Genomic DNA, 72,089 nt, shown 5'->3' with positions numbered 1-72,089 from the left:
GTCCACCTCCTTAGGTCTGAAAGTCACTAATGTTGCAGAGGTATTGCGGTTAATTACTGCTGTGCTTCAGATTGATTTCAACAACTCCATTTTCTGTGAATACTGTGATAAGTGGAAATATTTCCCCCAAATGGAAAAATGTGCATGGTGAAGACAGAGTGCTAACAAGACCTGATGTTAGCAGTGTGCCTCGCAATCAACGAAAGTATGTGTTGATGAATGACAGGAGAGGGGTTAAAATTTAAGATGACTGTTCACTTGTCGTACATAATGTGTTATGGGAAGATCAAGGAGAATACACATGCACATATTTGGATCCAGAGTTTAAATACGTCCCAAGGCAAAATTATTGGGAAGCGGGATAAGAACTCATAAGATAATGCTTGTAGTAAAAGGTCTGGTAACTAAAGAAATAAGTACGATGCACAAGAAATTCAAAACCAACTAGTCACACCAAGGGTGACTGTTGGACCAATGACATCTATTATCTTAGCTCTGGAAATAACTAGTAGTATTAACATATCATCGTCAGTTACTACTCTAGCTACAACATTGGCAGAAAAAGATGGTACAACAACGATGATGACAACTTCTACTTCTGTAACTCCCGGGAATAATAAAAGTGAGGTTGTGTGGATGAGATCCACTATCTATAAAACAATGACGACTTCATTGGTGTCTATAAAGTCTGTAGATAAGACGCTGACACCTATCGCTACATCGCCATCATCTGAGAAGTGGATAAATATATCTCAGAAGTCTGGTAAAGTTGGAAATTAAGTTAATCAATAGCAAGGCGAGCGCTGTGATTAGAGAGCCAATTCCTGAGGAGATTGATAGTATTTCAGGTGAAATAGTTCAGACGACTATGTCAAATGTGGTCAATGATTTTCTTGAACCAAAGTGGACAACAGAAGGCATGACTGATCATCTTCATGCCTGATTCCTCGGCGCTGCAAATAACAGACCCATGGGCAAAGAGAAATCTGTGGCTCCAATAGATAACTCACTCCATTAGAATTACTACTAATTCAAATTGTCTGTGTGTGGTGAGAGTTCCAGCTCTGGGACATGGTCATCAATTCTAGAGACAGTACCGGAACCTTTAGCGCCTGAATGTCAAAGTAATGCATTATCGTGGCTGCTATTCAAACAACAAGCAGCGAATGCAGTATGGATGGCTCTGTCGGTCCATCTGTTTAGACCTGGACGTAGGTGTTCCTGGTTGAGAGAATTATCATATTTAAATCTTCTTGATAAGTCTGAAGATATTGGAACAGCAACACCTGATGCCATGGAAGTGACACCTGCGAAAGGTAGAGATTGTTTTTGCTCTAATGATACTCATAAAGGAGATGGTATGTTTATGGGGATATCAGAATTTGAAATCTACATGATGGAATTTGAACAAAGTAAACAAAGGACGGTTGGTGAAATATATACAGTGACCTTAATGCGCCACATCGTCGACACAGTAAAACTTTGAGCATAAAGAATCAAACTTTACCGGGTAATGTGACTATAGGAACATTCAAAGATATTTGGTGGGTATGTGGTGATAAAGCATACTTTCTGCCGTATGGATGGATTGGATGTTGCTATATGGCACAGTTGAAACTACCGTATGATGTTTTTTTATCCAGAAGGGACAAGCGACAGATGAGAGTAACTCTGCAAGACTTCCGAAAGTAGGAAGAAAAGAGAATTGGCACAATTCCACAATTTGGAGTCAAGAATCTCTTTAGGAGAAAAATGGGCGATAGGTTTGTTTCCATGCTATGGGGTTACATTCTTAGCTGATCATATTGATAATATCACATATACCCTCCAAGGGTTTGCGAATGAGACCATAAGAAGTTTTGATTATATATCGAACACCCAGAGGAGTCATTGATTGACGTTGCCGAAACACGACAGGGCTCTTGATTATATTTTGGCCAGACAAGGTAGCCTCTGCGTGGCTTTAAATCTAATCGGAGATGCCTGTTATATGTTGATCCCTGATGTCGCCGACAATATGACTCATGTCATAGATGCGTTGAAACTTATAAGGGATTCGTTTGGGCCATCAAAAGGAGCTGGGTGGTCAGCTAATGCTTGGTTGCAAGATAAATTAGAATCACTGGGAGCTATAGTAGTTCAGGTTCTGGTGGCTGCTCTTCTATCACTGTGTGTGATGTTTTGTTTTTGTAAGGTGTTGTTGACCTTTGCTAAGGCCATGATATTGAGATGGGTAGGAGTTGTAATGCGGGAGAAAGCGTTCAGATGCCACTATTGGGTTGTAAAGACGTCAATGAAAATGAGGAGAAAGAGCTAACACTAGCAGAGATATACCCATTCTAAATATCTGATTCCGTCATATACTCAACACTATTATTAACTGAGAAAATGCATGAACAAAGGGGGGCAAAGGAAAATTATTGTAATAATGTTAAAATATAATGCAAAAGTGAAATTAATATACTGTAATTGATGTTTGTGCAAGATACTGGCTGGTGATTCTTTCTTTCAGGACCAGTCAGAGGGTGGCTGTGTCCAGTGATCCGAACAGCCTAATGGACTTGAACACTCAAACATGGACACTCGAAAATGAAGGATGATAATGGACGGCAAACCCTGAATGAGGACATCATGATCAGGAGTGTCGAGTGAAATATCATTAAAAGTTGATGGTGTTTAAAAGCAAAAGTTCAATACATACATATGTGTCCTGCATGTTTTTATAATATTGGAGTTTCTTTGTTACAATGTAATCTGTATTATTAATGAATATCCTGTACTCTACACTAGATATTTTTACCAAGAAATATTACTTTGATTTACTATTGTTTTCTTTGAGTTTTCTGTAATAGGGTGACGTGAATACATTGGGACCTAAGGTATTTTCTTTTGTTGCGCTTTTTGAGGGACATTGGTGTTAGGCAGGGAAAAGTCCACTGGAAAGTCCGATGGCTCGACCAGCCTGACTTTGGACAAATATTTTGATTTATTTCTGAGATTCTAAATGTTTGCATTTATATGTAACATCCTATACAGTTTTCAAAACCCTTCGTCTTTTTCTGTTAATTGATTTTGAGTACCATAGGTGGTTGCATGGGGCAGAGGGACCGTAGGAGAATTTTCCTGTCTTGATTGTTTGATGGAAGCACTAATAAAGGAAGCTGCCATATGGGTTTTTCGCTCTCACACTCCACAATATTAGTGTTGCTACGACTAAGCATGGTCAGAATGGTATATTAGAATCAATTTTGTTTGTTTTTAAGTGATTTCTATTAAGCCAATTAACATCATAAGTTCACTCTTCTCTCTCTCAATACTTTGTATAGTCTCGAAGGGGGGAATATGAGGTGTCTGAATGAGGGCCCTGGGTTCTCAAGAATCAGAGCCCCTTGTATAGTGATTGTATGGTACAATTACTAACGTATGTTACTTCAATTTTTGGTGCTTCTCTTGTCATACGGAGAATGACAACAACAACGTGTCTATTTAGAGATCCCTTTGAGAAAGGATGTGGAGGAGGCCCAGCCAGGAGAGAAGAGGAAATGTGTAGATTTATGACTGACAAGTGTTGAACTGTGACCTATGTATCGTGACCAGATGGGTTACATGATCTCTGTACCAGTATTAAGAACAAGGTTTTGCTTCATTCGTCAGAGAATATATCTGGCTCCTGTTCTCTCCCAGACAGTTCGTGGCAAGTCGGGTTTGATGCTGATCTTTGTAATAAACCTATTATTATAATCAAGTCAGCTTCAGCAGAGATTCGTTCTTCATCAACACATCAAAATCATCCAGAAACTACACCTGCAATTGAGTAAACTGTTGTCTGATGTGTGAATCTATAAAATACATCAACAGTAACCGCGCACCTTCGATGACCAGCTCAGTTACAGGGCTGATTGCGGCCACAAGTTCCATATATCAATTATGTTTGCTGTGGTGAATAGTAGTAGTAACCTAAAAAGGTTTGTTCTCTAGAGACTGCAGCTCCATCAGTTGGCCTCACAATTGCGTTTTCAGAAAGAGAAACTGAATATAAATTAGTTATTGTAGGGCTGAGTGCTATAGTAACAGAAGGTTTCTATGTCCCTACTTGTTGGCTCCTTCTGGCCATAACAGAGAACACCACACCCAGGACTCTACAAGGTTGAGACTGAAACTTTTACTTTCACTGCCTGTTTGATTATTGAGCCAGCACGCTTAACGTGCTCGTTACATTATATATAACTCTATATTTTTTTATAAATTTGTTGTATAAGAAACACATAAATGGGCAACTCATATTCAGAAAATTAAAATGTGTATTTTATTTTATTTCTCTCACTGTATGAAACAACAGGGTGGAACGTAGAGTTAAATTTCTTTTCACTCAACCAGTTCCGAAAACAAATAAGCCTGTTTACATGCATGCTGTCATCATCATGGAAAACAATAACATACCACAATTAATTGCATGTCAAAAAGCATTGTAGGCAAAGAGGTATTGCACTTTGAAAGCTGTGTACCTGTTACGGGGGTATGCTGAGTGAACCCAGGTGCAGAGAACAAGGCAGAGGCGAGGTGGCAAAAATAGAGGTTTACTCAAAACAAGTACAAAAACTGGGCAAAAACAAATAAGAAGTCTCGGGAGCTTGGAACAAGAGCGTTGTCATGAGGTTAGACAAACTCAAGACTGAGCGCCCGAGGACACAAACGACAGGGTCTAAATAGGGACGACCAAACGAGACACAGGTGAAACATATCATCTAATGAGGCAGGGTAATCAGGAACAGAAATAGGTGAAGCAGAGCAACCTTGAAAAGGCAGTACTGGCGGCATCTAGTGGCTGATGCTGGTAGGACCCGGGCGAACCCTGACAGGACCCCCCCGTCTAGGAACGGCTCCCGACGTTCCCCAGGGAGTGTCGGGTGGCGACGGCGGAAATCCTGGATCAGAGAGGGGTCCAGGATATCCCGGGCCGGAACCCAGGAGCGCTCCTCCGGCCCGTAACCCTCCCAGTCCACCAGGTATTGCAGGGCCCCGCGGACCCGGCGGGAGTTCAGGAGCCGGCGGACCGTGTAGGCGGGCTGACCGTCGATGATGCGAGGCGCAGGAGGAGGCCTCGTGGTGGGCGCCAAGGTGCTGGTGACCACCGGTCGGAGCCGCGACACGTGGAAGGTGGGGTTTATCCTCATGGACCTGGGGAGCAGAAGACGGTATGCGGCAGGATTGACCCGCCGCACGATCTTGAAGGGCCCAACATACCGTGGCGCGAGCTTGCGTGATTCCACCCGTAATGGAAGGTCCCTGGTGGACAGCCAGACCCTCTGGCCCGGACGGAGCATAGGCGCTGGTCTGCGCCGTCGGTTGGCCTGGATCTGCTGCTGCCGGGATGTCCTCAGCAGGACCTGACGAGCCCTCTGCCAGGTCTGTCGGCACCGCTGGACGAACCGCTGGGCTGACGGCACTCCCACCTCCCCCTCCTGCTCCTGAAACAGAGGAGGTACGTACCCGAACTGGCACTCAAACGGGGACATGCCAGTGGAAGAGCAGTGCAGAGTGTTGTGAGCGTATTCCGCCCACACTAGATGGTCGCTCCAGGAGGCAGGGTTGGAGGACACGAGGCACCTCAGTGTTGTCTCCAGGTCCTGGTTGACCCGCTCCATCTGGCCATTGGATTGCGGGTGGAAACCGGAGGACAGGCTGACGGAGGCGCCGAGGAGCTGGTGGAATGCTTTCCAGAACCGGGATGCAAACTGCGGACCGCGGTCTGACACCACGTCCAGGGCAGGCCGAACACCCTGAAAACGTGCTGCACCATGAGCTCAGCAGTCTCCAGAGCTGAGGGGAGCTTGGGCAGAGGAATAAAGTGGCAAGCCTTGGAGAACCGGTCTACAACGACAAAGATGACAGTGTGGCCCCGAGACGGTGGAAGGCCGGGGATGAAGTCCACTGAGAGGTGTGACCAGGGCCGACTGGGGATGGGAAGGGGATGCAGCAGCCCCATGGGACGTGACCGGGGGTTCTTGTTCTGGGTGCAGATGGTGCAGGCAGCAACGAAGGACCGGACGTCCTGCTCCATGGTAGGCCACCAGAAACGCCTGCGGAGGAACTCGAGGGTCCTGGAGATCCCCAGGTGGCCAGTGAGGCGGGATGAATGCCCCCATTGCAGGACTTGTGATCGGACAGCCTTCGGGACAAACAGGTGACCCGGGGGCCCGTTGCCGGGATCCGCCTCCCTCCTTTGGGCCTGCCGGACCTGCGTCTCGATTCCCCAGCGGACCGGAGCCAAGATGCAGGAGCTCTGGAGAATGGGCTCGGGGAGTTCAACCAGCTCAGGAGGGTCAAACTGTCTGGAGAGAGCGTCAGGCTTGAGGTTCTTGGACCCGGGACGATACGACAGGATGAAGTTGAACCGATTGAAGAACAAGGCCCATCGGGCTTGACGGGAGTTGAGGCGTTTGGCATCCTGAATGTATGTCAGGTTCTTGTGGTCGGTCCAGACGACAAATGGGTGTTGGGCCCCCTCCAGCCAGTGCCGCCACTCCTCCAACGCCAGTTTGACTGCCAGTAGCTCCCGGTTCCCTATGTCATAGTTCCGTTCCGCTGGGGTGAGGCGACGGGAGAAGAAAGCACATGGATGGAGCTTCCTGTCGTGAGTCCTTTGGGACAAAACGGCCCCCACTCCCACATCGGAAGCATCCACCTCCACCACGAAGGGTAGGGTAGGCTCTGGTGTGGCCAGGACAGGGGCAGCGGTGAACCGCATCTTGAGAGCCCTGAACGCCCCCTCAGCCTCCGCAGTCCAGGCGAAGCGGGCTGTGGATGTCCTAGTGAGGGCGGTGAGGGGAGCTGCCACCGTGCTAAAACCCCGAATGAATCGCCTGTAAAAATTGGCAAACCCGAGGAAGCGCTGCACCTGTTTGACCGAGGTGGGTGGTGGCCAGTCCTGGACGGCCTCGGTCTTGGCAGGATTCATCTGGACGTGACCCTCGGTGATGACGAACCCCAGGAACTGAACGGTGGTGGCGTGGAACTCACTCTTCTCCAGCTTCACATAGAGGCCATTGGCGAGCAGGCGGTGAAGGACCTGTCTCACATCCTGTATGTGTTCGGGAAGGGTCCTGGAGAAGATGAGGATGTCATCGATGTAGACGAACACGGAGCGGTTGAGAAACTCACGGAGGACGTCGTTTACAAAGGCCTGGAAGACAGCGGGAGCATTGGCCAATCCAAAAGGCATGACCAGGTATTCATAATGGCCGGTAGGTGTGTTGAAGGCGGTCTTCCACACATCCCCCTCGCGGACGCGGACGAGCTTGTATGCGTTTCAAAGATCGAGTTTGGTGAAGATGGTGGCGCCTTGCAGTTGCTCGAAAGATGTGGACATGAGAGGAAGGGGGTAGCGATTCTTGACCGTGAACTTGTTCAGACCACGGTAATCAATGCAGGGACGCAGGCCGCCATCCTTCTTACCCACGAAGAAAAACCCTGCGCCCGCCGGGGAGGTAGAAGGGCGGATGAAACCTGAGGTGAGCGCCCCCCGGATGTACTCCTCCATGGCTGTAGTCTCAGGGGCAGAGAGAGAGAAGAGACGTCCTCGAGGAGGGCAGGTGCCAGGCAGAAGGTCGATGGCGCAGTCATAGGACCTATGGGGAGGAAGCGTGGTGGCCCGTCTCTTGCTGAAGACCTCCCTCAGATCGGCATACTCGTGGGGCACTCGTGAAAACTCGGGATGGATGGGACCTTGAATACGGACTGGAGCCAGGACACGGACAGGAACTCCGGAGTGGGCAGGGGCTTGGGAAGGGGCCCGAGCTTGGACACGGACTGGAGACTGGAGAGGGTGAGGAGACGGACTAGAACGAAGACAGGTGGTGTGGCAGGCAGGGCCCCATTCGGTGAGACGCCCGGAGGCCCAGTCCAGATGTGGGTTGTGACGGGCTAGCCATGGGTAGCCCAGGACCAGTGGAAACTCAGGAGAGTGGATGAGGTGGAGCTGGATTACCTCTGAATGTTTTCCCCTCCAGTGACAGCCAAAGTGGGGCGGTGAGATGGCACACGCTACCGGAACCCAGTGGTCTTCCATCCAGGGCTGTCACCGTGAGAGGATGCTCTAGAGGTGCCAGAGGGAGCTTTAGGGCTTTTGCTAGCCCTACATCCAGGAAGCTTCCTGCAGCGCCGGAATCCACCATAGCTTGGAGGGAGTGATGTTGATCTCCCCAGGCGAGGGAGGCAGCCAGCAGGACCCTGGTCGCCTCGAGCTCGGGAGAGAAGGTTGGCCTCGTCGCAGTTCTCCCTACACTGGACGAGAGTTGGCTTTTCCCGAGAGCTCAGGGCAGGAAGAACGGAAATGCCCCGGGATCCCACAGTACAAGCAGCAGCGCTCTCTCATCCGCCGGTCACGTTCGGACCGAGAGAGCCGTGTGCTGCCTACTTGGATCTGCTCCTCCCTTGATGCTGGAGGCGAGCTCGGGATAGCCAGGAGATGCTCGGGAGGCCTCGTCCCCAGAGCCGCTCTGCGCGCTGGTATTGGTGAAGCGGGGAAAACGCGTTCCCCTTGTCTCTCCCGGAGGCGGTTGTCCACCCGAATCGCTGCATCGATGAGCGTGTCCAGGTCCTCCTGCGCCTCCCGGGATGCCAGCTCGTCCTTGACCCCCTCATTGAGGCCCTCCTGGAAGGCCGCGATGAGTGCCTCGCTGTTCCATCCAGACGCCACGGCGAGGGTGCGGAATGCGATGGCGTAGTCCGCCACGCTCTGTCCCCCCTGGCGGAGCCGGAGTAGCTGTGTCGACGCCTCCCTCCCACTGACTGAGTGGTCGAACACTCGGCGCATCTCCCCGGCAAAAGCCTGGTAGCTGGAGCAGGCCGGGGTTTGCCGATTCCAGATGGCTGTGGCCCAGGAGAGTGCTTTGCCGGTGAGTAGCGTGACCACGTATGCCACCTGTGAGCGCTGGGTGGGGAACTGTGACGGCTGGAGCTCGAAAGCCAGGGAGCATTGTGTCAGAAAGCCACGACAGCCCCCTGGGTTACCGTCGTACCTCTCTGGCGCCGGCAGTCGTGGTTCGCGGTGCTCTGGAGGACGCGGGTCCATGGGAGGCAGCGCTGGCGCAGGGCCCATAGGTGGAGCCTGTGTCTGGCTCTGCTGGACGGCCTGGGCGAGCGACTGCAGGTTTTCCAAGACCTGTTGGAGAACCCGCTCGTGTCGGCCAATCGCAGCCCCCTGGTACGTCAAGGCCACCCGCAGGCTTTCCACCTCTGGAGGACGACTCTCTGCTGGGTCCATGTTGTTGGCTCAGTCTTGCTGTTAGGGGGTATGCTGAGTGAACCCAGGTGCAGAGAACAAGGCAGAGGCGAGGTGGCAAAAATAGAGGTTTACTCAAAACAAGTACAAAAACTGGGCAAAAACAAATAAGAAGTCTCGGGAGCTTGGAACAAGAGCGTTGTCATGAGGTTAGACAAACTCAAGACTGAGCGCCCGAGGACACAAACGACAGGGTTTAAATAGGGACGACCAAACGAGACACAGGTGAAACATATCATCTAATGAGGCAGGGTAATCAGGAACAGAAATAGGTGAAGCAGAGCAACCTTGAAAAGGCAGTACTGGCGGCATCTAGTGGCTGATGCTGGTAGGACCCGGGCGAACCCTGACAGTACCTGTGTGAAATATAAATTAAATGTAATAAATGTAAATTCATGAGAAAAAAGGTGCAATGAGAAAACATTCTTAATTAAAAAAATAAGAAATTAATAATGAATCTTGGAAAATTAAGAAATTATCCAAGATTAAAGTCGGATAGTGGTTGCAATTCTCATAACAACCGCTGGTAAACAACCGCTGGTGTAACGCCAACAACACCAGATTCCTCTCCCACTCCTGCTCGCCGAACCTGGAACAGCTGACCATACTATGCCGTCCATTTTATCTCCCCCGGGAATTCAGCACGGTCATCATTACAGCCGTTTATATCCCACCGCAAGCGGACACCGACGCAGCTCTGTTGGTTCTGTACGATGTGTTGTGCGGATTTCAGAACAGACATCCCGACGCGGCTGTGGTGGTGACTGGGGACTTTAACAGGGCCAACCTTAAAAAAGTTCTGCCGAATTTCCACCAACACCTCACGTGTGCCACCAGGGGAGACAGAAGGGTTGAATCTAACCAACAACAGTAAGAGGAAAAATGTTGTTGAATGGTCTGTTGACTCTGAAGTAAATCCTTCTATTTTGTGTGTTACCAGGAGGACAACAGCAGCAGGAGACAGGAATGCTGCTGATGGCCTGTACTGGAAAGAACCTGAGTAGTTTTTGCTCCGCCACCCGTTTCCCGCTCATGATTTAAATGAATGGACATCAGTTAATTATACCTCAAAACGCTTACCTCTGAGCCTCAACACCCCCAGCCCGAGGTCAACACCAAAGGACTAGGAGTGCCACGATATGTAATACATAGAAGTAGTGCAACACAGTACAAACATGTCCCACTGACCAAATTCAACAGTTAATATTGTAGCTCACATTTCAATTTCATTAAAAGTTATTTATTGCAGACTATAAAAACATGTTTTATACCTTACTAACTGTATAACTGCAAGACTGTGTTTAACTTAAAGTACTGCGGAGATCATAGGACATTGTGAGTCTAAAAATTATCAACATGGAAGGGCACTCTGCGCTTGTGGCTGGGTGGGGCGGCTGGTTGGTTGCGGTGGGCGGGCCTTGCCCTTGCGCGGGTGGGCATGGGGGTCCCGTAAGCGGTTCAGGCGAAGTGTAGGTCTGTCAGCTCCTTGGCCTGGATCTGTCACTGTGGTCCGTGCCTGGCGCCCACGGCCTGGGTTCTGTGCCTGCGGCTGCGTCTTGTGGCTGCACTTGAGGGTGGGTTGTTTTTTTCTAATGAGCTGTTGAGACATGTTGAGTTACTAATTTCAATGAAAGCAAACAGTTTGACAGCCGTATTAATCATATTGAAGCATATCAGCTCCCACTTCAGGGGAATGCCACATTCACACACTCACTTCAATCATTGAGGCAAAATTTTGATTTTGGGTGGGGGGGGTTACAAAAAGTGGGGGAACGCTGGTATGGATTTCAAAGACTCACCCTGCCCTGCAGCCACGGAAGACGCCTGGGTCCCCAGAAATCCTGAAGTCGGACAACCCCCCACACCTGGGACTCCCCACACCCCCACACCTGGGACTCAGATAACCCAGTCCCAGGGAGAGCGAGGAGACCGGTTATACGGTCATTTTTATTTTTGTTTCCTGTTGAAATGCCCTTTCTGCACATCACACAATCTAAATTACTTGACCATGAACCCTCCTCCATCTCCACACAGCAGTCCTCCCATGTGCAAACGCTGGTCTTAAGGATTGAACTCAAGCAAAATTATTCTATCGATTTGTCTTAGTTTCAAAGCAAAGGGGAGGGGGGACGTATCATTGTATGTATGTACAGTATAGTATGCATACGACAAAGTGTCAGTGATTACCATGAGATATCCGGTGACGATATACACCCATCACAAAGTGACAGAGATGATCGAACAGGGAAAGTTTGAGCTAACCAATGCTAGGCTTGCTAGACCAGATCTGATGTCCACCCCAATAATAAATGCAGATGATGAGCTGTTTGTGGATGGATCATGCTTCAAGGATCACATTGGTAACAACGCAGGGTTTGCCATGGTCCCAGGGGACAGTCAACTCCGGCAGAACCACTTGTCTTGTTGTTTCTGACACCAGGACCATGTCTCGCCTGAGTGTGGTCGCTGCAATATTTTCCGGGACCTTGAGCTGTCTCCCTAGGTGGACCTTCAGGGTCCAGTCCCGTGCTGTTGCCAGCAGACCTCCTGCTTGGCTCAGGCGCTGCTGTGGCTTCTCCCAAGCTTTAACAAAGGCGATGGACTGCCCAGCTGGTTGCTGCTGCCTGCTGCATGAGATGGCTGTGCTAATGACCTCTGCGATGACCGTCAACACCTGGTCATGGCGTCATCAATAGCACCCCTCTCCCAGGGCTCTTGGGCAGCAGCTCAAGATGTGCTCCAGCGATCCAGAGCGACATAGTGGAGTATGTGCCAAGCCCCCATGGAAGAGGTTGGACGGACTGGGGAGGACATCGTAGACCGACTGGACAAAGAACTTTATGCGGTGTGGCTCAGATTTCCTGATGTCTGACCACGAGATCTTCTGGTCCCCTGCCTGCTCCTATCAGGTCCTCGGCCTCTGCTGTCACATCCCCACAGTTCTACTGCAGTGAGGTTCCTCCACCCCTGCACAGACCTCCTCCTGGATTATCTGGCATCTCTCTTCTTGCTGGACCTTGTTGTATCAAGGGCTCGGGTTGCCAAGCTCCCCCATCCAGATGCCACTGCTCTAACAAGGTCACTGTGTGGCAGTCGTGATTCAGCATTTTCGACAGCCTCAAAAGCTTACCACTTGCTGCCAATAAAACAAGTCCAATAACAATCCACGAAAGAAAATAACAAAAACATTGATACTGGTTAACTGGAACATGTGCCAACCATGGGCAGCAGATTGCATTATGACATTTATGAGATTATAAATGTCACCACACCTTGCAGTGCATCAACAACCCTTTATTGGTTGTGATGTCATCAGACAGTCAATGGTGAATATAAAGAGAGCTGGACGGTTCTCAGGAGAAACCAGAGACTTAAGGAGAGCAAGCATCACCCAGCAGTTTGAGAAATGACCAACAAAACAGCATAGCCTCAATCAAGCCAGGGGAAACAATGAGATATCTGAGTAAAACGAAATTTTTAATGATGATCTTTATAATAAAAATAATAATAATAATAATAATAATAATAATAATAATAATAATAATAATAATAATAATCATGATAAAAATAATAATAATAAAAATTCTCAAGAAATTAACGATGGTGATGAATTGTGTTTTCAGGAAGAAATGAAGCCATTCAAAATGATCCAAATGATTTATATCATTTTCCTGGTGAATAAATGTGTTGGTAAATTAAATGCCACACAAAACACATACAAATATTTGCATTGTTTTCTTCATCTTAAATCACAAATAAAAGTGAGACGATTTGACTAGACAAAACTTATTAATCCGTCATGACCAAACTGCCATCTCAGAACACAGACAGACCACTGCAACGACCTCTGGAATAACCTCAACAACCACCCCAACGAACACCCCAAGTTCCACCCCACCTTCCATCTCAACAACAACCCCAACTAAAAGCCAGACATTCACATCAACAACCATCCCAATTTCTTCATCAGCAACCACCCCATCTTCCTCCTCAATGACCACCTCAACAACCACCCCAACTTTCACCTCAACATCCTCTCCAACTTCCACTTCAACAACCACCCCAACAACCACCCCATCTTCCACCTCACCAAAAACCCCAACTACCACCCAAACATCCACCTCAATAAGCACCCCAACGTCCTCATCAATAACGAACCCAATTTCCACCTCAATGACCACCCCAACATCCACTTCAACAACCTCTCCAACTTCCACCTCAAAAACCACCCCAACGACCACCCCAACAACCACCCCATCTTCCACCTCAACAACAACCCCAACTACCACCCAAACATCCACCTCAACAAGCACCCCAACGTCCTCTTCAACCACTACCACAATTTCCACCTTAACGACCACCCCAGCGTCCTCCTCAACAACCACCCCAACGACCATCCCAACAACCACACCATCATCCACCTTAACAACAACCCCAATAAAAACCCAGACGTCCACCTCAACAACCATCCCAATTTCCTTCTCAGCAACAACCTCAACTAACACCCAGACATCCACCTCAACAACTGCCTCAACGTCCACCCCAGCGTCCTCTTCAACAACTACCCCAATTTCCACATCAACGACCACCCCAACATCCTCCACAACAACCACTCAAACTTCCACCTCAATAACCTCTCCATCTTCAACCTCAACAACCACCCCAACGACTGACCCAACAACCACCCCATCTTCCATCTCAACAACAATCCCAACAAAAAGCCAGACATCCACCTCAACAACCATCCCAATTTCTTTGTCAGCAACCACCCCAACTTCCTCCTCAATGACCACCTCAACGACCGCACCAACTTCCTTCTCAACAACTACCCCAGCTAACACCCAAACATCCACATCAACGACCCCCCCAACGTCCTTCTCAACAACCACCCCAACTTCCACCTCAACAACCTCTCCAACTTCCACCTCAACAACCACCCCAACGACCACCCCAACAACTAACCCATCTTCCACCTCAACAACCAACCCAATTTCTTCGGCAGCAACCACCCCAACTTCCTCCTCAACGACCACCTCAACAACCGCCTCATCGTCCGCCGCAACGTCCTCCACAACAACCACGCCAACTTCCTTCTCAACAACTACCCCAGCTAACACCCAGACATCCACCTCAACAACTGCCTCAACGTCCACCCCAGCGTCCTCTTTGACAACTACCCCAATTTACACATCAACGACCACCCCAACGTCCTCCTCAACAACCACCCCAACATCCACCTCAACAATCTCTCCAACTTCCACCTCAGAAACCACGCCAACGACTACCCCAACAACCTCCCCATCTTCCATCTCAACAACAACCCCAACAAACAGCCAGACATCCACCTCAACAACCATCCCAATTTCTTCGTCAGCAACCACCCCAGCTTCCTCCTCAACGACCACGTCAACGACCGCCTCAACGTCCACCGCAATGTCCTCCTCAACAACCACACCAACTTCCACCTCAACAACCACCCCAACAACCCCAACTAACACCCAGACATCCACCTCAACAACTGCCTCAACGTCCACCCCAACGTCCTCTTCAACAACTACCCTAATTTCCACCGCAACGACCACCCCAACATCCTCCTCAACAACCACCCCAACTTCCACCTCAACAACCTCTCCAACTTCCACCTCAACAACTACCCCAACGACCACCCCATCTTCCACCTCAACAACTACCCCAGCTAACACCCAAACATCCTCTTCAACAAGCACCCAAACGTCCTCTTCAACAACTACCCCAATTTCCAACTCAACAACCACCCCAACGTCCTCCTCGACAACCACCCCAACATCCACTTCAACAATCTCTCCAACTTCCACCTCAGCAACCACCCCAACGACCACCCCAAAAACCACCCCATCTTCCACCTCAACAACAACCTCAATTAAAACCGAGTCATCCACCTCAACAACCATCCCAATTTCCTCCTCAGCAACCACCCCATCTTCCTCCTCAACAACCACCCCAACATCCTCCTCAACAACCTCTCCAACTTCCACCTCAAAAACCACGCCAACGACTGCCCCAACAACCACCCCATCTTCCATCTCAACAACAACCCCAACTAACAGCCAGACATCCATCTCAACAACCATCCCAATTTCTTCGTCAGCAACCATCCCAGCTTCCTCCTCAACGACCACGTCAACGACCGCCTCAACGTCCACCGCAATGTCCTCCTCAACAACCACACCAACTTCCACCTCAACAACCACCCCAACAACCCCAACTTACACCCAGACATCCACCTCAACAACTGCCTCAATGTCCACCCCAACGTCCTCTTCAACAACTACCCCAATTTCCACCGCAACGACCACCCCAACATCCTCCTCAACAACCACCCCAACTTCCACCTCAACAACCACTCCAACTTCCACCTCAACAACTAACCCAACGACCACCCCATCTTCCACCTCAACAACTACCCCAGCTAACCCCCAAACATCCTCTTCAACAAGCACCCAAACGTCCTCTTCAACAACTACCCCAATTTCCACCTCAACAAACACCCCAACGTCCTCCTCAACAACCACCCCAACATCCACTTCAACAATCTCTCCAACTTCCACCTCAACAACGACCTCAACGACCCCCCCAACGACCACCCCATCTTCCACCTCAACAACTACCCCAGCTAACACCCAAACATCCTCTTCAACAAGCACCCAAACATCCTCTTCAACCACTACCACAATTTCCACCTCAACGACCACCCCAGCGTCCTCCTCAACAACCGCCCCAATGACCACCCCAACAACCACACCATCGTCCACCTTAACAACAACCCCAATAAAAACCCAGACATCCACCTCAACAACCATCCCAATTTACTTCTCAGCAACAACCTCAACTAACACCCAGACATCCACCTCAACAACTGCCTCAACGTCCACCCCAGCGTCCTCTTCAACAACTACCCCAATTTCCACATCAACGACCACCCCAACATCCTCCACAACAACCACTCAAACTTCCACCTCAATAATCTCTACAACTTCCACCTCAACAACCACCCCAACGACTGCCCCAACAACCACCCCATCTTCCATCTCAACAACAATCCCAAAAAAAAGCCGGACATCCACCTCAAAAACCATCCCAATTTCTTTGTCAGCAACCACCCCAACTTCCTCCTCAATGACCACCTCAACGACCGCCTCAACGTCCACCGCAACGTCCTCCTCAACAACCACACCAACTTCGTTCTCAACAACTACCACAGCTAACACCGAAACATCCACTTCAACAAGCACCTCAACGTCCTCTTCAACAACTACCCCAATTTCCACCTCAACGACCACCCCAAAGTCCTCTTCGACAACTATCCCAATTTCCACATCAACGACCACCCCAACGTCCTCCTCAACAACCACCCCAACTTCCACCTCCACAACCTCTCTAACTTCCACCTCAACAACCACCCCAACGACCACCCCAACAACTAACCCATCTTCCACCTCAACAACCAACCCAATTAATTCGTCAGCAACCACCCCAACTTCCTCCTCAACGACCACCTCAACAACCGCCTCATCGTCCACCGCAACGTCCTCCACAACAACCACGCCAACTTCTTTCTCAACAACTACCCCAGCTAACACCCAAACATCCACTTCAACAAGCACCCCAACGTTCTCTTCAACAAACTCCCCAATATCCACCTCAACGACCACCCCAACGTCCTCCTCAACAACCACGGCAACATCCACTTCAACAACCTCTCAAACTTCCACGTCAACAACCACCCCAACGACCACACCAAAAACCACCCCATCTTCCACCTCAACAACCATCCCAATTTTCTCCTCAGTAACCACCCCATCTTCCTCCTCAACGACAACCTCAACATCCACCTCAACGACCACTCCAAAGTCCTCCTCAACAACCACCCCAACTTCCACCTCAACAACCACCGGAACAACCCCAACTAACACCCAGACATCCACCTCAAAAACTGCCTCAACGTCCACCCCAACGTCTTCTTCAACAACTACCCCAATTTCCACCTCAACGACCACCCAAACATCCACCTCAAAGAGCACCCCAACGTCCTACTCAACAACTACCCCAATTTCCACATCAACAACCACCCCAGCGTCCTCCTCAACAACAACCCCAACTTCCCCTTCAACAGTCTCTCCAACTTCCACCTCAACAACCACCCCAACGACTGCACCAACAACCCACCCATCTTCCATATCAACAACAACCCCAACTAAAAGCCAGACATCCACCTCTACAACCATCCCAATTTCCATCTCAGCAACCACCCCATCTTCCTCCTCAACGATAACCTTAACATCCATCTCAACAACCACCCCAACATCCTCCTCAACAACCACCCCAACATCCTCCTCAACAACAACCCCAACTAACACCCAGACATCCACCTCAACAACTGCCTCAACGTCTACCTACCCCAATTTCCACATCAACGACCACCCCAACGTCCTCCTCAACAACCACCCCAACATCCACCTCAACAATCTCTCCAACTTCCACCTCAACAACCACCCAAATAACCACCCCATCTTCCACCTCAACAAAAACCCCAACTACCACCCAAACATCCACCTCAATAAGCACCCAAACGTCCTCTTCAACAACGACCCCAATTTCCACCTCAATGACCACCCCAGCGTCCTCCTCAACAACCACCCCAACATCCACTTCAACAACCTTTCCAACTTCCACCTCAACAACCACCCCAACAACCACCCCAACAACCACCCCAAAAACCACCCGATCTTCCGCCTCAACAACAAACCCAATTAAAACCCAGACATCCACCCCAACAACCATCCCAATTTCCTCCTCAGTAACCACCCCATCTTCCTCCTCAACGACAACCTCAACATCCACCTCAGCGACCACTCCAAAGTCCTCCTCAACAACCACCCCAACTTCCACTTCAACAACCACTGGAACAACCCCAACTTACACCCAGACATCCACCTCAACAACTGCCTCAACATCCACCCCAACATCTTCTTCAACAACTACCCCAATTTCCACCTCAATGACCACCCCAACGTCCTCCTCAAAAACCACCCCAACTTCCACCTCAACATCCTCTCCAACTTCCACCTCAACAATCACCCCAACAACCACCCCATCTTCCACCTCAACAACAACCCCAATTAAAACCCAGACATCCATTTCAACAACCATCCCAATTTCCTCCTCAGCAACCACCCCATCTTCCTCCTCTACGACAACCTCAACATCCACCTCAACAACCATCCCAACATCCTCCTCAACAACAACCCCAGCTAACACCCAGACATCCACCTCAACAACTGCCTCAACGTCCACCCCAACGTCCTCATCAACAACTACACAAATTTCCACCACAACGACCACCCCACCGTCCTACTCAACAACCACCCCAACTTCAACTTCGACAACCACTCCATCTTCCACCTCAACAACCATCCTACCGACCACCCCAAAAACCACCCCATCTGCCACCTCAACAACAACCCCAATTTTATCCCTGACATCCACCTCAACAACTATCCCGATTTCCTCCTCAGCAACAACACCATCTTCCTCCTCAACGACAACCTCAACATCCACCTCAACAACTACCCCAACATCTTCCTCAACAACAACACCAGCTAACAGCCAGACATCCATCTCAACAACTGCCTCAGCGTCCACCGCAACGTCCTCTTCAACAACTACCCCAATTTCCACCTCAACGACCACCCAAACGTCCTCTGCAACAACCACCCCAACTTCCACCTCAACATCCTCTCCAACTTCCACCTCAACAATCAACCAAATGACCACCCAAACAACCACCCCATCTTCCACCTCAACAACAACCTCAACTTCCATCCAAACATCCACCTCAACAAGCACCCAAACTTCCTCTTCAAAAACTACCCCAATTTCAACCTCAACGACCACCCCAGCGTCCTCCTCAACAACCACCCCAACATCCACCTCAACAACCTCTCCAACTTCCACCTCAACAACCACCCCAACGACCACCCCAAAAACCACCCCATCTTCCACCTCAACAACAACCCCAATTAAAACCGGGACATCCACCTCAACAACCATCCCAATTTCCTCCTCAACAACCACCCCATCTTCCTCCTCAACAACAACCTCAACACCCACCTCAACAACCATCCCAACATCCTCCTCAACAACAACCCCAGCTAACACCCAGACATCCACCTCAACAATTGCTTCAACTTCCACCCCAACGTCCTCTTCAACAACCACACCAATTTTCACCTCAACGACCACCCCACCGTCCTACTCAACAACCACCCCAACTTCAACTTCGACAACCTCTCCATCGTCCACCTCAACAACCATCCTACCGACCACCCCAACAACCACCCCATCTGCCACCTCAACAACAACCCCAATTTTAACCAAGACATCCACCTCAACAACAATCCCAATTTCCTCCTCAGCAACCACCCCATCTTTCTCCTCAACGACAACCTCAACATCCACCCCAATGTCCTCCTCAACAACCACTCCAACAACCCCAACTAACACCCAGACATCCATCTCAACAACTGCCTCAACTTCCACCCCAACGTCCTCTTCAACAACTACCCAATTTTCCACCTCAACGACCACCCCAACGTCCTCCTCAACAACCACCCCAACATCCACTTCAACAACCTCTCCAACTTCCACCTCAAAAACCACCCCAACGACCACCCCAAAAACCACCCCATCTTCCACCTCAACAACAACCCCAATTAAAACCCAGACATCCTCCTCAACAACCATCACGATTTCCTCCTCAGCAACCACCCCAACTTCCACTTTAACAACCTCTCCAACTTCCACCTTAACCACCACCCCAACGACCACCCCAACAACCCCCCCATCTGCCACCTCAACAACAACCCCAATTAAAACCCAGACATCCACCTCAAAAACCATCCCAATTTCCTTCTCAGCAACCACCCCATCTTCCTCCTCAACGACAACCTCAACATCCACCTCAACAACCACCCCAACATCCTCCTCAACAACAACCCCAACTAACACCCAGACATCCACCTCAACAACTGCCTCAACGTTCACCCCAGTGTCCTCTTCAACAACTACCCCAATTTCCACATCAACGACCACCCCAACGTCCTCCTCAACAACCACCCCAACTTCCACCTCAACAACCTCTCCAACTTCCACCTCAACAACCACACCAACTACTGCCCCAACAACCACTCCATCTTCCATTTCAACAACAACCTCAACTAAAACCCAGACATCAACCTCAAAAACCATCCAAATTTCTTCGTCAGCAACCACCCCAACTTCCTCCTCAACTACCACCTCAACGACCGCCTCAACGTCCACCGCAACGTCCTCCTCAACAACCACACAAACTTCCTTCTCAACAACTACCCCAGCTAACACCCAAACATCCACTTCAACAAGCACCCCAACGTCCTCTTCAACAACTTCCCCAATATCCACCTCAAAAACCACCCCAACTTCCACCTCAACAACCTCTCCATCTTCCACTTCAACAACCACCCCAACGACCACCCCAACGTCCTCCTCAACAACCACCCCAACATCCACTTAAACAACCTCTCCAACTTCCACCTCAACAACCACCCCAACGACCACCCCAAAAACCAGCCCATCTTCCACCTCGACAACAACCCCAATTAAAACCCAGACATCCCCCTCAACAACCATCCCGATTTCCTCCTCAGCAACCATCCCATCTTCCTCCCTAACGACAACCTCAACATCCACCTCAACAACCACCCCATCTTCCTCCTCAACGACAACCTCAACATCCACCTCAACAACCACCCCAACATCCTCCTCAACAACAACCCCAACTTCCTCCTCAACGACCACCTCAACGACCGCCTCAACGTCCACCGCAACGTCCTCCTCAAAAACCACGCCAACTTCCACCTCAACAACCTCTCCATCTTCCACTTCAACAACCACCCCAACGACCACCCCAACGTCCTCCTCAACAACCACCCCAACATCCACTTCAACAACCTCTCAAACTTCCACCTCAACAACCATCCCAACGACCACCCCAAAAACCACCCCATCTTCCACCTCAACAACAACCCCAATTAAAACCCAGACAACCCCTCAACAACCATCCCGATATCCACCTCAACAACCACCCCATCTTCCTCCTCAACGACAACCTCAACATCCACCTCAACAACCACCCCAACATCCTCCTCAACAACAACCCCAACTACCATCCAAACATCCACCTCAACAAGCACCCAAACGTACTCTTTAACAACTACCCCAATTTCCACCTCAACCACCGCCCCAGCGTCCTCCTCAACAACCTCTCCAACTTCCACTTCAACAACCACCACAACGACCACCCCAAAAACCACCCCATCTTCCACCTCAACAACAACCCAATTTAAAACCCAGACATCCACCTCAACAACCATCTCAATTTCCTCCTCAACAACCACTCCATCTTCCTCCTCAACGACAACCTCAACATCCACCTCAAAAACCAACCCAACATCCTCCTCAACAACAACCCCAGCTAACACCCAGACATCCACCTCAACAACTGCCTCAACGTCCACCCCAACGTCCTCGTCAACAACTACACCAATTTCCACCTCAACGACCACCCCACCGTCCTCCTCAACAACCACCCCAACTTCAACTTCGACAAACTCTCCATCTTCCACCTCAACAAACACCCTACCGACCACCCCAACTATCACCCAATCTGCCACCTCAACAACAACCCCAATTTTAACCCAGACATCCACCTCAACAACAATCCCAATTTCCTCCTCAGCAACCACCCCATCTTCCTCCTCAACGACAACCTCAACATCCACCTCAACGACCACCCCAAAGTCCTCCTAAACAACCACCCCAACTTCCACCTCAACAACCACCCCAACAACCCCAATTAACACCCAGACATCCACCTCAACAACTGCCTCAACTTCCACCCCAACGTCCTCTTCAACAACTACCCAATTTTCCAACTCAACGACCACCCCAACGTCCTCCTCAACAACCACCCCAACATCCACCTCAACAACCACCCCAACGACCACCCCAAAAACCACCCCATCATCCACCTCAACAACAACCCCAATTAAAACCCAGACATCCTCCTCAACAACCATCCCAATTTCCTCCTCAGCAAACACCCCATCTTCCTCCTCAACAACAACCTCAGCATCCACCTCAACAACCACCCCGACATCCTCCTCAACAACAACCCCAACTAACACCCAGACATCCACTTCAACAACTGCCTCAGCGTCCACCGCAACGTCCTCTTCAACAACTCCCCTAATTTCCACCTCAACGAATACCCAAACGTTCTCCTCAACAACCACCCCAACTTCCACCTCATCAACAACCCCACCTACCATCCAAACATCCACCTCAACAAGCACCCAAACGTCCTCCTCAACAACTACCCCAATTTCCACCTCAACGACCACCCCAGCGTCCTCCTCAACAACCACCCCAACATCCACTTCAACAACCTCTCCAACTTCCACCTCAACAACCATCCCAATTTCCTCTTCAGCAACCACCCCATCGTCCTCCTCAACGACAACCTCAACATCCACCTCAACAACCACCCCATCATCCTCCTCAACATCAACCCCAGCTAACACCCAGACATCCACCTCAACAACTGCCTCAACGTCCACCCCAACGTCCTCTTCAACAACTACAGCAATTTCCACCTCAACGACCACCCCAGCATCCTCCTCAACAACCACCCTAACTTCAACTTCGACAACCTCTCCATCTTCCACCTCAACAACCACCCCAACGACCACCCCAACAACCACCCCATCTGCCACCTCAACAACAACCCCAATTTTAACCCAGACATCCACCTCAACAACAATCCCAATTTCCTCCTCAGCAACCACCCCATCTTCCTCCTCAATGACAACCTCAACATCCACCCCAAAGTCCTCCTCAACAATCCCCCCAACTTCCAGCTCAACAACCACCCCAACAACCCCAACTAACACCCAGACATCCATCTCAACAACTGCCTCAACTTCCACCCCAACGTCCTCTTCAACAACTACCCAATTTTCCACCTCAATGACCACCCCAACGTCCTCCTCAACAACCACCCCAACATCCACTTCAACAACCTCTCCAACTTCCACCTCCACAACCACCCCAACGACCACCCCAACAACCACCTCATCTTCCACCTCAACAAAAACCCCCACTACCACCCAAACATCCACCTCAATAAGCACCCCAACATCTTCTTCAACAACTACGCCAATTTCCACCTCAATGACCACCCCAACGTCCTCCTCAACAACCACCCCAACTTCTCCTCAACGACCACCCCAACATCCCCCTCAACAACCACTCCGACTTCCACCTCAACAACCACCTCAACGACCAAACCAACGTCCTCTTCAACAACCAATCCAACTTCCACCTCAACAACCACCTCATCGACTACCCTAATATCCACCACAAGTTCCACCTCAACAACAACCCCAACGTCCTCCTCAACAACAACCCGAACATCCACCTCGACAACCACCCCAACGTCATTCTCAACAACCACCCCAACTTCCGCCTCAACGACCACCTCAACTTTTACCTCAACGACCACCCCAACATCCTCCTCAACAACTGTTCGGACTTACACCTCAACAACCACCCCAACGTCCACCTCAACATTAACCCCAACTTCCACCCAATCATCCACCTCAACAACCACCCCAACGTCCTCCTCAACAACCACACCAACTTCCACCTCAACGACCACCTCATTGACCACCCTCATTTCCACCCCAACTTCCACCTCAACAACCACCCCAACTAACACCCAAACATCCACCTCAACAACCACCCCAACATCCTCGTCAACAACCACCCCAACTTCCTCCTCAACGACCACCCCAACGTCCTCCTCAACAACCACACCAACTTCCACCTCAACGACCACCTCAACAACCACCTCAACAACCAACCTACCATCCTCCTCCACAACCACCCCAACATCCTCCTCCACAACTACCCCAACTTCCACCTCAATGACCACCCCAACGACCACCCCAATGTCCTCCTCAAATACCATCCCAACCATAACGACCTTAATCTTCACCTCAACAATCACCACAACGACCACTACAACAACCACCACAACGTTCACCTTAACATTTACTCCAACGACCACCGCAACAACCACTACAACGACCACCGAAACAACCACCACAGCGACCACCACAACAACCATCACAACAACCACCTCAACGACCACCACAACCGCTGAGACCATAACGACCACCGCAACAACCACCCCAGCAGTTACTACCACAACTTCTACTCCAACTACTTCCTCTACGACAACCAACACAATGAGTTCATTTTCCACCATCTTGGCTCTTGCAGCAAATGTATTATTTTGGGGTTGAGATTAATTCCATCTTTTCTTTAACATTGTAAAAATAATCATGAATGAAGGTACATTGCTCATTTATTTTGGAATTTGCAATGTCAACCCCAATGTCCACCTCAATTAGCACTGCAACGACCACCGCAACGACCACCTCAACAACCACTGCAAGGTCCACCCCAATGTCCACATGAACAACCACCACAACGACAACCACAATGACCAACGCAACCAACATCCCAATTTCTGCCGCAAGTTTCACCCCAACGACCACCCCAACAACCACAGCAACGACCACTACAATGACCACCACGACAGCTACGACCATAACGACCACCGCAACGACCACCACGACAGCTACGACCATAACAACCACCACAACAACCACCACAATGTTCACCTAAACATTTACCCCAACACATACCGCAACAACCACTGCAACGACCACCACGACAGCTACAACAATAACCACCACCGCAACGACCGCCCCACCATCGACCACTGATACGACCGCCCTGTTATCTACCACCGCAACGACCACCACACCAACGATTACCACTACTGCTACTCCATCTACTTCCTCTTCTACAATCAATACAATGACTATTGTATCGATTCTATTTGCCACCATCATGGCTGTTGAAGCACATTTATTTTATTGGGGTTGTTAGAATGAATTCCACCTTTCTTTAATATTGTAAACAAAATCATTATGATGAAATGCTATTATCATATTTTTGGGAATTTAACTTTTTTTTGCACATGCAGGCAAGATTCCTGTCTGTATATGCAAGTCTTAAAGCTGACTGTAATGTTTACATTTACAATACATTTATTGCTGAAGATAAGATCCATAAAGTAAAATAAACTGTTATATTTTGGCTTATTTGTTCTTTTTCACAATGATACAAGAGTACATAGTGCACACGGACAGTTTTCAGACTATTTCACTTTTTCCACATGTTTGATTGTTACAGCCCTATTTTAAAATGTATTTAATTATTTTTTCCTCAATCTACACTTAATTCCCCAAAATTACAAAGCAAAACCAGTTTTATAATATATATAAAAATGGAAACATGACATTTATATAGGTATTCAGACCCTTTACTATGAGCTCAGCAGAATCCTTTTTTTATTGACCGTCCTTGAGATGTATCTACAACTTGATTGGAGTCCTCCTGTGGTCAATAATTGATTGGACATGATTTGGAAGGTAGACTCGGAGAAGTCTATATGAGGTCCCACAGTTGACAGTGTGTGTCAGAGGAAAAACCAAGCCATGGAGGTTGAAAGTCCAAATTGGTGTTATAGTTTTTATGCACAAATTGGTGCATAAAAATTCACTAGAATGCTGGAAATGATGAGTTTGACGCTCAAAATGTCCTTAATCCCCTTATGTTAAAATGAAACACTATTTAAATAAAATAAGAGATTTTCAGAAGCTTTATATTCAAAGTAACTTAACAGTTCATAATGATGAAAAGTTGTTGGGTTCTGTCTATTAGGGCTGCAGGATCAAAATTAATATATAAAATATAATCTGAATATTAAAAAATATATAGGTAGAGTTGAGTTCTCAGGTAGACCTTCATTACAGAGTAACAAGGGCCAATCTGGAGCGCAGAACAACAGATTTTTCCAGACTAGACCTAAACATTTTATACATTCCAGTTGGCCGTTCTTATCTTTTCCGGGCAGGTCTTTCCTACGTTTCTCCACTATTGTCTTCGTAAGCTGTTGGTTTCCCCTCTCTTGCCTCTTGGAACCCCTCCTATTGTAATTTCTTCAGTCAATATTGGTGGCATAGATAAGCTAAATATATTTAAGAAAATGGGTCAGCTAGACTGTGCCACCCTAAGTTACATCCTGTTTTTCACCCTTACATCCTGTTTTTCCACCCTTATATTTGGTTGTAATACATGTCAGACAAAATGGTACAGATTGTTTCCCTTATATGTGAGTATCATTTTAAACTATATATTCCCCTTTGGGGCTCACAAAGCCCCCTAAACAAATTAAATGCTCAGCATGTCTCCTGAAGTGAATCCTCAGGGGCCTCTTGCCTACAGTACATGCAGAACAAAGAATACCAAAACATTGTCATTCCCGGTTATATTTAATTATCAGAAAAAAAGATTCAAGATTCAAGATTCAAGATTTTTATTTGTCACATACATATACATACTTCCATACATATATGCAGTGAAATGTAATGCAACGCACCCGGTGATAGCACACACTATGTCCTAGGAAAAAATTAAAAAATAAAATAAAATAAAAAGTGGAAAATTCCTTTCTAATAGACCGACTGACTCCTAAAACGTAATACAGTAAGTGGAATACTTATAGAATAAGATAAAAAATATATAGAATAAAATACAATAAAAATAAATTGAAATAAAATGGAATAGATAGAAGGAATATGCCTATGTATATACAGATATGTGCATTTAAAGTGGCATGTGAATTAAAGTGGCATGTGAATGTGAATAGTGTGAGGTAGTGTTTGGGATAATACAGCACAGTATACAACAGTACGGCGCAGCAATACGGCATCACGAACAACCCTGAACAGTGATACAGTATGCGGTACAGTATGCTACATACAGTACAGTAGGTAGTGGAGCCTAGTGCATTGCTCAGTTAGGACCCCTGGTGAGGTCAGCGTTGACAGTTCTAATGGCGTGCGGGAAAAAACTCCGTCTCAGTCTCTCTGTTCTCGCTGCGTGACTGCGGAGGCGCTTGCCTGACCGCAGCAGCTGAAACAGTCCGTTGTTGGGGTGATGAGGATCCTTCATGATCCTACGGGCTCTGCTACTACACCTCCTGGTGTATAACTCCTGCAAGGGGGGGAGGGTAGTTCCAGTGGTACGTTCAGCTGAACGCACCACCCTCTGCAGGGCCCGCCTCTCCTGGGCAGTACAGTTCCCAAACCAGGCAGTGATGTTGCCTGTCAGGATGCTCTCCACTGCTCCAGAGTAGAAGGACTTGAGGATCCTCACCGAGACCCGGAATTTCCTCAGCTGCCTGAGGTGGTAGAGACGCTGCCTCGCCTTTCTCACCAGAGTGTCTGTGTGAACAGTCCATGTTAAGTCCTCTGTGATGTGGACTCCCAGATATCTGAAGCTGCTCACCCTATCGACAGAAGTCCCATTAATCCACAGGGGCGCGTGCGTCCTCGATTGTGATCCACGCCTAAAGTCCACAATCAGCTCCTTGGTTTTGCTGACGTTCAGGTGTAGGCTGTTGTCCTGGCACCAGAGTGACAGGTCAGCCACCTCCTCGCGCTAGGCCTTCTCATCGCAGTCGGTGATCAGGCCCACGACCACGGTGTCGTCAGCAAACTTGATGATGGTGTTGGAGCTGGACCTGGCCACACAGTCATGTGTGTACAGGGAGTACAGTAGGGGGCTGAGGACGCAGCCCTGGGGGGATCCTGTGTTCAGGGTGAGGGAGCTTGACATGTACTTCCCCACCTTGACCACCTGGGGGCGGCCTGTGAGGAAGTCCAGGATCCAGGTGCACAGCGGACCATTCAATCCTAGCTCCATCAGCTTGACAGCCAGTCTGGTGGGAACTATGGTGTTGAAAGCTGAACTATAATCAATGAACAGCATTCTCACATAGGCCCCCTTCTGGCCATCCAGGTGCGTGAGCGTGGTGTGCAGTACCTGGGAGACCGCGTCATCCGTGGATCTGTTCTGCCGGTACGCGAACTGCAACGGGTCCAAGGTGCGGGGGAGGGAGGCGCAGATGTAATCCTTAATCAGCATCTCGAAACACTTCATGACCATCGAAGTGAGGGCCACCGGACGGTAGTCATTCAGGCAGGCAGGAGAGGCGATCTTCGGGACAGGAACGACGGTGGACCTCTTGAAGCAGGACGGGACCACTGATTCAGCCAGGGAGATGTTGAATATTGTGGTGAACACCGGAGCTAGCTGGTTAGCACAGGTCTTCAGTACTCGCCCAGATATGCCATCTGGGCCCGCAGCTTTCCTGGTGTTCACCCGCATCAAAGCCCTCCTGACCTCGTGCACGGACACTGAGAGTGCGCGCTCGTCCCCAGCGGTGTAACTCCAATTAGCCGGCGAGCTAGCGGTGCTCCTGCCAGACTCGAACCGCGCATAAAAGGAGTACAGTTGGTTGGCCAGGGAGGCGTCCACACTCGTGGCTGGGGAGGAGCTGCTCTTGTAGTTTGTTATTGTTCGCAGCCCCTCCCACAAGCGTCTTGTGTCCCCCCGCTCCATCTGCAGCTCCACGGTGTCTCTGTACGTCCGTTTGGCGTCCCTCACCGCCCTCCGCAGATTGTACGACGCCGCTTTGTAATTGTCCATGTTAGCAGATACAAGTCCGTCGTTATAAGCGGCCGTGCGCGCATTCAGAGCGCAGCGGATGGATTTATCAACCCATGGTTTCTGGTTTGGAAATATCCGAACTTTCACCGTGGGAACGATTTCATCCACGAGCTTAGCCACAAAACTCACTACAGCCTCCGTAAACTCGCTGACGTCACTTGAACTTGTTTGGAACATGTCCCAGTCTACGTCAGTCAGAGCGTCCTGAAGCGCAGCCTCTGATTGGTCCGTCCACCGCTTCACTTCCCTCGTCATCACCAGATCCCGCGCGATCAGAGGCCTGTAAACAGGAAGCAGCGAGATCGCGGCGTGATCTGATTTCCCGAAAGCAGGGAGCGACACGGGCTTGTATCCGTTCTTGTAAGGAGTGTAACAATGGTCCAGAGTTCTGTCTCCCCTGGTGGCACACGTGATGTGTTGGTGGAAATTCGGCAGAACTTTTTTCAGGTTGGCCCTGTTAAAGTCCCCAGTCACCACCACAGCCGCGTCGGGATGTCTGTTCTGAAATCCGCACAACACATCGTACAGAACCGACAGAGCTGCGTCGGTGTCCGCTTGCGGTGGGATATAAACGGCTGTAATGATGACCGTGCTGAATTCCCGGGGGAGATAAAATGGACGGCATTGTATGGTCAGCTGTTCCAGGTTCGGCGAGCAGGAGTGGGAGAGGAATTTGGTGTTGTTGGCGTTACACCAGCGGTTGTTTAGCATTAGGCAGACGCCTCCGCCTTTGGATTTCCCCGACTCTCCTGTTCTGTCGCCGCGGAACAAGGAGAAGGCCTCGGCTGGACGTATGGCTTCATCCGGCACCAGTGGGTTCAGCCATGTTTCCGTCAGGCAGAGGACGCAACAGTTCCTCGTGTCTCGCTGGAATTGAATCCTCGCTCGAAAGTTCATCCATCTTGTTCTCCAGGGACTGGACGTTAGCAAGAAGGATGCTTGGCAGAGGTGGACGGTAAGGTTGCGTCCTCATTCTGACCCGAATGCCGCCTCGTTTACCTCCGTGCTTCCTCCGTGGGCCGGCTCGTGGAACAGCGACTCCATTGTAGTTGTTGCGAGTGTTCCCGCGTAGGATTTCCGCGGGCCACTCTGCTCCCACGGATAAAAAGTCCCAAAGTTGTTCATTTAGGGAAATTTTTATATCCATGAGTGCATCGCGGTCGTATGAGTTAATTGTTGATGTTTTTCTGGCGAACATTGTGATAAAAAAAGGAAAAAAATACTAAAGAGTAAGAAAGTAACCGGAGCGCCGGCGCAGGCGACCGCTAGGGGCGGCGCCACTATCGCCACAAAAAACTGTTTATACTAAATAACATTTTACGATGAATAACAAATAAGCAAAACCATCTTGATTGGGAAAATTATGCAAAACCATTGTGGCATAAACAGAAAAAGATGACCAAATATAAACCTTACAATAGCAGTTGTTACATAAGTTTAGAATACAGTTGGAGGAATGACTGGATCCTTTGAGATGTGTATGATGGACAGTCAGTAATAGAATTGTCCATCTCAAAAGCTGTTGCCCTGGCCAATGGCAGGAAAGACCATCTGTGCGTAGGCTCTGCGGGATGATTCAGCATTGGTTCTAAGTGGCCACACGCAATCAGGATTGCGTTATGGGCAGTCGAGAGACCCTCCGTGTCCGCTGCAAGGGAGTCCAGCGGCTGTAATATAATGTCCTGGTTTGGCTTTTACCGGAACGGATGCCTCATGGTGACTGATTGTTACAACAGTTGCCTGTTTGACCAATGCCTGTATGGTCGCCTGGTCAACCAACAACTTGGTTATACAGGTCCTTAGTACAGGAAGCAAACAGCAAAAAAAATTTCCAACTTTGAAAAGCCCTATCTCTGCTGCTATTGCTTTTTTCATAAGCATAGCTCCCCATCTTCCCAGGTCATTCTCTAACCAGTCCCAGGTGTGGTCCTCTCTACCCGCATTGGCTTTTACTTACTTTCTTAAGTTTTTAGCTTATTCATGGCTAAGGTGAAACACCCCTCAGACGCTGTAATATTGGGAAGAAATGTACAACATTGATTACCAAACATGTGACACACACCTCCTTTTTCTGCCATCAAATTGTTTAATGCCATCCTATTCTGCCATGTCATAGCACTCGAGTTTAGTTCTACTGATTTTCTTTCTGTCCATAATTTTTTCCACATGCACAACGTATTCCCTGTTTCTTTGTGTGCTATAATCACATCACGTAGGATTTCCTGATCTATTCTTGGAAAGATCGGTAAGCGTGATCGGTCTACATTCTCTGCTGTTTGTTTTAATGTTCTCATACTTCTTGGTAAATGTTCTTCCTTGACGTCACTTGTGTGGTCGTGTGCTTTATAGTCACCGTCCTTTTATGACACCTGGTCGTTAAGCCAGGTCGTCCATGTTGATGGTGGGGAGGTCACCATTTCTGGTGCCTTCTGGTTCCCCGGAGCTGCTCCTCGACCCAAAGGAATCTGAAATGCGTATCACCAGCAATTTGGCCAAAAGGATATTCCGCAGAGAGGTTTGGTTACTCCTGGACTGCCTCTCCAGCCTCTGGATCTGGCTCCTGGTCTGGTTTGATCTCTTGCCGTGAAATCCTAGTGCAGTGGTTAAGATGACACTAAATGGTGCGACCTTCTACCTGAACTGCAGTTGGTATTGCTCTGATCACTTTATAGGGGCCTTCCCTCCGTGGTTCATTCCACCATCTCCTGAAGACTCACAGATAGACAAGATCTCTGGGTTCCAGCCCCCTTGGTGGCTTTTATTCCGGCTCTGGAACTCTGTTCTTTTCCTGCTGTTATATCAGTTTATGTATAGCAGTTAGTTGTTTGATATACAGGTACTCCTCACTTAACGACAGAGTTCCATTCCTAGGACCAGGTCATTAAGCAAAATGGTCAATAAGCGAAAACCCGTGTTATTTCACTGTTAGGGGGCGTGGCCATTGCAAACTCTAGTGTAGTGAATACTGACAGACTGTGGAAAAGAGACTGAGACTGAGAACAGTGATGCTCAATGAGAGGCTTGATGCTGAGATGCTGTGCATGCAGCACTATTGTACACAACGTACAATACCGACTCGTCGAAGAGCTGGTCGTAAGTCTGAATGGTCATTAAACAGGTCGGTCGTTAAGTGAGGAGTACCTATTCTCTTTTATTTCCATTTCCAATTGCTCCAATGGATCTTTATATGGTCCACAAAACACAGGCATAGGCATGGGTCCACCCATTGGCATTTCATGCAGGGTTAGGTGGGTTACTCGATTAGTTTGTATGCGGTAACTTATTAGTGCTAATGGTAGTTCATCTACCCAGTTTATTTTTGCGCTTTTACAGATTTTGTTTATTTTTTCTTTAAGCGTCGCATTCACTCTCTCAACCATCACTTGTGATTGTGGATGATACACGTATCCTAGTCCCTGCTTTATTCTCAGCTGTTGCAACACCTGTTTCACTGTCTTCTGCACAAATAATCAATTATCTGAATTGATTTCTGTTGGAATGCCAAATCTGGGCATTACTTCCCTAGTTAGGAATTGTATCACTGTTCCTGCTCCTAGATCTGCTGATGGGACTGCTTCTACCTATCTGCTGAATCTGTCAATTACCACTAACATTTCTTTTGCCATGAACCTTTTGATCATATCTACATACTCTAACACTGAGTGTTTAAAGGGTCCCTCTGGCATCGGGATGTGTTCTACTGGTGTGGTAATACCTTTTCGGACATTGTTTGTAGCACGTTTCACACTCAGCCAAACGTAGATCTATCATCGTTTGTAGATATGGAGATCAGCACCGTTGTTTTTTAATTTTTCTTATCACCTCCTCCGTTGCACAATGGTCAAAACCATGTGCATTGTTGCAGGGCTGTGGGTGCTAGAATCAATCCATCATGGGCCCTCCACAGGCCATTATCCTCATACCTGGCACTGCTGTTTGTCCACATATTGTGTTCTTTAAAAGCCTGCTTTCTCCTGTTTTCAAATCACGTCGTCTATGATTGGCACTTGAATTCCTGTTGCACATGTCGACCAGACCTGGGATTGGGACTGAACTCAGGACCGGACCTGGGATTGGGACTGAACTCGGGCCCGGGACTGAACCCTGGACCGGGACTGAAACTGGACGAAACTCGGGACTGGACTGAATTCGGGACCAGACCTGGTACTGGACTGAACTCAGGACTGGACCTGGGACTGAACTCGATGATGGAACAGATTCTACGACCTGGCCTCAGGGCAGACGAGTGAGGGGGCTCCGGAGGGCGACCTGGGGACTGGGTCCACTCGGGGGGTCGACCTTGCCTCAGGGCAGACAAGCAGGGTGGCTCCGAAGAGTGACCAGGGGACCAGGTCCGGGACCCGGACCACTCATGGGGTCGACCTGGCCTCAGGGCAGAGCCAAGTTGGACCTCGGTTGAAGCGGCAGAGCCTGGCTGGACCTCGGATGAGGCGGCAACAGCGGCTGGCAGGACCTCGCGGGCGGCGGCGGCTGGCGGGTCCTCGGCAGAAGCAGCGGCTGGCAGGTCCTTGGTGGCAGCGGTGGCTGGCGGGGCGGCAGCGGCAGCTGGTGGGACCTTGGCAGAAGCGGCGGCTGGCGGGTCCTCAGCGGCAGCGGCGGCTGGCGGGACCTCGGCGGCTGGCGGGACCTCGGCGGCAGCGGCGGTTGGCGGGACCTCGGAAACAACGGCGGTGGCTGGCGGGACCTCGGCTGCAGTAGCAGCTGGATGGAACTCGGCAGCAGCCGGATGGACCTCAGCAGCGGCGGCTGGCAGGAACTGAGGAGGCACAGCTGGCAGAGGAGGCACAGCTGGCTGCACCTCAACATATTGTGTTTGTATATGGCCGCTTTCTTCCTGTTTTCAAATGACGGTGTCAAAGATTGGCACTTGAATTCCTGTTGTACATGACGACGCTTGTTTTGCCGCCTCAACAGCTACGTTATTTCCTGTGATTATATAATCATTTCAAGTTCCAGTTCAAGTTCAAGAGATTATTTGTCACATACATATACATACGGTCATTCATATATGCAGTGAAATGTCATGACACCCGGTGATTAGGCGCAATAAGCTCTATAAGCTCTAAAAATACTAAAAAATACCAAAATGTGCATAATCGACACAAGGTGCTCGCACAGGGAGCCGCAAGGGGAGGCGCCACAATCGCGATTCTGCGTTCTATAATTATATAACAGAGATTGCTGAGGCACAGCTGGCAGCACCTTGGCAGAGGAAGCAGCGGCAGGGACTGGAACCCGCTCGCGACCTCGGGGGAGGCGGGTGGCGGCTCGGGGACTGGAACTGGCTCAACCTCGGGGGAGGCGGCCGGCAGCTCTGGGACTGGAACTTGCTCAACCTTGGGGAAGGCGGCCCGCGGCTCAGGGACTGGAACCCGCTCAACCTTGGGGGAGACGGCCGGCGACTTTGGGGACTGGAACCAGATCAACCTCGGGGGAGTCAGCTGGCGGCTTGGGGAAGTCAGAATCCACAAGACCGCGGAGACTGGGGAGCACCAGACAGCGGAAACTGTGGAGCACCGGGAGTGAGGAACGCGGGCAACCTCGGGGACCCTTTAGACCGTGCCCCTTGACGGGGAATTTCTGGGGGTCCCAAGAAAAAAACGTGAGGTGCGACCCCCAGAAAGGGGACTGTTCGGGATTCTCCGGGGCAGGAACAGGGCAGGCAAGTACCAGGCTTGCCAGCTCAGACCTGGGGGCTAGGCCAAGGCCCAGCTCCAGGCCCGCAACCCCACATGTGACCACTGGGATTGGGTGCAGGGTGCGAGCCGTCTGTGGTGTCTGCCAGGGACGTCCAGGCTGGGAGGCATGCTGGCCTAAGAACACGCCCCGGTCCCGGACAGTGCGATGGACCCTTCCGTGTCGGCTGGGTCCAGGTTTTTTGGCCAGACCACACTGTTAGGATCGCAGCTAGGAGGGACCTAAATGTGTGACAAGAAGACCGTAGACAGACTGGGGTAAAACAAAGAAGGTTTATTAGGGAACACAGTGGAGACACCAGAGGGGATCTGGTTGGGTAGGAATGGGTCTGCGCCGGCGGGGCTAGCGGACCAGGTGGAGCAGGACAGCAAGGGACCGGTGAGGACTCTGACGTAGGGATCCAAGTGGTTCTGGTTGGGAGGCGGAGAATCAGGCTGGACGGACCAGGAAGGGATGACTTGAGCAAGGAGGAAAGGCAGGCAGGTTAGGGCATGACAAGATACTTGGAAACAGACTTGGAACTATGGACTCGGAAGGGGCCAGGAGAGACATGAACACAGGTAGGTTCACTGACTGCCTGGCCCTGAGTGAATAGGTAGCTGGAGAATAAATACTGCGTGGATGAAGAAGGTAATAGATCCCAGGTGTGTGGAATTGGTCGTAGGGAGGAGCAGCGGATGGGGCAAGAGCGGCCTCTAGTGGCGCTGGGAGGCCGTGGGCTTAACAATGTACTCCTAGTGTTGGTTTTTGTAACACTGAGATGGAGTCTCTATAACACTGTTCCAGTGTCGTGACACACACAAGTAAATCATCTACATATTGAATAAATGTGCCTTCCAATGTAAATTCTTCTAAGTCTGCTCTCAAGACTTGATTGAAAACATGCAGTGAATGCTTGAAACCTTGAGGCATAGGTATATTGTCTCCCCTTGTAGATGAATGCAAATAAATATTGGCTCTCCTGAGGCAATGGTACGCTAAAGAATGATCCACATAAATCTATTACTGTGAAGAGCTTAGGGTCTGGAAGGACAATCGTCAACAATGTACCACTTGTGGCACTTGTGGGATGGTAGCTCAGGCGGTAGAGCTGGTGGTCTAGTGATCTAAAGGTTGCTGGTTCGATCCCAGGCTCCTCCTGCTAGCATGCTGTAGTGTCCTTGAGCAAGACACTTAACCCCTAATTGCTCCTGATGGCTGCGTCCGTCGGTGTTTGAACAATTGTAAGTCGCTTTGGATAAAAGCGTCTGCTAAATGACTAAATGTAATGTAAACCACTTAATTTGCTGTAAATCATGCACTAGCCGCCATTATTTATTTATCCACCCAGTACTTTGGCCAACAGTGCTTTCGGGTAACCAACTGCTATTACTTCTCCTACAGTCTGCTCTTCAAATATCCTAATCCATTTGCTAGCTCCCTCATTTACGTAGATTAGGCTAGGGCTGTTGCCTCCTCTTCCTGTTTAAGGCTGCTCTTCCTTCCCTCTCCCTCTGTTAAATCCACATTCCCTTCTACTTTTACCATTCTTTTAATTATAAGATATAACCCTTTTTTGTATGAAGGTGGGTATATGCGCATTGATGCTATCTCTTTTTGACTCTTTTTTTTCCTTTCTACCTTTTTCTCCACTAGCATTTCCCAAGCTTTTCTCATACTTTCTCTCCATCCTTCTCCTTCCTTTCTGAACACTCAGAATCTCATGTTCACTTTCTTTCATTTTTTATTCTCTCCTCTTTTTTATCTTGTTTTCTAATTTTTTATCAAGGTTTCCATCTCTTAAACAACCATTCACATGGGTTTATTTCAGTGATCTTTTCTCTTCTGATGTACTAGAGATATTATGTAGTACTTAAAAAGGTACTTATTAGTTTGAGTTTTTCTCAGTTTTACAAATAACATATTTTCCTTGATTAAATCTTGCCAAACACAACAACCTGCCTGTTCCTTGGAGGATGAAATGCTTGTGAATATAATGTTAAGCTATCTGTATAGCTGAAGAATATGTTGCCTGCAACAACATTTAGTGAGGACAGCATAAACACTAACATTTACTGATTTGATAATTGGAAACCAAACCAAACATGGGTGGTCGGTGGTGGCCTACATGGGTCCTCCTGCAGTCTGGTCCTCAGGACCGCACTCTGGAGGTTCGGGATGCAGCTGTTGTCCTCAGACATGGTCCACAGATAAAACTGTACTAACAGAAGGAATAGACCAACTTGATGAAAATGCAAGCATTTCAAAGTTTACATTTTCAAGACCTTGGAGTTCTCCTTCCTTCAGTCTGAAGATTGTCTGAAGACTGAAGATTGGCTTTGCAGGTTGAAAGTTTGAACTCCATTTGCAGAAAAGCGCAGTCTTTCATGCAATGGCCCAAAAAAAGGAGGAACACGGTTTCAGTTATGGACAGTCTGTTGTGTCAAATTATAGCTTTTACTTTAGACCTGTAGATATTGCTTTAATAATCATAGATGCTGCTTAAGAATAATCAACACTATGAAATACCTCATGTTCTATCTATCTCCATTTTCTTTCTTCACTTCTTCACCTTCTGGCAGTGGATTGCACTGCTGCCTCGCAGCAAGAAGGGTGTTGTTGGCACTGTTCTCCGGCGGGTTATCTCCCAAATAGGAGCCTTTCTGTGTGGAGTTTGCATGTTTTCCTCTGCTCACATGGGGTTTCCTCCACCTACCATCAGTAAGGACCCCCACCAAAAAGATGCACACATCATCGTCGGACCAGCGATGGACACTTGTTACCAGGGCCCCGGGCGCGTCGACAAATGCTGCCCACAGGTTACTGCATAGTGTGCTGCATTGCTGTTCTGTTCGGTGTTACTGTATTGCTGTGTCGTACTGTTGTATACTGTACTGTATATCTTTACACACTTTATTCGCATGCACTTTACTGCACTTATCTGTAGATACAAATAGCCTATCCCATATATAGTATGTAACTCTATTCCCTTTACTTCTATTTTGTATCCCCACTCTGTGTTAACAATACACCCACTGATGCACAAAACTTGGACACATCCTCAGTGTTGTTTCCTGGATTCACTGGGTGTTTCGGGTCTTACAACAGACACCCTCCTCCAGGGGACCCGACCGGGGTGATCAAATCCCGGCCTGTGTACAAGTGGCATGCTACACCCACTGCACCCACTGCTCTCCCCTTTTCAACCAGAGCCATCTGGAGGCTCTTTCTGCTGCCTCCAGGTTGTTGCCTATGGCATTTCTCCGGTTGGCACCTGTTATGCCTAGTGTGCCGTAGGCTTTGCTCAGGGAGTGGCTCGCAAATCCCCGACTGCCCACCTCCACTGGCATGCACCTGGTCTTCCAGCCGTTCCTCAGTCAGTCCTCCACCAGCTCCTGGTACTTCTCCCTCTTTCTTTCTTGAGCCTCCTCCATCCTCTCCTCCCAGGGAACCGTCAGGTCCAGCAAGAAAGGTTGTTTTGTGGCCTCTGAGACCAAGATGATGTCAGGTCTCAATCTGGACTCGGTGATGTGCGGTGGTATTTTCAGCTGCTTCTCCAGGTCAACTGTCATCACCCAGTCTCGGGCCGTGGAGAGCAAACCAGCAGAGTAGTTCTTTGGTGTCTTTTCAGGCCTTTGTCCTTCCTTGACAAAGTGGATGGCCTTGGCTCTGGCTTGGGTGTATCGGCTGCCCTTGATCCCCTTGCTGATTATTTCAGCGATGGATTTGAGGACCTGGTCGTGCCTCCATCGATACCGACCCTCACCTAGCGCCGTGGAGCAGCTGCTCAGGATGTGTTCCAGTGTCCCTGTTTTGGGACAGGCGTTTCTATTTTGGATGGGCTTGGGAGGACATCATAGACCCCCTGGATCAAGAACTTGATCCTCTGGGGGTTCCACTGTCAGATATCCTTCCAGGTGACACTCCGCTCCATTGCCTGCTCCCACTTCATCCATGCGCTTGCTGCCGCATGGCCACTGCCCTGCTGGTTCGCTCTTCCTCAACTGAAGTTCGCACCTCCTCCTGCACCAACCTCTGCCTATCCCTTCCGCTGGCACAGTCATATCGGGTTGCTGTAAGGCTCCTAAGTCCAGCTCTGCCTTGCGCCACTGTTCCTAGGAAAGCCTTGTGCTTCAGTCGTGTTTCTGCTTGCTGTACTGCATCGGCTGCCCTCCACTTCCTCCCTGTCCTCACAACAATCCCTGCTCAAGACACTTTGGCATCTCTGGATCCAGAGTACTGCAGGTGTTCCCGTGCCCGTGCCACAATGAACTCCTCCCTGACTGAGCTGAAGGGGAGCCTGAGCTTATTGGTGTTCCCATACAGCCCAATGTTGCTCAGGCTACGTGGCAATCTCAGCCATCTACGTAGATAACTGCTCACCTTTTGCTCAAAGCCTTCCACCACAGTCATGGGGACCTCGTAGATGAGCAGAGGCCAGAGGATTCTTGGGAGTATTCCATGCTGGTAAACCCAGGCCTTGAATCTTCCAGGGAGTTCTGACGTCCACTGTTCTTAACCAGCCCTCCAGGTCAGCACTGGTTGCCTTGATGGAATCTCGTCGTTCAGGCTACAGTTGAAGACCTTTCCAAGGCTCTTCACCAGCTTCTCAGTGACTGATGGAACCTGATGTACTCCCAGCCTGAAGCGGTATTTGTCTATGACCTTCCCCTTCTTTAGAACCAAGGATCTTGACTTTGAAGGTTTGAAGCTCATACGTGCCCACGCCATGATGCACTCCAACCCCCGGAGGATCCACCTGGCTCCTGGTACAGCTGTTGTTGTCACTGTGAGGTCATCCATGAAGGCTCTGATGGGAGGTTGCCTTACTCCGGACTTGCTGAGGGGGCCTCTGCATTCTGGTTCCGCTGCCTTGACCAGCATGTTCATTGCCAGTGCGAAGAGGGTTACTGAGATTGTGCATCCAGTGATTATGCCCACTTCCAGCTGGTGCCAGTCAGATGTCGTGTGGCCAGAGGAGACTCTCAAACTGAACCCGCTGTGGTGAAACACCTCCAGGATGAGGTGTTTCACCTTCTGGGGAACATGGTGTTTTTCCAGTGCGACCTCCACCAGCTTGTGGAATATCGAGCCATAGGCGTTGGTGAGATCCAGCCATAGCACAGCCAGGTCCCCCCTGCCTTCTCTTGCCTCCCTGATGAGCTGGGTTACCACGCCTGTGTGTTCCAGGCAGCCAGGAACTCCTGGTATTCCTCCCTTTTGCACTGACGTGTCGATGTACCTGTTGCTCAACAGAAGTTTGGAGAGTCTCTTGGCTACGATGCTGAAGAAGATTTTGCTCTCCACACTGAGCAAGGAGACGACACGAAACTGGTCGATGTTCTCAGACTTCTCATCTTTCGGTATGTACACTCCCTCAGCATACCTCCATGACTGGGCAATCTTCCCTGTCCTCCAGATCACATTCAGGGCCCTCCAAAGCCGATGCCATAGCTTCGGGCAGTTCTTATACACCTTGGGCCTGGTGCTGAGCTTGATCTTGCTCTCCGCACCACTTCCTCCACTTCACTTAGGCAGGGCTCCTTCAGGTTGAAGTCCACTGAAGGCTCTGGTGGTGTTGTCAGTGCTTCGCATGGACCTACCGGTTGTTCTCTGATCGGGTCACTGTACGTGGCCTTGAGGTGGTTGTTAATGATATCCTTGGAGCAGGTGAGGCGGCCAGTCCTCTTTTGTAATTTGGGTTAGCTGTTATTTGGGTTAGCTGTTATTTTGACCAAGAAGCTGCTTGGTCGACTTGAAGGGATTGGCCAGGAAAGCAGCCCGCTTCCTGGCTCTCTCTTTCCGCCTCTTCCTATGGTACTCTGCCCTCCGCAGGGTCAAGAGTTGCTTCCTTAGAACAGCTCTCAGGTCCGCTAAGCCAGCTCTCTCAACGTCCCCTGCTGCCTTGTACTGCCTCTTTAGCAGCTTGAGCTCTTCCCTGAGGCTCTGGATTTTCCTCGCTCTGTGGTTCGGAGCATAGGCCGAACGCATGGGCTTGGGTGCCTCGGTTCCAAATCGCTCAGCCGCGATGTTCACTATGAGTGTGGTCATCGTTTTCAGCCAACGGTCCACATCCCCCTTGGCTGTCGCTTCCAGGACCCGATCTACATCCTCATCAAACTGCTGCCACTCAGTTCTCTTCGAGGATTGGGGCCACTGGATCCTCGGTCTGGCCAAAGGTGCGCAGCCAGTTGTTATAGCTTGCTGGCTTTGGAGGCTCTGATGATGCTGTTTCTTGGGGGCTTAGGGTGGCATGTGAGCTGTTGGCAGCGGGTGCAGGCGACACTAGGAGGCTCTGGGCACTGTGGGTTGCCTCCAGGCCTGGCTCCTCCTGCGTCTGACCAGAAGTGACTTCTATGCGTTGTGTCGTCGTTGCCGCTGCCAAACACTTCATTCTGCCTTCTGCTCTGTATTACCTTTGAGTCTAATTGAACTTTTTTTTTTATCATATATTATTCTATTCACTAAGTGCATTACGTTTTAGGAATCAGTTAGTTAGCTAGTTAGGAATTGGGTTAGCTGTTATGTTCGGTTTAGAATTTATTGTGCATAAAATCTGGGTGCGTTGCAAAGACATTTCACTGCATATATGTATGAACGTATGTATATGTATGTGACAAATAAACCTCTTGAATCTTGAATATCTTGAAAACCATCCCTCAGACAAACAAAGTCAGTGAAAATTACATGTTACACCAGGCCAATGTGATTAAACCTGGTTAGAGACTTTAGGTCCATCACAGCCAACAATTTGGAGAATAATCAAACTTTAATTGGTCTTACATTGCTGATATTCTGCAGATTCATTAATTATCATTAATCAACAACACTCAATGTAAAGTAATGTTAAAAAAAACAAAAAAACAAAACAATGCAATTCGCTGGTTTCCCTGGAGTTGTAGATATTATAGAGGACAGCATAATCGGATACTTACATACATAGCATCAGAATCCATAAAAAGGATGACAGTGTTTCCATTTTGGGTCTCAGGCTGTTGTAAAACTGCACGTCCTACACCTCTGAAAAGGAGAGGAGGAAGCTTCACAAGTAACTTGTGCACTACTCTGAGGTAGTATTGTTACTCCTAGTGAATCTTTCAATGTGATTCAGAGGAGCGATTTCCAGATGTTTGAGTACAGAACCTGATCTACTGTGGAGGCTCAAGCACTTGAAAGGTCGCAGTTTGGATACAACAATGTCCCTTCATGTAAGATGAGCTAATGAACCTCTTCCCACACTGGTCGCAGCGGTACGGTTTCTCCCCAGTATGAAGACGCTGATGTATTTTGCGATCACTACTTGTATTAAACCTCTTCCCACACTGTTCACAGTGGTACGGTTTCTCTCCTGTATGAATACGTTGATGTGTTTTGAGATAAGCACTTGAATTAAACATCTTCCCACACTGGTCACAGTGGTACGGTTTATCACCTGTGTGAATACGTTGATGTCTTTTGAGACTACGACTTGTATTGAACATCTTCCCACACTGGTCACAGTGGTATGGTTTATCACCTGTGTGAATAAGTTGATGTGTCTTTAGAGTTTCTGATCTATTGAACATCTTCCCACACTGGTCACAACAGTACAGCTTCTCTCCTGTATGAATACGCTGGTGTCTTTTCAGATAACTACTTCTATTAAACCTCTTTCCACACTGTTCACAACGGTACAATTTCTCTCCTGTATGAATACGCTGATGTCTTTTGAGGTCACCCGAGTTAAGAAAACTTTTGTCACACTGGCTACAACAATATCTTTGTGTGTCTTGATGGTTCCGGGTGGTTCCAGAGGTTCCTATTGGCTGAGAGGCTGCAGAGGGGAGGAGACTCTCTTCTCTGATCTCTCCACTTCTCAGCTGTTGGACATAAAGCTCGCTGTGACTCTTCTTAATGTGCTTATGGAGTAAGAGCTGAGATGAGAAGGAGAACCAACACCCTGGGCAGGAAAATCTATGAGTCTTCGCTGCTGAAAGAACAGAGGGAAAGAAAGAAAAGAGCGGATTACAAAGAAGGTAGGTGATGATGGAAAGATGGCTGACTGCTCTTGTCGTGCCGTACCACCTTGCTGTACTGGAAACCACAAACCCACTTTGTTTCGCTTTTTTCCATTGGCAACTAAACCGTGCCAAAGAACCCGTTCTGGTTTTAGCTCCCTGTTAGCCTTGTACCAAAAGACCCAGCCATGGTCAGCGTGTGGTTAGCCAAAGGAAAAAGTTGCTCCAGGGGCAGGAACACCAGCAGCACCTCTAAACTAGGGGTGCTCAGCAGGAGAGAAGGTCCTCACATTACTCCCATCATCCAGCTCTAAATTGCTTGTGAACAAAGCGGATGGGGGGGGATGACAGGGGATTTGAAAACTGCCATGTTGCTCATCTGTCTCACAGTGAGACCGGTCCTGACATCCCAAATGACAAAACAAACACTACTGAAAAGTAGCCTGAGGTACACCAGTGGGCAAGGCTAGTGTCAACTGTTTATTTTATTTACAGAATTCTGTTTTATGCATTAATTGGGCATCCAGTTCTAAATTGCTTACGAACAGAGCAAGTGAGGGAGGTTGTCTAGGAGGCATTGGGGGGGCAGATCTACAACAAATCTACAACCTCCTAAAAGCCTGGAGGGAAGAGGTCCCAGTCCCTTGGTGACAATAGTGGTTGAGAGAGATGTGTTGGCCCGGAGATCCCAGAGAGAGATGGCACCAGGATGCACTTTGGGAAGAAGGCATGTCGATGAAGGCAGGGTGATGCTCTGGGCAATGTTCTGCTGGGAAACCTTGCATCCTCTCCTGTATGAATACGATTGGTCGGTCGGCCAATATACATTTTGAGATAATCGGCATCGGCCAATTCCTGCGCTTACAAGGCCGATTATAAAAAAAAATTGTCTGCAGAGTAGTGTTGTCAAAAATATAATTTTTTCTATACATAGACTCTGAATATTTGAAACAGTTTCAATACTCATTTTCAGCACTATCGATAAACCAGTATCAACTGCTTCCTCGATCTCTCTTCTCTCCGACAACTAGTTAACACACACACACCACTGCATCACCTACATATCTCCGCAACCCTTTAACTCACTTGCTGTCTCCACTGCCTCAGTCATTTGTTGTGTTAGTTCATTGAAGATGGAAAATAGTTGTATTTTATCAGATGCAAAAAACAACAACATGATATTGGCATTATACTGTATATCATGGGTCTCAAACTCGCGGCCCGCGGGACGATATTTTGTGGCCCCCTATTTGACATCAAAGTTTAGTGTTAGTGCGGCCCACGCATTTTTCCTCACACGCACCTTCTTGCAGAGTCGTTGTTTGAGTCGTTGCCCTGGGTGTTTTATATTTTTTTATCACTTATGGGCTACCATAGCTCAGGCTCGTGACAGCTTCCGGTGCTGTTTGTTGACAAGTTAGCCAACGCGAATTAGCAACGTTAGTCACTTGGTTGAAACGTGATTCCGGAGTGACACCAAGTGGAAGGAAAATATATCCTGTCACCCATTGCAAGGTACGGAGGACTTAGGAAGTTGGCAGACTCAACAAGAGTAATCAGTGACCTTATAAAGACAGCAGAGTGTTGCAATAGAAAAGGGAAAAGAATTACATGGATAGCAAATAGCATGAGATGGGCAGCAATAACAAAAGCCAAATGGTGGTCAGAACCTTAATATTATAAAGAAGTTATAGATTGTTACAAGAGAAATAAAGAGAAGGAAAAAGGACAGATATTTCGAACAAATTTACCAAGAACAATTTAATCAAAAAGAGCAAGAAATTAAAAAATATAAAACATGAGACATCCCTCACAGAATATATAGAAAGGGCATACTAAATAATATCCCAAATACTCAGGTATTGGGATAAAAACGTGTAAATATATCACAATGGAAAGCCCACCTTAAGGGTGACCAAAGTACTGTAAAAGTGTATGGTAGGCAGAAGCCAAAGCATTGATAGTAGTTTTTTTTATTAACTTTTTTTCTATTATTATTAAATGCGTTGTTTTTTTTTGTCACCCAGCCCCAGTCATGTCTTTCCCAAAACCTGCATTGAAGAGAAAGGTTGGTGACAAGCAGAGACAATTTCAGGAAAAGTGGGAGACAGAATACTTTTTGTTGAGCACAGGGGCACCCCGACGTGTTTTATATGCACAGAGAAAGTTGCGATGCACAAGGAATACAACATCAGACGTCATTACTCAACTAGACATGCTGAGGAGTATGCAAAATACCAGGGAGATGAGAGAGAGGACTGGGTCACCAATCTTAAAACACCTCTACTGAGGCAACAAGATTTTTTTAAGAAAGCAAGCAAAGAGAGTGATGCGGCAGTCGAAGCTCACTATGTGGTGAGTGAGATGATTGCTAAGGCGAAACAATTAAAGACTCTTCTTCTTCTTTACCATGGAAGTGGTGTGCTGGAATAACAACCGAAGGAGTGCAATCAATGACAGGGAGGAGAAATGGACTGGTGGCACTTGTTCAAAGAAAACTGGAAGAGGAGGGTGAAGGATGAGGCCATTGCTCTGCACTGCATTATCCATTAGCAGGCCCTTTGCAGCAAATGCCTGAAGTTTGACAATGTGATATCTGTCGTTGTGAAATACATCAACCATATCAGATCCAGGGGCTTAAAGCACTGGCAGTTCCGCAAAATTTTGGAGGAAATAGAGTCAGCATTTGAGGATGTGCTCTACTTCACCGAGGTACTTTGGCTCAGCCGGGGAAACATCTTGAAGAGGTTTTTTGAGTTCAGAGCAGAAGTGAAAGCCTTCATGGAGAAGGATGGGATGGCTGTTCCTATGCTAAGTGATCCCAAATGGCTCATGGACTTAGCTTTTCTTGTTGACAGCACACCGGAGCTGAATGTACTGAACAACAATTTAGAAAGCCAGGGGCAGCTTGTCAGTACTGCCTATGACAATGTCAGAGCATTCTCCACAAAACTTGTGTTATGGAAAGCCCAGCTCTCTCAAGAGAAACCTCTGCCATTTCCCAGCATGCAAGGCACTCATGGATACGGGCACACCATCCAGTGGTGAGAAGTATGCTGATGCCATTGTAAAGCTACAGGGGGAATTTGATCACAGGTTTACAGACTTCGAGACACACAGAGCCACTTTTCAAATTTTTGCTGGCCCCTTCTCCTTCGATGTGCAAGATGCGGATGACGGATGACGCGGTCTCTCAGGTACTGCACACCACGCTCACGCACCTGGATGGCCAGAAGGGGGCCTATGTGAGAATGCTGTTCATTAATTATAGTTCAGCTTTCAACACCATCGTCCCCACCAGACTGGCTGTCAAGTTGTTGGAGCTAGGATTGAATGCTCCGCTGTGCACCTGGATCCTGGACTTCCTCACAGGCCGCCCCCAGGTGGTCAAGGTGGGGAAGTACATGTCAAGCTCCCTCACCCTGAATACAGGATCCCCCCAGGGCTGCGTCCTCAGCCCCCTACTGTACTCCCTGTACACACATGACTGTGTGGCCAGGTCCAGCTCCAACACCATCATCAAGTTTGCTGACGACACCGTGGTCGTGGGCCTGATCACCGACTGCGATGAGAAGGCCTACCGCGAGGAGGTGGCTGACCTGTCACTCTGGTGCCAGGACAACAGCCTCCACCTGAACGTCAGCAAAACCAAGGAGCTGATTGTGGACTTTAGGCGTGGATCACAATCGAGGACGCACGCGCCGTTGTGGATTAATGGGACTTCTGTCGATAGGGTGAGCAGCTTCAGATATCTGGGAGTCCACATCACAGAGGACTTAACATGGACTGTTCACACAGACACTCTGGTGAGAAAGGCGAGGCAGCGTCTCTACCACCTCAGGCAGCTGAGGAAATTCCGGGTCTCGGTGAGGATCCTCAAGTCCTTCTACTCTGGAGCAGTGGAGAGCATCCTGACAGGCAACATCACTGCCTGGTTTGGGAACTGTACTGCCCAGGACAGGCGGGCCCTGCAGAGGGTGGTGCGTTCAGCTGAACGTACCACTGGAAATACCCTCCCCCCCTTGCAGGAGTTATACACCAGGAGGTGTAGTAGCAGAGCCCGTAGGATCATGAAGGATCCTCATCACCCCAACAACGGACTGTTTCAGCTGCTGCGGTCAGGCAAGCGCCTCCGCAGTCACGCAGCGAGAACAGAGAGACTGAGACGGAGTTTCTTCCCTCAAGCCATCAGAACTGTCAACGCTGACCTCACCAGGGGTCCTAACTGAGCCATGCACTAGGCTCCACTACCTACTGTACTGTATGTAGCATACTGTACCGCATACTGTATCACTGTTCAGGGTTGTTCGTGATGCCGTATTGCTGCGCCGTACTGTTGTATACTGTGCTGTATTATCCCAAACACTACCTCACACTATTCACATTCACATGCCACTTTAATTCACATGCCACTTTAAATGCACATATCTGTATATACATAGCCATATTCCTTCAACCTATTCCATTTTATTTCAATTTATTTTTTATTGTATTTTATTCTATATATTTTTTATCTTATTCTATAAGTATTCCACTTACTGTATTACGTTTTAGGAGTCAGTTAGTCGGTCTATTAGAAAGGAATTTTCTACTTTTTATTTTATTTTATTTTTGTACTTTTTCCTAGGACTTCTTGTGTGCTATCACCGGGTGCGTTGCATTACATTTCACTGCATATATGTATGGAAGTATGTATATGTATGTGACAAATAAAAATCTTGAATCTTGAATCTTGAATCTTGAATGCCCGTCCTGTGCTTCACATGGAGCTAATTGACCTGCAGTGCAATTCTGAACTCAAAGCCAAGTTCAGGGAGGTAAGTTGAGTTTGAGACCCCTGCTGTATATCAACCATCGGCCACCCCACTATCTAAATATCGGCATCAGCCACTTAAAACACCCATATGGGTTGACCACGAGTCCATATCGCTCGAAAATAGTCTAGTTTGTTTGTGCTTCGGCTGACCAAACGTCATGATAGCAAATGGGTTAGCTTACCCTGTCAACAGCTTGGTAGGAGAAAAAATAAAAACTTACCCGACTGAGGTTGTCTGGTCTCCTTCCAACCTTCATCACTGTCTTCAGTCTCAGTTTCAGAACCATGTGAAGAGAAGAGCTGCTCAGAACCAGGTGGTTCTAAAGCGGCAGCTGGATCTTCTGGATCTACATCTACTTCTATTTCTACGACTTCTGTTTCCATATGTTGATTTGAGGTGCTGGCTAGAGGTTCTGCCTCTCGGTTGTCTTTAGTTTGGCGCTGATGAAGCTGAGACCACTGAGCGCACTCTTCATCATGTCCCTTCTTCACAGGGAACTCCTCCTCTTCCTCTTTAATGTGTGGGGGCTCTGGCTCCTCCTGGTCCAGACTGGGGCTCCACTCCTGCTGCTCAGGGAGAAGCTCCTCTTTACAGAAAGAGAGCTGCTGGAGCTCTGGAGGGAACACTGTGATACAGACAGAGAAAGATGTGTGAAACCTAAAGGTGGAGCTCTCATGACACAGTCGTGAGCTCAGCACAGTGATTAAAAAACACTGGATTGAGTGATTAATGCAGCATTCCTTTTCATTGAAGTCGGAAAGGAACGAACAGTTGAGTTGGAAATGATTCAGTAGAAGAACTTGGTGGAAGAAGAAAAAACAATCAGTTACCTGACGGAGGTTCTGTGGTCTCCTTCCAATCTCGATCACTGTCTTCAGTCTCAGGTTCAGAACAGTGTGAAGAGAGGAGCTGCTCAGCACCACTTGGTTCTAAAGCAGCAGCTGGATCTTCTGAATCTACTTCTGCTCCCATCTGTTCAGTTGAGGTGCTGACTACAGGTTCTGCCTCTCTGTTCTCAGTTTGGTGCTGATGAGGCCGGGGCCACTGAACGCACTCTTCATCATGTTCCCTCTTCTGGCCCAGACTGGGGCTCCACTCCTGCTGCTTAGGGGGAAGCTCCTCTTTACAGACAGAGAGCTGCTGAAGCTCTGGAGGGAACGCTGCCATACAGACATAGGGAGGAAAACTAGGACAGTGAGACCAAGCGGAAGTAGAAACTTCAGTAACGTCTTTCAGATCTTGTTCTGAAGAAGAGTTAGTAGATGTAGCAGTAGCATCCATTGCCACATGAGCTGTACTGTTTTCCATAGATGCTCAAGGTTCAAGATGTTTATATGTCATTCATATATATACATACAAGCATAGATATATATTGTGAAATTATATTGCAATGCACCTGGAGATTATGCACAATAAGTTATGTTGTGGCGAGACCAATTTAATGTGCCCCTCATTATAGTGGAAAAAATTGATAATTAATTTATGTCACAGATTGTATAAAGAAATTCACAATTTATATCCATAACTTTTGATAAATGTATCTTTTTTTAAACATATGATAACACACTGGTTTAATTGATGTCTAAACTATTCCACCTGGTGTCTTTTCTCTCTCTTTCTACTATCTTCACTTGGCTTAGAATGTACAGCCCAACTAATGCATACTGTTGTATAATAAGTTACAATGTGATTAGGTGTATGACTGTAAATCTGTCTGAATTCAGTATGTTAAGCTTGTATGATTAGAATATTGCAGACTACATATATACATTATACCATAGCTTATATTACTTCATATACAGTATAATTTATAATATTGTTTATCATATAATATAATATAACCTGTATATGGGTAAACTGTCCCTTTACATTGCGTTTTGCTCTATTCCATTTTTGCACACATAGGCCTATAGAGGCATAGCACAGCACCCACATACATTGTGCAACTGTATTTGTGTATTGTATATTAATTGGTAGTTTAAATCATTGCTTCAAAAATAAATTGCATTTATCATGTGGATTTTTTCATCCAATCTGTTATCCAAACCAAATATAATTTCCCGCAGTATAAAGAGAGGACAATAAATGTGGTCTTCCCACAACATTTATGGGAGCTCGAAGGGATATAGTGGAGCTCGAGCAGCAAAGGACGATGGGAGCTTCACATCCCTCAGAATGATTGGGGGTTTGATATGTATTACGTATTACATTATTATTAATAGAAGCATGTGGTATTAATATAAATCAAAGTATGCCTGGTTCCAGACCTGCTCTGTGCAGCACAACACGGGGACTCAGTGCAGCGTCCAGTAACTCACGTTGGCCGTTGTTTTCTTCTTGTAAACGAGAAACTTTCTCCTCGTATTCTGAGATGGTTTTTTCAAATAATCCTAAAATCTCCTCCACAGCTGCAGCCAAAGGACGACTAATATCTGCTCTCAGGGTTTCTAACCTCCACATTTTAACACAACGATGGAAAACTACTGCGGGGAACATAAACAAGCTAAGCTAACGAGCTTCCGGACTTCCGGATGTCCGGTGCGTCGCTGAAAATGTTCCCGGGAAAAAGGATGTCTACATGCTCCGCTGTCACATTAAATCAACTATTTGCAACTCAGTAACCATTGGTGTATTAACGTTGCGGAATCGTCACAATCTCATAATGTATAATAGGTCCTTGTATGTCTTTATACATATTTTATTTGTAAGTTATCTGACGTACTGAATGTAAAGGTGTTATTGCTATGTAGTGCATGATTACGCATGGGCAGGTTTGAGCCCACATACGTCGTTTCAGTATTGTCTGTTCTGAATGGACGAAAGATCTCCAAACTGACCAATCACAGCGATCCTGTGAGGGGTTGCACTGTTCTTGGTCTCGGGGTCTGGTCGTCTGCGCGCAAACGTGACTTCATCAACATGCGCCAGCAGCGGCATAGCGGTTACGTGGCTTAGCGGCTACGATTCAGATTCAAGAGGTTTATTTGTCACATACATATACATACTTTCATACATATATCCAGTGAAATGACTTTACAACGCACCCGGAGATTATGCACAATAGTCACTAAACCGAACATTATAGCTAACCTAATTCCTACATAGCAACTAACTGAAAGTAACTGATTCCTTAAACTTAATGCAGTTAGTGAATAGAATAATACAAATAAAATAAGACTCAAAAAGATAATACAGAGTGGGGGTACAAAATAGAAGGGAAAAGAGTTATGTATATGAGATAAGCTATTTGTATTTACAGATATGTGCAGTAAAGTGCATGTGAGTAAAGTGAGTATGGAGATATATGGTACAGTATACAACAGTACGACACAGCAATACATTAACACCGAACAGAACAGCAATACAGCGCAGTATGCAGTAAGCCACAACAGTAATACAGTATAGAGTACAGTATGCTACATACAGTACAGTAAGGCACTGGACCCTATGTGAGTAGAAGGTCTTGAGAATCCACACGAGATCCTGAATTTCTTCAGCTGCCTGAGGTGGTAAAGACGCTGCTTCGCCTCTCTCACCAGAGTGTTTGCATATAAAGTCCATTTTAAACCCTCGTGATGTGGATTCCCAGGTACTTGAAGTGGCTCACCCTGTTGACAGAAGTCCCATTAATCCCCAACGGCGCATGCGTCCTTGGTTGTAATCCCCTCCTAAAGTCCACAATCAGCACCTTAGTTTTGCTGACGTTCAGGTGGAGGCTGTTGTCCCGGCATCAGAGTGACAGGTCAGTCACCTCCTCACTGTAGGCCTTCTCATCATCGTCAGTGATCAGGCCCACCACGACAGTGTCGTCAGCAAACTTGATGATGGTGTCGGTGTTAGACCTGGCCACTAAGTCGTGTGTACAGGGAGTACAGTAGGGGGCTGAGGATGCAGCCCTGGGGGGATCCTGTGATCAGTGTGAGGGAGCTGGACATGTGCCTCCCCACCCTAACCACCTGGGGTTGGGCTGAGAGGAAGTCCAGGATCCAGGCACACCGCAGAGTTCTGAGTCCTAGCTCCCCCAGCTTGACAGGGGATTCTTGTATTGAAAGCTGAAATATAGTTGATGAACAACAATCTCACATAGACCCCCTTCCGGCCATCCAGGTGCGTGAGCATGGTGTGTAGTGCCTGGGAGACCACATCGTCCATGGTTCTGTTCGACCAGTCTGGAACTGTAGCGGGTCCAAGGTGCGGAGGAGGGAGGCGCAAATGTAATCCTTAATCAGCCTGTTGAAGCACTTCATGACCACCGAGGTGAGGGCCACCAGACGGTGGTCATTCAGGCAGGCTGGAGAGGCGATCTTTGGGACAGGAATGATGATGGACCTCTTGAAGGACGGGACCACCGACTCGGCCAGGGGGGCATTGAATATCCTAGTGAACACTGGAGCTGGCTGGTTAGCACAGGTCTTCAGTACTCGCCTAGATATGCCATCTGGGCCTGCAGCTTTCCTGGTGTTTACACGCATCAGAGCCCTCCTGACATCGTTCTCGGACACTGAAAGTGCGCGCTCATCCCCAGCGGTGTAATCCCACTTAGCTCGTTAGCTAGCCGTGTTGTTGCCAGACTCAAACCGCACAAAAAAGGAGTTCAGTTCGTCAGCTAGGGAGGCATCCACACTCGTGGCTGGTGAGGAGCTGCTGGTGAAGTTCGTAATAGTCCGCAGCCCCTGCCACAAGTGTCTGGTGTCCCGTTGCCCCTTCTGTCACTTCACTCTGTCCCTGTACATCCACCTCCACAGATTGTACGGCACTGCTTTGTAACTGTCCATATTTCCAGATACAAGACCTTCATTGTAAGCGGCCATGCGAGCAATCAGCGCGCCAGGGATTGATTTATCGACCCCTGCTTTCTGGTTCGGCAATATCCAAACTTTTACCGTGGGAATGATGCTATCCGCTCACATAGCTATAAAGCACGTAGCTACTTTTGTAAACTCGCTGACGTCACTGGAACTTGATTGGAACATGTCCCAGTCTATGTCAGTAAGAGCGTCCTGAAGCACGGCCTCTGATTGGTCTGACCACCTCTTACATTCCTCGTCACTACCGTTCCACGCGCAAGACACGGCTTGTAAACAGGGATCAGAGCGATGGCCGTGTGGTCCGATTTCCCGAAAGCAGGGAGTGAGACTGTCTTGTATCCATTCTTGTTTGGTGTGTAGCAGTGGTCCAAAGTTCTATCTCCCCTGGTGGCACATGTGATGTTATGACGGAAATTAGGCAGAACTTTTTTAAGGTTCGCCTTTCTAAAGTCCACAGTCACCACCACAGCCGCGTCGGGATGTTTGTTCTGAAGTCCGCACAACACATCATACAGGTCCGATAGTGCTGTTTCGGTGTCTGCTTGCAGTGGAATATAAATGTCTGTAATGATAACGGTGCTGAATTCTTGGGGGAAGTAGAATGGACGGCATGAAATGGTCAGCTGTTCCAGGTTCGACGAGTCTTGATGTTGTTGGAGTTACACCAGTGGCTGTTTATCATGAGGCAGACACCACCCTTGGATTTTCCCGACTCATCCGATCTGCCAGCGCGGAACACATTGAAGGACGAATGGCTTCATCCGGCACCAGCGGGTTCAGCCATGTCTCCGTCAGGCAGAGGACGCTACAGTTTCTCATATCCCGTTGGAATATAATCCTCGATCAAAGGTCATCCATCTTGTTTTCCAGGGACTGGACATTAGCGAGAATGATGTTTGGCAGAGGTGGACGGTATGGTTGCGTCCTCATTCTGACCGAATGCCACCACGTTTACCGCAGTGCCATGGAACAGCGGCTCCATTGTTGTTGTTGCTGTTATTTGCATTGTTGTTCAGAGTGTTGGTGCGAAAAATCTCCGGGGGCCACTCTGGATCCATGAGTGCATCGCAGCCGTAGGAGATCACTGCCAATCAGTTTTTGCGGACATAGTGATAAAAAACAGATATAAATACTAAAATTTGCATTATCATTGAGGAGTGTTGCAGGCTGCCGCTAATGGCCGGTGCCGGCTTAGCAGCTAATTGGCTTAGCTGCTAAAAAGCTAAGCTGCTCCAGACTGGTGGGAAAAGATGCAGAGGGTGAAGGCGCCGAGGGTGATGGTACAGCAGCCAGTGAGGGCAGATGTGTTGCACATCTGGGTCTCGATGGAAGAAACGCTTCCAGAATACGAGGAGGAAGTTTGTCGCTTAAAAAGAGATAAGATGGAGCTGAGCGAGTAAGTCAATGCTGCTTAGATTCCTCAGGTTGTTATGCTCACTGCAGGTATGGAGCCTCCAGACCTTTACATCCACCTGTTTAACAGCACATTATTATATTATTCTATCACTCACATAATCTTCAATTTCCCTCCAGGAATTAATAAAGTCTCATCTCATCTTCAACACATAACACGTTTCATCAGGATGTCTGCAGCCCCTGACAAACTCCTCAAATGTATTCACTTCACAATTACAAATATAAGCTTAAAACTCACAAATGACTTTCAATCTTGTATGAGGATGTTAATAGTGTTTTCTTACCACAACTACATAACCTGTGGTTGGTTGTCAGCGACACCTGACCGGTTACGTGTGACCTTTATCTCATGCTTTATTTTTTCTTGGACTCTCATTACTCCATATAATACTTAGTTAAGTATGCCATTCCGTGCTGCTTTCTCCAAACACTTCTTCACTAAGCTGAGGATAGAAGTTTTAATAGTCACATCAGCACCTCTTCAGATCCAGGCGTCGCCACCTGGAGCATCTACACAGCTGGAGTTTGTCAATTGAAGCTCTGTAATCCCTGAACTCTGTGCTACTCTCTGCGGTTCTAGTGGTTTATTAAGGTCTCTGTATTTAAATGTGGCCCTCCTTAATAAGAATGTGTGAGGGATATGGGAACAGCACAGTTCGCTCAATGGTCCCAGCTTCATCAACACTGAGGAGAACAGGGAGGCAGAACCTGTAGCCAGCACATCAACTGAACAGATGGAAACAGAAGTAGATCCAAAAGATCCAGCTGTTGCTTTAGAACCAAGTTGTGCTGAGAAGCTCCTCTCTTCACATTATTCTGAACCTGAGACTGAAGACAGTGATGGAGGTTGGAAGGAGACTACAGAATCTCCGTCAGGTTCGAAAACAGCAGAACCAGAGGCACAAGTTGAAGAGATCTGTGGGAACAGTCCTTTGAACTTAAACCATCAGAATAAATTCTAACTCAATTTTTTTTGAAGAGTTTGTGGAGGTCCTTTTCTTTCGAGCACAGTGTTATTGATTCACCCTCAACTCCATTTGCAACATTTTGCTTTGTGTGGGAAACATTTCGGGCATTCAGAGACCCTGATAGTTCACTTTGAAACGGACAGAACGTGCCGTGCTTGTAACCTGGGGGAACACTTCAGAGTTCACACCAAGGAGAACCCTTTCCCATGTTCAGCTTGTTGAAAAGGCTTTTCCCTAGAAGAACAATCTGAGAGAACACATGAGGAGACACCAAAGAGAAGCCGTTTCAGCTGCACTGTTTGTGGGGAATGTTTTCGCTGGCACTTGTACATTAAAAGCAATACGTTTGTGGGTGATAAAGGGCTGATAAGAAGACTTTCTCATGTCTGTAAACACATCATATTTGGAGAAATGACAGTATAATTCAAAATGATCTCACCCTCTCTTTTATAGAACTGAACGTTTAAAGATTGCAGAAGGAGTTGAGGGGAGTGTGTGACTTGGTTCCCTGCTTCCTGGTTCTTGTCAAGACACTTCGTAAAAAAATTATCCGATTATTATGATTAGTTCGATTTTAAGAATCTTCCTTCGTTAAATAGTGACCTTTAATTTAGAGCTTGGTTATTGTTAAAGTTTGTGAGTGCCCTCGAGACGAAATCATTGGGGCTTGAACCTGTGACAACAGCGCCGACTGGCTGGGTCTGAATGCATCAGACCTCAGAGTCCTGCAGCTTAGAACTTCTCTCAGATGTTCTTTGTTGGGCGGGAAGGGATGCACGAACATTGAAGAAGCTGTTGGATTGATTGGGGATCAACTACAATCGTCTGCCCAATTCCATGGATGCGTGTGATGCACGCCAAATGCATACTGTAGAACACGGCTTGCGTGTGGGGGAAGAAGTACGTTTCATATTGAAGGCATTAGATCCAAGTTCAACCATCAATCAATCAATCAAACAATTGTCCAACATCCAATATTAGGGTGTAGAAAGCAAAAAAGTGTAACACCTTTATCTTCGAAATCATTTCTCTGAAGGGCTTAATTTCTGTACATCTGGCATTTACTGCCAGCAGCAATTGAAGAAATTCAACCTGCCACTGACAATGATGGTACACTTTTACACCACCATCATTAAGGCCATCCTCACTTCCTCCATCACGGTTCAGCTATGTTCATATTGTGTAAAATGAGGAAAAAATAAATGACCTGCAATTGAATTATTCAGTTAAACACATTTTTTCATTCGTTTCTTAAGGAGACACACAGAATTGACTGGGAAAACAGTCATGTTGTCATTCCAATGAGGAAGATAGCAATGAACACATCTATTCAGACAAGGTTATTCAAATATATATTTAATATGTATTTTTATCACTTTCACAAAATAATTACAATGCGGAACTTATCATCCGGAACTAAAGTCAAATATCAGTTTTGTGTCCACCGCTGACTAAACTAGTCCCTCCTGACCAGGCTAGTTATCTTGGTAACCAGGCTAGTTACCTTGGTAACTAGGCTAGTTACCTTGGTAACCAGGCTAGCTCCAAGGCATATGTTGTTGTGGAAGGCACAAATGAAGACTGCTAAGCAACAACCAACTCAAGGAAGACGTTACTTTTGAATATGAAAGGTAATTTGTAATAATAATAATAATAATAATACTAATACTACTACTACTACTACTACTAATAATAATAATAGCTTTATTTATATAGCACCTTTAAAAACACAGGAATCAAACTAATTCATTAAATTGAAAAAATGGATAAAGAGATAATAAAAATAAACAGATACAATATAATAATAATAAAAATAAATAAAAATAAACAAAATAAGTAAATAAAATAGAAAAGAAAGAAAGGGTACAACATTATATTAAAGCAGATCTATAAAAATGGGTTTTGAGAAGTGATTTAAAAGAGGTCACTGACTCTGCCCCTGTATCTCCTCAGGCAGGTTGTTCCAAAAGGGCCCTGACAGAAAAGTCACAGTCACCTTTAGTTTTAAGACTAGACTTTGGAACAGCCAAGAGGGCCCTCCCCCGAGGATCTGAGGCTGCATTTAGTGTTGCTCTGCTCGCTCATGCCGTGTGCACCCAGGCTCAGAGGCACTACGGTGTGTTTCTGACCCTGTACACCAGAACTAACTGGACCAATACACACATTAAACACACCTTTCTCTTTTCTTCTCCTTTATTGCTATGACGGTCACAGGAAGTGTCTTTGTCTACTGGGCTGTCAGATATTTAATTGTATGTTTATGTAATAACTTGCCATAACTACTTCTCCATTCATTTTTTTATATCCTACTCTTTCAAAATTGCAGTGCATAGGAGCATCATATTGAGAAGTCGAATCTCAGAATTGGGAGTTTACATTTACATTACATTTAGTCATTTAGCAGACGCTTTTTTTTTCAAAGCGACTTACAATTATTCAAACACCGACGGACGCAGCCATCAGGAGCAATGAGGGGTTAAGTGTCTTGCTCAAGGACACTACAGCATGCTAACAGGAGGAGCCTGGGATCGAACCAGCGACCTTTGGATTACTAGACGACCAGCTCTACCTCCTGAGCTACCATCCCCCCGAGTTGGCCTGGTGTTACAGGAAGCAGAAGGAGACACTGGCTGCAGCATCATGATGTGCCTGTAAATATGTTGAAAGATTCCGCGTCGCTGATCCAGCCTGAAATACGACGCTCTATGAACACTGTGGAGATGGAGACACTTGAAGCAGCTTGTGGATGAGAGTCCATGTCGACTCCTCCTGTGGAGCGGGTCACCGGGAAGGAAGTTGACACTTGAAAAATAACAGGACGACAACTATTTTCTTTGTTTTAATCGGGGATTACATGGGTTTAGCCAAATGTGGCAACTTCTGAGTTGCACTGGGTCCCGCTCACTTTTCACCATTTTTGCAGGAATGGTCTAGTTGATTTGTTCTTGTGGCTACATCACTAATGTCCTTGTGTTTCCTCTGCTGTTTTCTGTACTGGCTGCTGTCATGCCTTCTGTCAGCCACGATGATACCTTGACGGTGCCGGGTTGCACCAGCCCTGTTAACCTCTCCATTGATCAATCAACAAGCACTGCATATCCGGGAACCTACAATTTGTGATTTAATTCCTGGGGTGTTGCATAGCAAAGCCCATGCATAAGGCATATGTAATATTATATATACCATATTGTATTTCTAAACTATATTGTGTAATATTTTAAATTATGTCATACAGCATCATATTATACTACATTATATTATGTAATGCTATATTTTATTATACTATCTTGTATGGTATAATATCAAATTACATACCATATAATACATTATACATTTTCTTTCATAATATCTTATATAAATCTATATGTATTAACATAATACATGTAAAGTAGATATTGAAAGATAAAATATATAGATTAATAATAATTGCGATGATATTAACATGGTTGCACTCATTATCAAAACTGTCTCAAATATTTAGTCATTAAGGCATGTTGGATAAGGGGACATTTAATTTAATTGAATTTTAATATTAATATTATATTTTATTGTCTTGTCCGGTATTGCCTGCAGGTGGAAACAGTCCTGGATGGGTGCAGAGTTCATCAATTATATGACACAGACACTGTTGACACTCAAATTAAAACAAAACTATATTTCACTATATGCATTATTTGATTATATTAAAATCATTAAAATGTACATGTTTTCTTTGGTTAGACGCCTTTGTCCAACGCGACTTCCATGACAGGTTGGAACCAATCAGAGCAGACATGGACCAGTGGAGTGACCAGGGATTTAAAGCCTGATCCTGCTTTTTTTTTGATTAATCAACCAGATACAAGTGCAAGATGCTGAAAGGAACCAGAATAAAAGTTGTAAAATAGAATAGTAAAATAGAATCATTTTGATATGTTAGTGCAATGTGATACTCATATGTTGTCAGTGCATTCTGTCGATATAACAACTTAGAACTAATTGAGTACAGATACAGGTCGGTGACTCACGAATTGAGTCACCGACCAAAACAGTCGGTCATAGCTGAGACAGGATCAGGTGTTGAGGTGTTTCTTGAAGGGTTTGAGACACAGAGATGTCTACATCATGCCCAGAATTTCGCTGAGACTGTGGTATCACCTGGAGGAAAGGAAAGGTAGAGCTGGATGTGGAAAGAGATGACCAATCCCAGTGAGGTGTACTGCGAGAAGAGAAGAGGGCCAAGCACTGATCCCTGTGGGACACCGGTGTGACTTTAGACACTTCTCCCTTCCACCACACCCTATAAGACCTAGAGAGGTGAGACCCAAACCATCTGTACCAAGATCAGAAAGACTGGACAAAAGTCATGCATTTAGACCGGAGCCTGGTCTACAATCAGACAAATAAACATTATATACATACAACATACATTTCAGTGAAATAAAGTCTAAACAAAGGCGTTAGGTCAAATCCATTTTCCAATACAAAGCTTTATGGTGCAGTTACATCTTTCAACAACTATAGAGTAACAGAGGCTCACTGATTGCACACCAATCATTTCATGAGAGCAGTTCATGTATTTTGGGGTCAAATTAAACAATTCACTGTGTTATTTGAGCTCATTCCTTTATCACTGTGAATGCAGCCATTAAGAAAATGTTTATGTTTCTTATATTATATGTTATATACCACAATAAAAATCATCTTGAGGCAGTAGTTAGTTATGTATTTTAGTTATTCCACCCCCTGTACCTGCTGTTGAGTTCTATTTGAATTCAGCTAAGTACAAACCTTTCTTTTACAATGGCTTTTAACACTTAAAGGTTATTGGTTGATGCTGAAGTCTTAGTTGGAGTCTTCTGAGTGGAAGTTCTGTGGAGTTTGTCTTGTTTGCTTTGTTTTTCTACATAAAACTCAATAGTAACTTCCTTTCTGACCTGAATGATGTCCTTGAACGAAACAAACCTGCTGTTTGTATGCTTTTTACAGAATAGAAACAAAGCTTCCCTTTAAATTCAAAGTTGTATTTGTCATGTGCTCATGCAACTACCATGTGAAGTGAAGTGAAGTGTTATTTAGCAGAAATCAACAATATATGCAACAATCAATACATAATAATAAACAAAAATAGACTTGAAAATATGTACACAATCTATATTTGGCCTGATACAAAAATCAGATAAGATCCAGTATACTGTACATTAAGTCTGGCTTTTGAAAATGATGCAAAAGGAGTGTTGCAAGATGAAGAGAATAGAAACCAAAATAGATTAAATTTAGCAACATTCAGTCCAACGGCACCACTCTCAAAAGAGAGAATTCAAATAGTATGAATCTTAAAAACACTGATTGCCATTTCTGCCTCTGTAGATAAAAAGTTCCCTTTAACACTTTCCAGTTGACAGTCTCTAGAATTTACAACTGTCATCCAGGTGAGAAAAGGGGCCCAAGGGCTCTGGAACACCCTGCGGGTGGACATTAGGGTGCTTCTTCTGTAGAAATGTTCACATTTAGACTAATATTCTTTGGTGCAAACCTGAAGGAATTTCAGGATTTCACACACTTTTCTCAAAAACTATTTTGGGAAAAGAGATTTTAATGCAGAAACACATTTGGGGTATGCTAAATACAACTATGTGGAAATTGGCTTACTAAACTTTAATGACCAAAAGTTAGTATTCTGGATTCATGAATATATATTTTTTTTATAATGATGCAACATTAATATACTAATATTTATAGGATTCCAAATGATCAAATGGTTTATCAGGGACAGAGGAAACCTGTGTTCCATGATCTTTCCAGGGGAATAAAAAAGGATGAGTTGTCTAAGCAGATTACATTTCAACCTACTGTGTGCATTTTCTAGCCTGTTTTCCCCATCAGATGTCAAATGTGTGGCAAACTCCACTTTTCCCTGGACTTCCCCCTGTGTCCATTTGATTAGTACAGTATATGTGAGGGGGTGGTGGAGGGGCGGCGTGTCTGTAGGGCTTCACTTGCTCACTTGGGCGGTGTGTTGGCTTCCTGATTGCTCTATGGGCTCTTAGCTTCTCTGCGGGTTTGGGGTTTTACATTACATCTCATTACATTAAGCAGACGCTTTTATCCAAAGCGACTTACAATTGTTCAATCACCGACGGACGCAGCCATCAGGAGCAATTAGGGGTTAAGTGTCTTGCTCAAGGACACTACAGCATGCTAGCAGGAGGAGCCTGGGATTGAACCAGCAACCTTTAGAGCACTAGACCACCAGCTCTACCGCCTGAGCTACCATCCCCACTTCTGCAGTTATGGTGCATTGGGCAAAAGGCAAAAAAGAAAGAGAGACATAGTTGTCAGCCAGTCATTACAAAAGAATGCCCCTGAAACAACAGCAACAATAAAAGCAACAACAAAGACAACAAAAACAGCAATAAAAGCGACTCCAACCACAGTGGCAGCAACAGAAAACAACAACAGCAGCAACAACAGCCACAGAAACAACAACAACAGCAGCAGCAACATCGACACCAGCACCAGCAACAACAACGCAGCAACGTACACGCAAAGACGTCACCGGAACCGGAAGTGGTAGCTCTCACCGGACCTGGAAAGGTCACTCAGGTTAGAGATGGTTAAGTCGAGGTATAAGGTTACGTTAAGTTGAGGTATAAGGTAAGCGAGAGTTAAGTTTAGGTATAAGGTTAGCAGAAGCAATGACAACACCAGTTAATGTATAAGGTTAGCGGCACCAACAACAGCACCAGCAGCAGCAGCAACGACAACACCAGCAGTGTCAATACCAGCAGCAGACAACAGCAGCAACAAAAACAGCAAACAGCAACAGCTCAAAGTGTTCTTGCAGCCATGGAGTGCCTGCATGAGGCTGCAGGGCTTAAAAAAAAAAGAGGAACACGGTGTCAATTATGGACAGTCCATGACTAGCCAACCACTAGCCACTAGACGGCTGTCAAGGAAGGTTTTTCAACTCAAAGCTGTATACACATAGTTCTGCCCCTTCTAGGTGAGGCTAAGTTGTAACATGAGCCAACCCTCCTTCCATGTCTCCTAAAACCATCCTCATGACAAACAGAGTCAGTGGATATTACATGTTTTATTAGGAATATATTAATCTTAAATTGATCTTGAGGGTGGAGCCAGGCCAACACAATTTAATCGGGTTAGAGGCTTTAGGTCCATCACAGCCAACGATGTGTAGAATAATCAAATGTTGATTGGTCTTACAGGACTGATATTCTGCAGATTAGTTAATTATCATTAACACTCAATGTGACGTAACACAATAAAAAAATGCAATTCGCTATTTTCCCTGGAGTTGTAGATGTCATAGTTGGCAGCACATTAGGATACAGGCCTTGATCTACTGTGCCGACCCAAGAACTGACTTTTGAGATCACCCGAGTTAAGGAAACTCTGTCACACTGGCTTCAACAATGTCTTGGTGTGTCTTTCCTTTCCTGGGACTCTCTGCTCGAATGACTCCACAACAGCTGTTGGATGTAAAGCTCGCTGTGACTCCTCTTAATGTGCTTGTGGAGGAAGAGCTGAAATGAGAAAGAGAACCAACACCCAGGGAAGGAAAATCCATCAGTCTTCACAGCTGGAAGACTAGAGGGAAGGAAGGAAAAGAGAGCGGATTTCAAAGAAGGTAGGTAATGACAGAAAGATGGCCAACTGATGGCAACAACACCACTAGCTTGTCGGCTAATTGTAGTGAAATTGCTGGGGATGAGCATGCCCTCTCAGTGTCTGAGCTTGGCATCAGGAGGGCTCTGTCACCAGCAGGTGACCACTCTCAATCAACAACGGCAGAAGATTCAGTCGCTGCGAAGGGGAACGTCACCGCCAAAAGGACAACACAGATTAATGGTTTCTTATGTACCTGCTATATTAAGGTTGTTGTTACGTTAAGGTTGTCATTTGGTATTATTTTTCTGTTTATACCACAGAAAACACGTTTTTTTATATTTTTATCTATCACAAATATTATCGAGTATATACAGTTTTTTCTGAAAATCAAATATGACCGCTCCAATGTTTACGCATAGCAAACCCCACATCTGTATTTCTCACATTATTCACTGATCCCCACAGTTGTTGTCAGTTGTTTTTTTTCTTACACTCACCACAGTTGTTGTGTTGTGCATATTTCTTATACTCGCTACAGTTGTTGTGTTATATAGTTGCTTCGTATATTCATTAGTTGTTTGATTATGCACTTATCGGTACATTTATGTGCTGCTTGTTTGCCTACAACATATCCTGCATGCTCATTGCTACCATCTATAAGCCACATGTTATCCAGCATAACCAGTTAACACTGGTTATTTTTTAGGATTAGGGCTCAGGCCATTAGATATTGTAAGAGGAGGGCGAAGCAGGGGGCGGGGCGCCGCCCCTGGCAAGGCCTGCTTAAACTTGAGTACGCCATGGTGAACCTCAGGGGCACTGTGGACCAGCCAGCTTGAGACCCCCTTAAAGTGCAGCCTAAGGAGGTCTATGAGCGTAGGGCCCGTGCTTATCTGCTGCGGTCCCGTCGGGAGTTCTTGGAGAGCAACGAAACATGTTCAGCTACTTTCTTTAGCTTGGTATGGGCTGACAAGGCAAAGCAGGTGTTAATGGAGATTAGGGACAGCCAGGGACAGGTGGTGACAGAGGTGGAGACGATGGTGCGGGTCACCACAGACCCCTATCGCTCCTTTTTCTGTGAGAGAGTGGTGAATGAGGACCGGGCGGGGGCTTTCCTAGAGCGGGTCACCTGGCGTGTGCCGCCTTACCTGGCAGATGGTTTGGTGGGCCCCCTCCTAATTCTGGAGGAGCTTGAGGGGGCCCTGCGTAGGATGGGAAAGTGAAAGGTCCCAGGCATCGATGGGCTGCCAGGCGAGTTCTACCTCAAGTCGAACCCGAATCAATAAATCAATCGAATGTTGTTCGGATTAGGACTCCAGTGTATGTGTTATCAGCTAATGAGTGAAATTAAAATTTCAGGACAGAGAGGGATGAGAAGCACGCTGGGGCAGGAGCATGACAGGTAAGATGGCAGCCGCCCGCCATATCCCGACCCACATAGCTTGCACCCCACCCTTCCCGCAAGCCCTAGGTCTATTATGTGGTGTATGTAACTGTATGAGTTTTGGCACTGGGAGAGATATGCGAAGTGCAACCAGATCGACGCAGGGGCGATCAGCGATCAGCCAGGGGCCCAGAGCGGCCCACCATGCCGGGCAGCTCCGCGGCCCCATCAGGCCCCTGGTCAGCCCCCAGCTGCCGAGCATGCAGACCACAGAACAGAGGGCGGCAGATGGCCCCAACACCCACTACGAGCGCCCTGTGCACCAAGAGCGTCAGAGGCATGGTGGACATGGACAGGTACTCCAGTGTGATGACAGGAGACTGCCCCCCACCGAAGCAGGCCACATGGTGAGCCCCGTGCTGAGTACACCCAGCCAGATTCAGGACCCCGGTTGACAGGAGAATATATAAGTGTGTGTGTGTGTGGGTGTGTGTGTGTGTGTACCGTATTTTCCGGACTATAAGCCGCTACTTTTTTCCTAGGTTTTGAACCATGCGGCTTATACAAAGGTGCGGCTATTCTGTGGATTTTTCTTCCACCGCTAGGGGCGCTCTAACCGGAATTAGAATCAAAAATAAGATAGACGAAAAATCAATGCAAAGAAGAATACGCTACTTTTCTTTAGCAGATAGAACGCGGACGATAAATTACCAACTGGTGATTATTTTCAAATCCTCGCCACTTCATCATGGAACCCACACGAAGAAGTTCGTATGATGCAAGTTTCAAGTTGAAGGCCATTGACATCAGTGTGAATCGGGCATTTAAAGCTGCACTCCGGGTTGAGTGGGAGGCTTGGATGACAAGTGGTGAGAAGTCATTTACAAAAACTGGCCGCATGCGAAAAGCATCTTTTTCTGATGTCTGTCAGTGTACCCTAACAGCGTGGAGTGCTGTGAAAAAAATCCACCATCACCAACGGGTTCCGAAAGGCTGGACTGCTACGCGAAGAGAGCGGCGCACCTTCAGAGTCAACTTCACCGGAGGATGACAGTGACACGGAGCGAGACTGATGGAGACAGATGTGACGAAGCGCTTCTTAGGCCGACACTGAAGAAGACGACTTCATGGGTTTCAGCGAAGATGATTAAAGTGACTTGTGGTTTCAAACACAGGAGAAATTAAGGTAAATAAATGCCGTTTTTTTTCTCTTGGTTCTGTTCCGTTTTAATCAGCAAAGTTGCTGCCGTGTTAAAAGGCACTGTTCGGAAAGAATCTGTTCAGGTACATACATTTACAGTTCAAAATCGTTCTGTACATGTAGTAAATATCAAATTTTTCAACATAGATATCTGCGGCTTATAGCCCGGTGCGGCTTGTATATCTCTTTTTTAAAAAATAATGCGGATGCGGCTTATATACAGGTGCGCTCTATAGTCCGGAAAATAAATATATATATATATATATATATATATATATATATATTTATTTATTTTTATGTTTTTGCAATTCGCTTTGTTATTTGTCTGAGTTGGAACAAACTGTCAAGTGTTTTAAGAAGAAGAATCTCTGGTTTTCACGCAACACACCACACTACAACACACACACCACACACACACACACACACACACACACACACACACACACACACACACACTTTGGATGGTGGCCGGTGAATGAGGCCTGCATTTGAGATGAAAGGCCTCTGCATCCTGGCTTGTCCTCCGGGGGGGCAGCCAGGAGCAGTGGGCAGCATTTGTCGACGCGACCGGGGACCTGGTACCAAGTGTCCATCGCTGCACACACGATGATGTGTGCACGTTTTTGGTGGGGGTCCTTACTGATGGTCGGTGGAGGAAACCCCATGTGAGCACGGGGAGAATCTGCAAACTCCACACAGAAAGGCTCCTATTTGGGAGATAACCCCAGTCAGTGAAGCAGGCACCGCAATGCCGGATCTGTACTCACTTCTGTCTTCTCACCAGATCACAGCATGTTCCCTTGAGATCCCTCGCTCAATGAATGGGTTTGTGATGATATGCCCCATGATGTTGTGTATTGACTTGTGTTTGAAATAAAACCATTAACAATCTGTTGCCCTGGAGAGGTGGAAAGGAGGTTTGGGTTTGATATAGGTGTTCAGATTTCGGCGGGTGGGCAGTTTATGGTTTGTCTGTGTTATGTAGTCACCTGTAGGTTTTGACCCGATGTATGGATTTGTGATGATACGCCCCACGATGTTGTGAAATGACTTGTGACCAAAAATTGGTTTACCGATATGCAATAAACTTGATAGGATAAGATTTTGTTTCGTTCCAGTGTTTTTTCTTCTAAGCTTTATAGTCAGAATAAGATAGAGATATTGTCCCGAGATCCAGGCTTTTTTCACAGGCAGAGGCCTGAATCTCTTTGTTCACGACAGACTGGATGTTTATAATTTAAATTGTAATCGATTGTCTAGCTGTGGGAGAAAAAGAACATACCTGTAAATCACTTTTTTAGATACCTTCGGGTCAGATGTTATGTGAAAACATACATTCCTAATTTTGTCACATCAAATCCTGATAACATTGATCGATCTGATTAAGCGTTGGATTTAGCAGTGTAATTTCCTATGTGTACAATACCTTTCAAAACATTTAAATGCCCTCTGTGAAAAATATCAAAACAGCATGGGAAAGATAACTCATTAAAAAACATACAGTGGGGCAAGAAAGTATTTAGTCAGCCACCAATTGTGCAAGTTCTCCCACTTAAAAAGCTGAGAGAGGCCTGTTATTTTCATCATAGGTATACCTCAACTATGAGAGACAAAATGAGAAAAAAAAAATCCAGAAAATCACATTGTCTGATTTTCCAAGAATTTATTTGCAAATTATGGTGGAAAATAAGTATTTGGTCAATAACAAAAGTTCATCTCAATACTTTGTTATATTCCCTTTGTTTGCAATGACAGAGGTCAAACGTTTTCTGTAAGTCTTCACAAGGTTTTCACACACTGTTGCTGGTATTTTGGCCCATTCCGCCATGCAGATCTCCTCTAGAGAAGTGATGTTTTGAGGCTGTCGCTGGGCAACACGGACTTTCAACTCCCTCCAAAGATTTTCTATGGGGTTGAGCTCTGAAGACTGGCTAGGCCACTCCAGGACCTTGAAATGCTTCTTACGAAGCCACTCCTTTATTGCCCGGGCGGTGTGTTTGTGATCATTGTCATGCTGAAAGACCCAGCCACGTTTCATCTTCAATGCCCTTGCTGATGGAAGGAGGCTTTCACTCAAAATCTCACGATACATGGCCCCATTCATTCTTTCCTTTACACAGATCAGTCGTCCTGGTCCCTTTGCAGAAAAACAGCCCCAAAGCATGATGTTTCCACCCCCATGCTTCACAGTAGGTACGGTGTTCTTTGGATGCAACTCAGCTTCCTTTCTCCTCCAAACACGACAAGTTGAGTTTTTACCAAAAAGTTCTATTTTGGTTTCATCTGACCATATGACATTCTCCCAATCCTCTTCTGGATCATCCAAATGCTCTCTAGCAAACTTCAGACGGGCCTGGACATGTACTGGCTTAAGCAGGGGGACACGTCTGGCACTGCAGGATTTGAGTCCCTGACGGCGTAGTGTGTTACTGATGGTAGCCTCTATTACTTTGGTCCCAGCTCTCTGCAGGTCATTCACTAGGTCCCCCCGTGTGGTTCTGGGATGTTTGCTCACCGTTCTTGTGATCATTTTGACCCCACGGGTGAGATCTTGCGTGGAGCCCCAGATCGAGGGAGATTATCAGTGGTCTTGTATGTCTTCCATTTTCTAATAATTGCTCCCACAGTTGATTTCTTCACAACAAGCTGCTTACCTATTGCAGATGCAGTCTTCCCAGCCTGGTGCAGGTCTACAATTTAGTTTCTGGTGTCCTTTGACAGCTCTTTGGTCTTGGCCATAGTGGAGTTTGGAGTGTGACTGTTTGAGGTTGTGGACAGGTGTCTTTTATACTGATAACGAGTTCAAACAGGTGCCATTAATACAGGTAACCAGTGGAGGACAGAGGAGCCTCTTAAAGAAAAAGTTACAGGTCTGTGAAAGCCAGAAATCTTGCTTGTTTGTAGGTGACCAAATACTTATTTTACAGAGGAATTTACCAATTAATTCATTAAAAATCCTACAGTGTGATTTCCTGGATTCTTTCCCCCCATTCTGTCTCTCATAGTCAATGTGCACCTATGATGAAAATTAAAGGCCTCACTCATTTTTTTTAATGGGAGAACTTGCACAATTGGTGGCTGACGAAATACTTTTTTGCCCCACTGTATATTCTTACGTGCTAGAAGAAGGCAGAGGTACCATCAGTGAAACAGTACACCTGGAGACAATTAGGTATGTTCTGAGGGATAAGATTGCAGGTTTGGGAGATTGTGATCGATGTTAATAATCAATTCCCTGTCTACAACTTGGCAGTAATCGTAGGGAAGGTTAAGGGTGGGACGGGAGATGTGTCTGGTTGAACATTTTGTTTTTCTTCTTTTTTAATTATTATTTTTTCTTGTTTTGCATTCACACCTTGGTTTTCTTTGTTAATATTTACAACAGAGATTTTGTTTGAGTATTGTAAGTTGTTTAGTATACAGTTTAAAACAAGAGCAGTAAAACTGCCAGAATGTCTGTAAAATACGCTTCTTCTAAATGAAAACATTTTGAATGTAAACATAAATTACATGACATAAACATAAAAAATGTTCCAACAATATTTAAGTACAAGAATAACATTGATTTACAAAGACAAATTAGGGAAAAAATAATCAAGTATTTACATTTCATAAATAGTAATATTTTCTATGATTAAAATTAATGCATTTGCAGAGTGTCTGATATTTTGTCGAAAGCCCAAACTATTTAAGGCTGTAAGCAGTGAAGGACTGAGCAAATGTTTCTTTGAGGGAAAAAACAGAGCAGAACGGGAGCAAAAAGAGAAGAGTTGTTAACTAATCCCCTGGTGACAGCACCTCAGCTGACCCCTCTCTGTACCACTTGGATCTATAGTGTCCATATTACAATTATATCAATACACAACAGGTTTTATCTTCTCGGGAAGGATCACATTGTAAAATAACTTCATTCTCAGGATGGAACTAATATTAAATGGCACAAAGAACACAAGGCAGGGTTTAATTGGCAGTTTGGATGAAATTATGTTCCTTCAGCTGTGATGACTTGGTGGAACTCTTGGACAGTGGTACCGTCTGTCTCCTGTGTTACTACGCTGATGTACTTTGAGTTGACACTTTGCACTTCACGCGGGAAGAACAGAGAGATGGCGCTCTCTGGAGTGTGTGGGGACATAAACAAAACAAAAAGAAAACTGCCGATCTTCTCAGCCTCATGTTTTTGTTTTGTACTTGAGAGGTTGCAACGTTGGGATAAAGACAAAACACACAACATCATTGCCTTGGTTTGTTCAGCCTTTTGAAGCGAGCTGGTTGGAGTGCTGCCAAACATGCAATTCCATTTAGAAAAAGGAAGAACTGATGTCATCCCATCCTGTTATCCAATTTTAACATTCCACATACTCTTAGGGAAGTTTCTCTATTGGGTCCATGATGTGAAAAGGCGCATGACATCTCGAACAAAAGGTCTTCCTATACTGTGCAGTTATTGAGGTGACAAAATCTTTTCCCACACCGTTCACAGGGGTTTGGTTTCTCAGCTGTGTGTGTGCGCTGATGTATTTTTACTTTAGCCCTTGTTGTAAAGCTCCTCCCACACTGTTCACAGTGGTATGGTTGCTCTCCTGTGTGTGTACATTTATGAATCTTGAGACTGACTGAATGACTGAATCGCTTCCCACACTGTGCACAGGGGTAAGGTTTCTCACCTGTGTGTGTACGCTGATGACTCTTGAGATTACTACCGTCATTAAAGCTCTTCCCACACTGTTCACAGGAGTAAGGTTTCTCTCCTGTGTGTGTACGCTGATGTCGTTTGAGATGACCTAATTGACTGAATCTTTTTCCACACTGTTCACAGGGGTAAGGTTTCTCGCCTGTGTGAATACGCTGATGTACTTTTACTTTAGCCCATGTCGTAAAGCTCTTCTCACACCGTTCACAGTCGTATAGTTTCTTTCCTCTATGAGTAGGATGACATATTGGGTGATTACCTAAGAGAGGAGAGAGAAAGAAAGACAAGATTGGATTGTTAAACAATTCAGAGAGGGAACTAAGAATGTAGGATGTTGAGAAAAGGCTGATCACTGAAAAATATGGTATATTTGCAATAATGACTGGCTGGCTACAATATGACACTATTCAACTTATTGATTTGAAATTATTTCATAGCTAGTATAACCTAGTGTAGCAGTGTGGTCGGCAACTGCAAAGCTTCCACTGTTTAGCTTCCTCCATGAAAACTAGCAGGGCTTCCCCCAAACCGTCAATGAGAAGAGTCTTAGTCGACCAAGTTTTCATTGGTCGGATGGCCGCAGAAAAAAAACAAAAAAAAAATCCTTTCAGGAGCTGCGCCTTAACCTAATTAACCTTAAAACCCATATGGTGGGACCTGTGTATGAAACTCTAGAGGGCATTTAATTTGAAACAAATTTAAAAAATAGATATGATCAGTCTCCTTTCAGGTTGTTCTCACACATGCAGGAGAATAATTAGAACTTTTGAATTATTACTTTTACTTACTTTTGAGTTATTAATAGGCCACTCGCTTCATGTGTGCGTGCCGCATTTAGTCGACTAGTCCAAAAGTCAGAAAAAAATACTTTATAGGAGCCATTTGAAACTGTTGATCACATTATTCAATTACCAAATCGTATTTTAAATGCCCCTGACGGACCGGGCTCAGGCGGGCCAGTGGTGCGCACCGGCCCAATGGGGGGGTAGGGGACATAGCAAACTATTTCACCAACATAGAATAATATAACCCAACCTAATGATAGTTAATAATGTGAAGTTAGACAATTATACAGTCCAGAGAAAGAAAGTACAGAGAGAATAAACTTGGACCAAGAACTGAACCTTGGGGGACCCCACACGTTACAGCAGCTGCTGAAGACAGTCACTAGTTGAAACAATAAAACATGTGTTTTACAGACAGATATGAGGAAAAGCACCTAAAGCTGTGACACAAATTCTGGCGCAGTTCTTTAATCTATTCAACTAAATTGTGAGTTGGTAAAACAGACTGTGTTCTAAAGTCAGTGTTGAGAAATAATGTTTCTGAGCATTGAGGGTTCTGTGCTGCTTTAAAAAGCCTGACTGAAATATATCAAAAATAATGTTTAATAGTTTCCAGGAGTTTACAGACAACTTGGCTGCAAAGTGTAGATGGGTCATTCAAGTTAATTTCAACTGTCGGACATTGCCCATTGTAATGTTGTCGGAGTTCAGGATCTTCCCCTTTTAGCTGGCAAGGTGAGTGAACATAAAGGAAAAGGTCGCAAACGTGGGTTCCAACTCAAAAAGATTATATATACTTCAACAAAACAACTAAAGTTCTTCCAGACTGGGCATTCACAAAACAAACAAAAACAAACAAAATAAAAAAAAACACACAAAAAAAAAACAACACAGGAGTTATGGAATTAATGCATTCGTACATCAAAACTGTTTCTGACAAACGTTTCTCTCCTTGCTTCTCTGGCCCTCCAAGCTCCCTAGTCTCCTCCATCAATCAGTCATTTATCTATTATATTATTATACCCCACCTCCTGGAGTGAGGGAAGTGTAGTATTTTGGTTGGCAGCCATCATGGACTGCCATTCCTGTGCCAGCCACCAGGCGGGGATGTACTTTCCTTGGCTAGTAGCCCCTCTGACGACGACATTACAATGTCAACACAATAAATACCAGAGGAGATAATGGTTTCCAGATGGAGGGATGTCGAGAATGACAGCCCACTCAGTCCTGACCAGTGAATTAAATTGCTGATATCTTTCCTAGTAGAGCTTCTATCTGCTACATTTATTTTCATTTCAAACCCACCTCCCGACAGGAAGTTGGACAATTCAACCAATCAGTTTGTTTGAGATCGACTCCCCTGCAAGCCTTTCTGAGCTACGGTTACCCATAACCCCCTTTGCCGTGTAGCTCCGCAGGGATGTTCCAACGGTACCTACAGGCTTTACAGGACAGCAGTAGGAAAACTGAGAGCAGTGAGAGCTCCAATCACAGACAGGTGCTAAATGAATCAAAGGCAAAGCATGATTATTCATTATACTTCTTTACTACACTTAGATGTAAAATACAACACATATCAACCACATATACAGTACAACCCCAACATACTAGTGCTGTCAAACCATGGTTCGCTATTCAAAGGCA

The 72,089-nt window shown here is 46.7% G+C and overlaps 2 protein-coding genes across 2 annotated transcripts in view; both read right to left on the bottom strand.

The window, feature by feature from the left end:
- Positions 1-41,547: 41,547 nt before the first annotated feature.
- Positions 41,548-50,039, bottom strand: LOC307230640 (uncharacterized protein; the record flags this gene model as incomplete). The annotated part of the gene is made up of 4 exons (XM_080001076.1): positions 41,548-42,734; positions 47,800-48,204; positions 48,410-48,739; positions 49,898-50,039. The coding sequence occupies 4 exons, from the start codon at positions 50,037-50,039 to the stop codon at positions 41,914-41,916; spliced, it is 1,698 nt and encodes a 565-aa protein (XP_079857202.1). The 3' UTR covers positions 41,548-41,913.
- Positions 50,040-69,026: 18,987 nt separating this feature from the next.
- The window catches only part of LOC307230639 (uncharacterized protein), a gene marked incomplete at its 5' end in the record, with an annotated part of 17,169 nt that continues 14,106 nt past the window's right edge, over positions 69,027-72,089 (bottom strand). Inside the window, one exon of the mRNA XM_080001075.1 lies at positions 69,027-69,919. Within this exon, the coding sequence (XP_079857201.1) occupies positions 69,399-69,919 (521 nt within the window). The 3' untranslated portion in view covers positions 69,027-69,398. The remainder of the gene's footprint in view (positions 69,920-72,089) is intronic.

The sequence above is a fragment of the Zeus faber genome, assembly GCF_960531495.2.
Source record: "Zeus faber genome assembly, chromosome: 5".
Classification (NCBI taxonomy): domain Eukaryota; kingdom Metazoa; phylum Chordata; class Actinopteri; order Zeiformes; family Zeidae; genus Zeus; species Zeus faber.
This window is presented reverse-complemented; position numbering and strand designations above follow the sequence as displayed.